Source organism: Pempheris klunzingeri, chromosome 5 (genome assembly GCF_042242105.1).
Source record: "Pempheris klunzingeri isolate RE-2024b chromosome 5, fPemKlu1.hap1, whole genome shotgun sequence".
In the NCBI taxonomy this organism is placed as follows: Eukaryota; Metazoa; Chordata; class Actinopteri; order Acropomatiformes; family Pempheridae; genus Pempheris; species Pempheris klunzingeri.
In genome coordinates, this window is record NC_092016.1 from 5,021,011 (window position 1) to 5,093,099 (window position 72,089).

Consider the following 72,089-nt stretch of genomic DNA (forward strand, 5'->3'; position numbering starts at 1 on the left):
GCGAAAGTCTTTTGTTTGTTGTTAAGACAAAAGAAATCCTTGAATGTGAAAAAATATATGCTTCCTGGGATTGTGTGGAGTCCACAGCAAGTTGAGATTCAATCCAAAGATAATACCTAGAGAGGAGAATGGATTTAGAACAGGAGAGACAGTTGGGAAACAAGAACACGATGTGCATCGACATGTCGGGGAGCACGGGGCCAAATCTTAATGAGCGTGTCTCGTTGCAACCTTTAATACAAACGCATTAAGGATTTTGACTCACAAGCTCAACCTGTTGTTTTAACGTTCACGGCTTTTCTTTGGAATCTTTATGTTTGTGCGTTTCTGCGCAACCCGTCACGCAGGTCAAAGACTCAAAACCCATTAAACGAAATGTTCCCGGCTACTTAAACGAACATTGCTTGATACACTCAAAGCATCCAGCAATTACTGTGGCTGTGTTGCCTTTCTTGATCTGAGTGGCTTTGCAGTGATCCTTGAAAAGCTCCATTCTTGTCTGAGGCCGACCCCTCAGGTAATGAGTTGCTGCTTGAGGTCTTGCGTGCGTAGAAAGAGGACCAGTATTATTTAGCTGAACAAAGATAACCACTATTCACCCTGCAGCTTGATGTGTCCAGTTTGTACATTTTTCCCTCGCATGTGACTCTGAAGTAATGTTTTTTAATCAGTCAGACCAGTTAAGACAGTGAATCACATTGTTTTTATTATTTGATCTTGTCCACATGTATTTGGTATTCTCAATAAAATGTCTACGCATTCCCTGTTGTCTTTAGATGGCAATTAACAATATATTCTAAAACATAACGGAGGAGCTCCATGCAAAACATTACAAATATAACATCAGAAATATATTCACCAACATTATATTTACTTTTTACATTCAAAAATACTGTATATGCTCCAATGCTTATATGAAAAACAGCAACAATATTCCTAATATATAATATAATAATATATTAAATATATGGAGTGCATTGATATATTGCAAATTTAATATATTCTGATGAGGAATATTTCAATCAAAAAAATATATACATAGAAACTATATGTATAAATATACTCTGCCTGCTAAAATAATTGTATTATCTGTGGCACCATCACTTGCTAATTTGGCTAATTTCACAACATTTAGTAACATTAACTTCAAAAAAGTAAGTTGCAGAACAAGTGCACAGATTCTATTTAAGTAAAAGCACAAAATACCACAAGTATAAATCCTGTATTCCAAAATGAACTTCCAAAGAAGCAGTAAAAGTAGAGTATCATCAGTTTAAGTATGAGAGCAGTAGCCTCTTTCATTCTGTTTCATGTGTTGCTGATTTTAACTACTTAATACACTGTTAGGTAGTTTAATCTATAACAATGCATTACATTTTACAAGCTGGTGACCTACCCCATAACTGTAATTGCTGTACTTGAGTGTTACGCTTGCACCACTGCATAAGTCTTCAAATGATAATAATGATTATGACAACAGATGCGTGTTTTCTGGCGTAGCTGAGTCTATATTTTGTGGCTGTAATCAGGGAGTTTGGATGGAGGAGGAACTTTGACACTGGACAAATGTACCCGCTGTCACTGGTGGACGTCACTGCTTGTGATGAGTCATAGACCCACTTTGATCAGATAAAGATCACAGGGAACATGATTCACAGTTGCAGTGGCTGTCGTGAATACAGCAGAGTAGAGGGGGCACACAGGGCTTTGTCTGGATCACACAAACTCAGGGGCCTTGAAACTTCATTTTGCTGTGATAATGTTGCTTTGTTCCACCTTCCAGATTAAAAAAAAAAAAAAAAATCTCATTATTTCACTTATTAGCCATCGGAAGGTGCAAAGAACGGCCAGTAGTCTCCATCAAATAAAAACAATTCAAGTTTACCCACTTGCCACTTGTAGATGAACAGTAAACCATCTTAAAACTGCACCCATCAAAATCATCATATTAAAAATAGATTAAATTACTATGCTCATTGTCACAAACCCACAGAAAATTAACACCAGCACCAAAGTTATTTTAGAGGCTTTTAACTCATTGTTTTGCTTTCACTTCCTTCTGTTTTACTGCTTTGTTTCACTGTCACCACTCTCACATATAACACGTTATCACTACTTTGAATGTGACCGCAGTGAGACCATCTGAAGGATTAGTCAGAGTCCACAGAGTGTATTAACACACTACATGCTCTGTCTGCCCATCAACACAACTGAATGGCTTTCACGACGTGACAGTTCTGACAGCCATGAAAATGAAAATATTTATTTTCCTTTTGTCTTGTCCATCTGTTCTCTGCTGTTTTGTCTGTGGAAATCTGCATTTCTATTGATGAGGAGATGAGGCTCAATTTTCCACAATTTCTGTGTCAAACAACCCCATTATTCTATTTATTTGTGATCCATAATGGTCTCATCAGGGTCTCTTGATGACAGCTGGTGGTGGAGACAGTTTTTACTGAGAGCAATGACGCAGTGCAATTTCTTGTTGACATCTCAGTTATAATGAATGGTGGCTGGTCTGGAGGAACCAGCTTTAGATGTAATACATATGCAGATGATGAAACAGATGATACATATGCTACTTCTTCACCATATTTTCTATCTCCTCCTCGACAGCCACACATACATTTTAACATCGTCTTAGCCCTGAGTGGCTGACGGTGTCAGCCCTTCCGCTTGAGTTGAATATGTGAATATGTTTACATCTCAAACAGCAGATTTAAAACCAGCCGAGTGACAGTCTGGAACGGGAAAATAAAAAAAACATATATTCAGAAAGGAAAAGCTTGGCAATGTTCTGTATTTTTATTTTCAAATAAGCCATAAAAAGCTAAAATAATAATACTAAATAATACTTGTGTTCTGTGACACAGAGCTCTATTATTGTCCAAAAACTATTGAAAACATTCATAATCAGCTACATTAGACAGCATGTTCATTCACAGTGCCCACCTGTTTTAAGAAGGAGCCTTTTGTTAAAGTGAAACTTTATTTTTGTGACTTGATATTAAAGGTTTATTCTGCGCTATCGGCAGGCTGGGAAGTCAGAAAAAAGACTGTTGGTTTGGGTCTTTTGGCAATAAGAGACATATACAGTATAAGGTTTGTGTTAAAAATGACTGTGTTGTGCAGGCAGATAAAAGTGCTTTGAAAAAAGCCACATTCGGTGGTTCCCTTTCCACTGAAGCACACTAAAGGCTAAAATGTATAACAGCATGAAAAGTAAAATATAAATGGAGCCATTGTTGCTTAGGAGCCTTAGTGGAGCTTTCAGTCTGTGACAGATTTATGGAGCTGCTTTATAAACCCCTTGGAAATCATTCAGGTGCAGCTTTTGAAACCTGACGAGAGAGAGAGAGAGAGAGAGAGTTTATTTGGTTTATATCTCATCTCAGGATCCTCTGGCTGACCTCATTGTTTTCACAACATCTCATCTGCATCTTAAAGACGGGACGCTGGAGCCAGAAGAAGAAGACGTCTATATCCAACTGCAGTGGAATGTGTGATTCACAGAGACCGCAAAACCTACAACACATCTATCTCCTCTTTAATAGAAATCAAAACAAACTTGCCAAAGTGTTCAGTAATACTGGAATCATGCAATCAATATGTTTAAAAGACCAAGTCTATAGTCACGCTAGCTTTTATGTCAGGCTGTATTTAGGCTCAGCAGTTCTTGGAGCTAAATGTTAAACATCTTGACTGCTGGGTTTGGCAGTTGCCAGCCAATTCGAGTGTCATCAGCCCATTAAATTGCCATTATTAGCTGCCATTGGTAGCATAGATATGAGGTGGTATGGCCCTACTCTAGCTCCTAATTGGCTCAGTGGGTTGTTATTATCTATTGGTTTGGTGGAACAACACATATTTAGGTGCTGAGGCCTAGTGGCTGTAGTAATGATGACAGGAGGAAAACAAAAGAGGAAGTACGGTATATTATAAAGAGTACATCACCCCTCTGAGGTGTTTTAATCAAAACCACACTCTTTTCTCTGAATCTAACCAAACAGTTTGGTCACTAACCCTAACTAAGTTGTTATGGTGCCTAAATCTAACCAAACTGTGACCGCCTCTCAACAGTAACCACGTGTTTATTATTGAAAATAAAGGGAAGGTAACATCTGTAACATCTGTTACACCTGCAGCTGTGGATGTGTTGATAAGATGAGATGATATGCTGCAGCTTCTGGCCTACTGGGAAGTGGACATAGCTACCATGACTTCACTCACTGGTTTGAGGTCCGCCGTTTTAAAGTCTGGAGTTTGGCTTTATGAGTGTCGCCATCTTGGTTTCCTGGCCGTTACATCTTGTTTTTTTTCACTCCACAAAGACCGCCTCTGATTGGTTAGTCACAATGTAGTCCTGCCCCAAAGCATATCTTGCTTTATCACCTGTTTCCCTCGAGGATGGATCATTTACTAAATGAACATCATGATGTTTTGAAGAAGACTTGAAACTAGCGGCTGAGACCATAAACTCATTTGGAAAATGTCTACTGAGATAATAAATGAAGTGAGAAGTTGGCTAACTTTTGCACAGACCTTTTGCAACCAGTGGAGTCTCCCCCTGGTGGCCATTAGAAAAAAATACTCATTTTCAATTACATTAAAGAGCAGTGAACTAAAATAACATGTCAAGGAGTGTTAAACAGTTTTAGTTTACGCTTGGGACAGTTCAACTAGATTTGACTTAACATGTTTGGACCAAACACTACCCTTGTTTGGGGGGGATTTTGCCGAATGTAATTTGTAAAAGACTAAACTGCCTTTAAATGGACATGTTTAAAATCAACACATGGCACACAGGCTCCTGTGGAGGAGATGAAATGAAGGCGGTAACCAAAGTATGAATTAAGACCCTTTCAGTCTTGACACACACTAAAAATTACAACGTAATCACATAAAGTGTTTCCTCCCCTGCCTTTACTACTCAGCAAACAATTAAATGAATTAGAGGAAACCATTTGCATAGCGCACATCTGTGTGCTTTAATTAGGCTAACCTAATATCTGTGAAAACACATTGCCTGATTGCTGCTCTGATTTTCTCACAGCTGTTATGAGCGTGGACAGAAACCTGCGAGATCAGGAGCTCTTTGTTGAAAAATCTCTATTTGATTTGAGCGGCCCCGTTAAATCTATCCAAATAATTAGGTGTTGCTTAGAGACACATCCTTCACTGAGCTCTGGCACCAAGTCAGTCTCAGCTTTTATTTCACTGAATAACAAGAAAAAAAACTTTATTTAACCTGTATCTCGACTTTGATAATAAACTGGCAATTTCCTTTTCATTAGCAGCCACTGCCTAAGTAGATACCACCTGTGGCCAAAAACCTGATGATGTTTCCCCCCAAAATATAACTGAATTTACAAAAATTTAACCACCAGTTGACTTTGGCTTCAGCTGTAAGTTGCTGCTGATTATAATAGCATCTCTAGATTTTTTTCCTGTAGTTCACAGCCCACTGTTTTCTCTCGCCAGCAGCGGAGATGCATTTAGCATTTGACTCACATGTGATTCATCAGCTAATCTCATATAATTTGGTGAAATGAGCACATTTTCTGTATTGGATTGTTTTCTAGTGCCTTATCCACCTTCATATGAGACACATGCAGTGCTCCCTCGCTGATTTACAAAGAAAGACTGCTGAATAAAACACTGTTAAATACAGACTTGAATTAAGTCAGCATTATATGAAATTAGGCTGCACATGTGGACCGTTTCATCTAAGACAAACTGTAGTGAAAACGTTGGGTGATGAGCAGACTGATGCCACTTTTGTTTTAAAAATGTTTCATGAAATCATTTATGAAAGTACCTTGACTTTTTTTTTTTTTTTTTTAGAAATTCTCTGTTTCATTCTTTTCTCATTATGTTATTGAAACATCCTCTGTGCCGAGTCTTTTTGTCACAAGGTGAAAATCTGTGTTCTGCATGAAGGTTTTTCACACTCTGTTCTCATCATCGTCTATTTATCTTAATTTTTTTTTTTGCCATTTTGACTTGACATGGCAGGAAATGCACAAATGTAATTTTCAACATTGATGGTAGTTCTGCTCCTGTCAAGTGTCTCAGTGTGTCAGTATGCACAATATCAATCCAGAGACCTACAACTTAAACACCTGAATTTAAGGCAGCTGTTATTATTGTTATCAATCACACCATTTGTTTTTTCAAGCTAAAATGTCTGCCTTGAAAAACAGACCTTTAGTGAAACCACAGACTTGTGAAATAATACAATAATTTCTAACAACCCAGCTCATTTTATGAGATACTATTTCATTTAGCCTCTTTTCTTTTTTAACAGCATTCAATGCCAGATTTTTATCTTTTTTAAATTCATCTGCTTATTCAGACAGAAACAGACCTTCACACAACCGGCTGGGCCTGCTTTGTCTTTCCTCGCAGCCAAAGACTTTGTGCTGAAATGTGACATTGGTAATAACTCAGTAATGATTGAGAGAAACTGTGAAAAGAAGCTGCCAGACATTTTGAAATAATGACCTTGTAAATATCAATTCTGTTTGATTATTTCACAATTTTATGGTTGTGTTATAAATTGTGTCGTATTTATTCACATCAATATTTATTTCATTATGTTTTATTTCATTTTGAACATTTGTGTCTCCATAAATAAGGGCTACACCAACAATTGATCTGACAGCATCTTGTCACAAATAAACACTGCTACAGCTCCAGAGAAATACAGCCATCATCACTGGATTAGATCTCAAAGCAGATCTAAACACTTCTATTAATTCTTAAAGACTTAATAGCAGTGGGAGTAGCTAACCCTGTCATCTATCCTATTCTTAACTGAGAAGTAAGGTCTCACTGAAATGAAAAGTGTACCCATAAGCAGTGCTGCTGTAAATCTGCATCAGTCACTTACAGCCCTATAAAACTCATATTTACAACACCAGCAATGTATCTTTAACCTTTAAACTCACCTAACTGTTCTTCTGTAATGAACAATAAAACTATGCTGGTCAGAACTAAAATGATTTAATGCTTGAACAACATCAACTTACCACTGAAAGGAATGTGCAGCCATGTGTATCTGAAGCTGGCACTCAAGCTTAAGCAAACACCTGCATTAATGGTTTGCTCTGCGTGGATCGGGTTTATTGCTTACAGGTGATGGAGTCTTTTGATTAGATTGAACATGGAGGTTGTTGTTGGTCGTCAGTCACGTTTCAGCAAAGCCTCACTCGACATGCACAAAGTTTACAGTCCATAAGGGCCTGATTGCTTCTCAGTGCTCTGAAGATTGCTGAGCACAGAACTAAAACAGAAGAAAAATCTGAGTAATTCGTAAAGATGGAAGAAAGCGAGTGTGCCCACCCATTTTTCATGGTCAGACCTTGAGCCTTTGTCCAGAAAACAAAAGCAGGCAGTTTGGCTAACAGCTCAGGACAATGCAAAGGTCATGAAAACATATACTGTTACAGTTCTAGCCCTGCTCAGTGCTTGCAGTAGTGCTCCTTGAGTCACAGTCGTGCTTGGCAACAAATTACAGGTTTACCAACACCCACTGACCGCAAATGTGTGTACAATATTTTACCACCAATGAATCAAACACAGTCTGATTTAAGGTTTTTGACACTTGTCTGCAAGCAGGCTGAATGTCCGTCTGTGATTTATTGGCTCTCTGGAGAGCTTTTAGTGTGATTAGACATTTGGTATCTGGCAAAACTTGGCAAACCACATGTCAGTCAGAAGTGAGAGAAACCTGAAAGCTGCGGTGAGGAAGAGTGAAGAAATTCTCTCTTGGCTGGCATCAGTGATAAACGACTCGTTCAAACTCCTCAAAGGCAAATCAGAATCCTTGAATATGTCTGGACCTGTACACCAGTTGTGTGATCTGCTTGGGCCGACTCCCAGCTGATACACAACGCATGTTCACATGGTAAAGCACACTGTGTTCCATGTGCTCCACTGCCCAGCTCACATATTCACACAGCTCGAACATATTTTCTGCTTCTCAGACTTTATCATTCACAGAGGATAGAGTTGAATAAAGACAAAACCGAAACTAATTTCTTACAATAACACCGAGTTAATCCCACCACTTAGTATCAATTTTCTTCTACAAGAAGTGCATGCGCTTTCTCAGGTTGCTAATAAGGTGGAAGTAATAAGCTCCTGGATACCGTTTTAGCGTATCAGTCGTGCGTTATGAAGACACACTGCATCACGCTTTCATGTCTCCGGAAAGCACAAACATAGAGTCACTGCAGTCGAGAACTCCACTCACAGAGGCAGCTTTAAAACTTATATTGCACAGTTATGCTAATTAGAAAGTTGCGCTGTTCTCTGAGTGTGAATAGATACATAGAAGAAAGAGTTACAGTGGAGTCACAGTTGTTCAGCCATAGTTGGATGTTGATCATTGTAGTATGTTAATTTCTGATGAAAGCTATGTGAAAATAAGGACATTTAAGACACAAGACTACTGTTTAACCACTGTTTTGACAGTAGAAGGCATAGATTACTGCTTTGGGGAGATTTATGTAGATGTACAGCGACCTAAAGTCAAGCCTAACTTAAAAAACTAAGACCGATTTTTACACACGGCATGATTTTTTCCTAAACGTAACGTAAACGCAAGTAGTTTTGGTCCCTAAACCTAACCAAACACAGGACCTTCTTTCAGGACACACCACAATAACTAATGTACTTATTTTAACGCAAAACCTGATACTAAGGTCCTAACTGAGTTTTACCAAGCCAAGTAGTTTTGTTGCTCAAACATAACCAAACCGCAACTGTTTTACAACATTGACATACAGAATCTGTGGTGCTGGTGCGTAATTTTAACTCATTACATAGGTCATGGTCACTTCACAGATTTTTGTGAGATCAGGTCGTCTCAGTGATTTAATGAAGACATACTAAAACATCAGTGTGTTATTGTGTTATTTACTGATCAAGTAGAAATAATGCCATCTGATGGGTTTGGTTGTGCAACGGTTGACACACTTTCTTTTTGCCTACCAATATTCTATAGCCATTACACTGTGCAATCAACAGTCACGTCATAATGAAAACAAAAGGTTAAAGAAACAAAAAGGTCTATCTCCACTTTGAAGAGCCAATTTTAAATCTTATATTACACAAGATTAAATTACAAAGATGTTTGCACTGTTTGGCCCAGATTTGTCTAAATGTCTTCTGACCTGCAAATCACCACAAGAAGCAAAATGTTTACTGTACTGCAGAAATCTGCAAACCCATTCATTCCTATTGTGGATGTTCTATGGGAAGCTTGGATCTTAGTGCAGACTGTGTAAACTGAGGCCTCTGTCTTTTCTCACCTCTTACTCTCATTCAATAGGATTAGGAGAGCCAGTTGGTGGTTACTTGTTGGCCATCCCCCTGTGGAGCCAATTCTCACTCTCCCAAGATGCATGGCCAATCCAAAGCCCCAGGCTGAAATATAATCTTGAGCTCTGCACAGCAAATCACATGGGCTCTCCGGAAAACAATACAGCCAGGTACTGTATGGTAAAGAGGAGGTGGGGGGTGCGAATGCTCAGAAGATAAAGTGAATGGTATGGACTGTAATGGATACATGCAAGGTTTTGGCAATTTCAGGATTGAAACAGTATATCAACTGCACCATACTGGCCTTGAAACGGAGGAAGGAACGTATACTCATGGATCAAGTGGAATTTGTTTATTATCAAGCAGGCTTATTATTTTCTGCAAATGGCTCTGAAAGCTGCTCCTCCTGACTCAAACCTCAAAAATGTATGCAGTTTCAGTCAGTAAATCTGTCTGTGGTTAATGAGCGCTGATTTTCCTTTGACGGGTCTTTTTAAGTTTGTAATTTATAGAGCTGTTTGTATACTCATATCTGGTTTGACTCTCTGGCAAGCAGCACCAACCAGGATTAACTTGAAACTAAGAAGATTAAAATTGCGGTTTCCTGCAATTATTTATCAATGACACATAACTCTACATGTTTTTTTTTTACTCCATGAATGTGATTAATTAAAAACAACCCTGTAACTACAAACTCATAGTTCAAACTCCGATCACCTGTGTTTCACTGACAAATTAACCTTCCATGCTTTTAAAGGAGTTCTGCTGCAGAGCTCAACAGAAAACTTTTACCTGCTAAAACACAGCGGCCAGGTGCATCAACAGGGCTTATGCTTGGTCCCAAAAGTTTGCAAAATGCTGGTTAGTGCCTCTTCTATTCTTCAAATAACTTAAATTTGAGCAATATCATTTAATAGCACCAAAGCAGTTTCAGTATCTTGGAACAAATCTTTAAAGGTCTTCCTCCTTTTCCTCCTCCTGACGGACTGGATCTTTTTCTCCTTATTGTTCATTAACTGTCAAAAAGCTTAGAGGTGACTATCAGCTGCAAGCACCGAGCGGCATGTTTTTGCAAATCACTACCTAAAAGGAAGCTTTTGCTACCCTCTCAGAAGAGTGGAGTGTGTTTTTATGGCGTGCTATCTCACGCCCAGACATCACAGGGAAACAGTATGTAGGGGTTAGCTTCAGAAAGGAGAGATAAGTAAGAACAAAGCGAGCTGTCCCACGGTGTCAAAACAAGACCTCCCATTTCACCCCTATAGACGCTGCGGCCTTGAACCAGATACCAGATACACTGCCTCACTGAGATTAGGAACACAGACTCCTTTAGACAAAACTATCACACGACCTGCGTGGCACCAGACAGGGCCTTCAGGCATGTTGGGGATGTGCTCTGTTTATTAATGTTTGGGTGAGCATCTTGGCATTCTGGTGATGGTGGACATTTTGAAAATTCAGAGGAAATTAAAATGCAGCTTTCTGACATTATGTGACCAAGGTGGCGTACATCATAAACAAGAGAATAAACATTTCAAAATATACTATATCACTTAAGATACAATTTTATAAGGTGGCTTGGACTATCTGTCCTTCTGTGAACAGTTTCTTGCAGGTTTTACTCACCTGTTATCTGCAGGTTCACAATATAATTTGTTTTTTAATACACAGATGTGGTTTACTCCAGTTTCAGAATTGGGTCTAACAATTAGGACATCATTTTCACAAACTATACACTGGTCCAGCCACTGTGTTAAGTTTATGTTCTGCAATCTTTAATCATAAAATAAAGGAAAAAAAGGAATCTGAATTTGTATTTAAAATGATGTGTCACCCCAAAACACATAATAAAAACAGTGTATTGTCAGCATTTATCTACAGACATCTGTCAACAAATGACAATATCTAGATATTAACCACACGCCGTATGTTTGAAAAGTATCATGGATAAATTAAAGCAATTTCTCTTTCTCTTTGTTCTTGGCTCCACCCCATTCATTTTCTGCTGATTCGCTCCTGCTGCTTCAATTAACCTTGTACGGAGGTTTAACTCTGATGGGAACTCCAGGTGCAGCTGATTAGCCAGTCGGTGATGAGAGGTATAAAAGAGACCCATGACCCTTGTTCATGTTTGAATGTGCTGACAAAAGAGAAAGAACTGAAGCAAGTGTCTATAACTTTGTGACTTACCCAACATTATATGAAGTCCGCTAAGGGCCAAACGCAACATCAGCACTAATACAAAAAAAAACAAAACTCTGGGGGATTATTTTGTCAAAAAGTTTCTCTTAAGTTTCTTCCCAAAACAAGCGTTGCATTGAGGTTTAATGTGTTGATCAAGGGTGCCTCAGTTACGGATGTAGGGTGAAGAGAGCATTTTACAGTTCAATAGTTTGCATTCCATGAATTTTAACCCCTTGCATCTGATTTTTATATTTCACTGCACATCCAGTGGTGTGCAAATGGTGGATAAAAATCCATGAATCAGTGCTCCATCAGTGGGTCAGTCGTTACCAACTCATGCTGTGCAGTCAAATGTTTGGCAAAACTCACAAGTTCAGTTTTTTTGGTGGGGATCCCAAAGTTTCCAAGGATACCAAATATATCTGAATTTGGAGGAAATGTGTAGAAAATGCTGCACAAGACTTCACCACATATAATTTTACCATACAATCTCAGATAAATCTTTGCTTAAATATTCTACATCCTCAATGAGGAGCTGGAGCAGGACATGATATTTATAATAGCATACTGTAAAATGTCATTTTTTTTTTTTGTCTAAAGCCTGACATAGTTGAAGCTATTTAAGGACAGAAACGGGAAAAGTGGACGTTAAAGGGGTTAACCAGCAGCATCTTTACATGTCTACCTCTCTAAATCTACCGCCGCCTCCAGCTCATTGAGTTTATACAAGCTGAATATCCATGAAGCAAACCCACCCACTTAAAGTATAGGTATTCAACAATGACATGTGAATGAGATCCCTGTTGTGTGTGTGTGTGTGTATGAATCAGGGCCTAGCGTGGGCACTCTGTCTCTTACATTCTTCATATGAGGAATCAAGCTGCTGATTGGCCAGACCTCTGGAGACTGTGTTCAGGATGTTGATTACCCACTACTAAAGAGAAGTGGGGAGTGCAGATGGAAACGTACAGCAATCAAAAGACAATATTTCAATCAGCGGAGACTTAATTGAAGAGATGCTTAAAGAATAATACAGTTTACTGATAAACTGCACAATATTTAGGTTAAAGAAAATAACATAATAGTGTTTGACATTTAGACCCCAACGTGAGGGGTCATATTTAAAGGACTGACTCAGACTTGTACCATACATCAGAGTTATTAAACTATATTGTTCAGGGGGACCAAACATGTTCCTGAGCTGTAATTCTCATTATAATATGTACAATTAACAAAACGCACCATAACATTTTCAAAACTTAATTTTATTGTCCCTCTGCCCTTCTGTACATCATAGTTTGTTTAATTCTGACATCTCTCACCTACATCACAACAATTCAAGACACAGGAACTTACTTTAAACAACCAAACAGCCTGCACCACATCCATTCAGTGTTTTCACAAATCAGAAAACACAAAGGCACACGTGCATGTAGACATGTAGGCTACTAACGAGAGAGATCGTACTTCTTTGGCTATAGGCAATGGGAGAGAAGGCTGATTCATATAAAGTGAGGACAATCCGCAAACAGTGACTGAACCGTTTGTTCGTAAAGTAGGAATGGACACTCATCTTTATGGTGTTTATGTCAGAAGCTGGTTGCACAGGTACTGTATGTTGATCCAAACATGGTTAAAACACAAATGGCCTGTGTTTTTGTGTTTGGGAATTTCTCCACCTCAATAGACTTTGTTCAAAAGTTTGTGAAGCCCTTTTTTCAGATGCTTCAGATCAGACGATGCTGGCATGTCAACGATCTGCAGATGCAGGGAAGCTATGAGTCTACTATGAGTAACTCTTGTGCTTTTGGGGGAAAAAGCAGACGTGTTTGTGAATGGGTCCTTCATGAAACGGAGCTACAATTTGGACATGTCCAATTATTGAATCTTGTTGCAAAGTTGTTCCTCAAATTATTCAAAAAAATAGGACACTACTTGACTGACTGTGGCCCTGGTGAGTATTCGATAAGTGAGTTCAAACAAGGAAAGAAAAAAATATTTCATGAGAAGTAGGGCCTTCATCATCAGCACTGCATGTTATGATTGGCTGTTACTGATGGCACAGGAGTGCTCTGCTGGTCTGAATGATTTACTGTGACAAAATCTCACCAGATGAAAAGATCTGCCACGAATCATAATTTGTGCTGAAATCTAGTCGCCCAATCTTATTATGATCATGATGATTATGATTACATTTCAATTTGGTTGAATTTGACTTTGACCATTTGCAAAGTCAAAGTGGGAACAGTCAGCAAAATGCTCTCGTATCAGCTGCGTGTCATTCTGTTACCTGTGTTAACCTCTGAAGGAGCCGCCGTTTTTAAATGAACAGTTGTTTAAAAATAAGTTGTTACGCTAATTGGTCCGAACCACCGTGGTAACAAGCACATAACTTGGAACCTGAGATTTGCTGCCTTGCATGGTAAGACTGCAGTAGCTTCCCAATAAGTCCCACAAATCCCTGTTTCAGCAAGCTTTCAGCATGGCCATTTTATGAGGAATGGATTTTGCTGTTCCGTCGACTGATGTTAACACGACATGGGCACTTAATTCATAATTCAACAAGACAAACACTAAAGCGAGTGTTATATTCAAAAACACGTTGTTCCTCAAAATGTGATTTCTCAGTGAAAACAAAGGCATCGTGGGATAGTGACGACTCTCAAAAACCCCACAACCTTTAATTTCACCACAGCCAAATTTGCATTAAGGGACATTTTTTAAACGTCCCGAGAGAGACTGAACTCAAACCTGCAGCATCTCTGGAAAGCTGGTCTGTTTTATGGTGTCAGCTAAGTGCCTACAATGGAAATGGAATGTAAAATGGGAAAATAAAGGCTATGTTAAAGCACACAAGTCTGTCACAGCAATGAATGATGGTGTAAAAATGATGTTTTAATGTGAGGCCAGTCTGTGGGTGTGGGTTAGCTACCAGTGAAGAACAATGGAGGGTGTTTCCTGTTGGAATCGAAGCACCTCTGCTACCAACTTCCTCTGATTACTGAGGGAGTGCGCCTGCAGTATTCATGTCTATAAAATAGACTGACGTGGACTGCAGATGTCACACTTTAATTTTACCATAATGCTGCAGAGAGGCTTCACACTGCCACAGTAGCTACATATATTAAGTGTATATACCTAAGAAGCAGTTGGACCTTCTCAGCATTCAGTTACTACTTCATAAGAGCTGTGAACCTATCAGCTCGCTCCCTGCCTTTGTGCGTAAATCGACAGGTGCTCCCTACGTGTGTCCTGACATCATATCCCAAAGTGCAGCAGCATCAGGCTGCACTCCTGCCAAAGAAAGCAGAGCAAAGACAATGTGTGAGCGAGAGGGGAAAACACACGTGTAGTGGATTTATTAGCACAGTGTCACAGGCAGAGTGCCAACGTTAATTAAGTTAGTTAGTAAAACTGGACAACACATGGAGCTCCTCCTTATTCTGTTTGACCAACGTCAGAACAGTCTGAAGACGTTTTAGAAAAGCAGCATTTGACATCCTGTCATCTGGTGTATCATCAAATCAATGTTAAATGGTTAAATGTAGGCAAGTATATATAAGTTTAGTCAGTTGTGGTAAAAATAAGTAGCTTTCTGTCACATTTGTCAATTATTTGAGGAGGTAGGCACATGTTTATTTAGACTTAAAGGATATATATATACTCAGAGGTGAAAGTGAAACAACATCTCATTGTATGAAAGGGTTTCTCTGGCAGAAAATCTCTTAAGATGGATCTGTTTACTTCTCGGGTTATCAGCATGGGGGACTGTATTCCGGTTTTAATTCTCCTCTCTCATTGTGACAAACAGGTTTCAGGGGACTACGGGGAGATTTTCTGGCAACAGAAAAGGGTTATGTTATGCATGTAAACCTATTGTTCACAAGCAGACAGCTGGCTCATATTATGCTACAGCCAAGGCGGTTCGGTATTGTCAGTCCTATGTTTAAATTCCTCCTTTGTGTCCTCCCAGCAGAGGAAGTGTTTACATCTCCTGGACAGTTAGCTTTATCTACCGTAGATGGTTATTCTCACTTTTCTGGATGTGTTTATCCAACTTCTGTAACCTCCTGACCCTTTTCTGACGTAATGTTTCTAAAATTATACCAAATGAATAATAAACTACTCAGAAACGCCATTGGGACTCGTATTTAAAGACACATTAAGACAAATGAATCTCTCTGTGAAGAAGGAGCCCTTGAATTATAGGTATGAAAGAGATAAAAAGCCATGGGTGCAGTAATTGCTGTTTACTGTTGGCAGCGACCACTTTTGTGGCGCAATCAACATTTGTGATGATGCTTCATGAAAATGGCCCACTTGTTTGTTTTCTGTCTGCAGGGGGTGTTCATCTCCGCTGTGAAATGGCATCAGCAAAGTGATAATTAAGACAAAAAGGGATGGACGGACAAGAAAGATGGTGATGTCAGCGGTCCTGCAGGGCTTGCTGTTTATGACATACCACATATCCCTGGAGAGAGCTAATGTAACAGTCAGAGCTAATGGAAACACTGCAAGACATTGCTGCATTTAGAAGTGGAAAAAGTTTCCAGGAAGACATTAATGGCTCTTGCCAGGTGTCATGGTCATTAGGTCATGGAAGTCTTTGAACACAAACATGACATTTAGTCCTTAAATTCTTTTGTAGGATATGAAGCATTTTTGAACTGAGTGGCCCTGCTGACTTTTTAAAAAAAATCTTTCACTGCTTTTGTGTTTCTGCACTTTGACATCTGTCATTTAAACAACACTGTGACGTTGACACTGTAACAGTGTAACAACGATTTTAAGATTTCAAAGATTGAGATGTGGGAATCAATGAAAAACACCCTTTTAAACTGTCTTTGGGTCTGACCACGTTAATTGTCTCTGCCCAGGTGAGCTCCACTTCACTGGTTCTCATTTGCTGGGGGCTGTGGCACAATAGCACAATAAAACAAACAGCACAACATAAGATACTTAGACTTTTAGACTTTTATTGTCATTCAGGTTATATACCAAAAGTGCACACTGAACAAAATTACGATGCAAGCAACCCAAAATATAGAATGAAGACAAATAAAACAGTAACAGGCCACAGCCTCACTCTAGCACGGCTAAAGACTCTTCCAGGAAACTGAGACTCTAAATAAAATGTATCAGATTAAGTAATTACATTAATAAGGTAGCCCAAAAACGATCTACCAGCCACAAAATAAAATTAAATGAATTTAAATCTTCACCTTGTTCCACTACTTTTAACTTGAACTCCACCATAAGCCGCTTATCTCTCATATGCAATTTTGCAGCTTTTCAAAGTTGAATTACTTGTTCTTCTGGGGTAATTTAATTCCCTGTTGTTGTGCTGAGGTTATGTGCAGCTCAGCCCATTGTGCGAAAGACGCATGTGACAAGCCTGTTGCAGGAAATGTCTGACTGAAATAGGTGAACATACAGGGGGATTTTACACTGTTCCATTTCCTCCATAACCATATACAGCAAATGTTTTGCTCCTGCGAATCCCCCTGAAACAATTCCCCTCAACTATGAGAGAGAGCAAAGCTGAAATCATGGCAGCTAGATGGACGGACAGACAGGCAGACAGACAGCAATCATCAAATTCACAAATGCTAATCTTTTTTAAACACAATGGACATTGTTCACATACTGTAATTATCATTTCTGCTGATGAGTATCCAGTGAAGCCTCCCACATGGTTACAAACGGTAAATAACCTTATTCATGCAGCACCTTTCAACAACAGAGACGTGAGTACCTCACAAGGTAAATACACATATTGTACAATGACGCCATAAAACGAGATATTTACCGAAAACAGAAATTACACTGGCCAGGCTGAACAAATGGGCCATTAGCTTTTTAAAACTGTCCACAGATCTTCAGCCCAAAGAGAGAGCGTTCTAAATCGTTGGGGTTCACGACCTTAATAGCATGCTCTCCTTTAGTTTTAAGCCTCGATCAAGAAACAACCAGCAAACGCTGAACAGAACAACCTGCTGGTGATGTGGGGCTTTCTGCTTGAGAGACAACGGGCCTGAACAGTGGATCAGACACCTGACATGTTGGTCCAGAGTCAGAGCCTGGTCAGTAGTGGCATCTAGTGACTGAGTAAGAGACCCAAGACCGTCCATTATCTTCGGGACAAGATACATCAGAATTTCTGTTGTCTGCCATCCAGTTTTTTTTAGTTTAGCTGTGTTATGACATTTTAAACATGACATATAATTGGACAACACATGAGGTGGAGGCGAAGCTGCCAACCGAGAAAGTGAAACTCCTATCAGAGGTATGAGGAGAACCACTGCAGGGCTGACCCAGAGACACCCACCCACTGCTCAAGTCTCTGCTAACATACGCTGGTCCACAGTATCAAACGCTGCAGTGAGATCCGACAGCAACAACAGTAAACATTCTCCTGCATTAGACTGCATCAAGACATCATTGGAAAGTGAGAAGAGCTGTTTGGTACTGGTGGTCTGATACTTTTGTCTGGACATACTAGCATGAGAAAAAATTTGTACAATTTGTAATTTCATCTGGAGGTAATGTTTGGCTCCAGATTACAGATTTGAAGACATAAAAAAGAAAGAAAAGAAGCCACATTGAAACTGAAAGATATTGTGATCATCTAATGCAGTTGTGAGCTGCTTAGCAACCATCCAACACTAAAGAAACAATTGTTTTCCTTTTACATGAAAAGCAGCACTTTGTTGTTGCTCTTTTCATTTGATGAAAACAGCATAATTTATTCTTGACTTGGACATCTTAATCTAATATATTTTGGATAATACACGTATACAGTTTGGCCCAGATCTCCTCCTCGCCTTGAAGATCTTTCTTGATTAGGTCAATAGTAACATAGAAGCATGGACAAAGACAGCAGTGTCACTGGCATGAAAAGATGGTCAAGCATGTGATCAGTAATCTGATTTGTGCCAGACTGAAGAAGCGACACAATGACTTGGCCTGTCTAACATCATGTAAGACCCGTTTTAAGGTCTTTTATTGTCCGTGCTGCATTAGAATAACCTGCCTCCTGTCAAATCGCCTGATATTGCTGGGAAGAAAATCCAAGCTTTTGACATGCAGGATATTTTGTCTCAAGTTTGTAGAGATAAAACAATTGCAGCGAAAGCCCATTTTAATGAATGAGTTGGCGGAGCAAGAGGTAAACATGAAGTTTAAATGGTTCACTCAGTGTATTGAACTTCTGATGCAGAGAAAGTTTAAAACCTCGAAAAAGCTTCAGGTTCAAAAGCTATGAGGCACTCATAGTTCACTTATTAGATGCAGTAGACGTTTCTTGTTTTCTGTCTTCTAATAGGTGGTCTGATACTTTTGTCTGGATATGGTAACATGATAAAAATGAGTACACTTTGTATTTTCATCCAGAGGTAGTATTTGGCCCCAGATCACATATTTGAGGGTGTTAAAAAGCTTAAAAGCACAGAAATCGAATTGATTCAGAGCCACCTTCACTAATAACCATCCATCTATTATCTATACGGCTTATCCATCAGGGTTGCAGGGGAGCTGGAGCCAATCCCAGCCGACTTCGGGCGAGAGGCGGTACACCCTGGACTAGTCATCAGCCAACCACAGGGCCAACACGCAGAGACAGACAACCACTCACACCTACGGGCAATTTAGAGTCACCAGTTAACCAAACCTGCATGTCTTTGGACTGTGGGAGGAAGCTGGAGTACTCGGAGGAAACCCACACACTATTCCCACCCACCATGTACTAATAACCACTCATTGTTTATTTAAACTGGAGGTCTCTTCATGCTTGCACGCAATTGCAATTTATGTAAATTAATTTCTTTACTCATTGATTTGTTAACATTGAGAGGACAAAGTGCCCCCGTGCATTCTCCAGTAAACTACATTCACCTTCCATCATCTCTGCTACTGTAGTTGTGTTGTCATGGAGGCTTCGTTCACACACACATTTTGACACACAACGCTGCTAACAAGGGGCGGTTCAGAAATTACTCTGGCAGGCTACCAGACTCATTTTTGAGACACTTGTGAAGCTGAGGCTATTCAGGGAAAGTTTGTAGTGTGGTTGGGAGGTGGAAAATGAAGACGCAGGACAGAGCAATATATCTGTGCTCCAACCTCTGTATCTCATTTTCCACAGAAAACACTCTCTATAGGCTACTTTGTAGTGTGTGTGTTTGTGAGACTGTTAAAATGGTTGATTTACAGTGCCCCCCACCAGGCAACATACAGCCAGGCTCCATTGTGAGCATTATCCTCTTTCTCTGCACAAACACGCCACTTCCATCACTTCCTGTGCTGCCTACCACCAGTCTCAAGGAGTATGCCCACAGTCTGTTTTTTGTCATATATGCATAAGAAATTGCAGAGTTTCATGAACTTTTTTGTAAAAGGTGTTAGTGAATAGATGAGTCAACGCTTCTTGCTAATTTGGTGAAACTATTTGTTTGAATCTGTTTAAAGTAAAGATAAAAATGTTACAACCTCATGAAATTCACTGCATTTTCCCACAGATTGTGCACATCTCTAGACAATAACAAACCGTAAAAATGACAATGTGCAAATACTTGTGAGCCACGGCTTATAGCTAACTCATTTGGTATGTTACACATTCCTCCCACAAGTCTATAACTCCTGCCCTGAAAGCCCTTTTTCACAGGAAACCTCACAGGAAGCCACTACCCATGAGTGCACAGGAGCGCCTGGAAAGAGACCCCAGCCGGCCAGGCCAGGCCAGGCCCTGCCCCATCAAACATCCAGAGCCAGAGGAATGCAGCTCCCTTTGTGTCAAAATCAACACAACCTCAGTCTCTGGTGTAAATCCAATTCAGCCTCTTTGCCTGTCAAGATAAAGAGACGGCAAAGCAGAGTCTGCAAAACAAGAGATCGTCTGGGCTTGGGCTGTTTGAAATTAAGTTGAAATTAAAATAAATCCCAACAGATCTCGTCTCATTTCTGAGAAATTCACTTCCAAAAACGTTGCACTTTCATGATGAACTAACCAAAGATCGACAGAGGAGAGCATGGAGAAATGTTGGAACAGTTTGTTGAGCTTTTTCCACGGGGACTTTTGCACCTTTTTTTAAAGTACAGAGACGGGGGTCAACTGCCAAATAGCCGAGTGTGCTTTCAGTTACCATGGTAACGTGCAGTGAAAGACACGGGGGCTGTGGGTTGCGGGTTGTAAAAAGGGATATTTTTTTATGTGGGTTTTTGTTTTTGTGTTTCTGCTTGTGGACTCTACTGTCTGCATGTGATGTGCATGTGTGCACAGTGTGCTGCCGTGTGTGCAGCCTCATTGGGTGTATCTGCAACAGTGACAGGAAATTATCCCTGAATCATATTAATCTCACAATCTAACAAACAGAGTGGGGTCTTCAAAGTGCCAGCTCTGGAGGGGAAGTGTGTCTGGATTAGTGCTGTCATCTAGCCTCGACATGGCACAGGAAACAAGAGAGCCTCTTGCCCACCATCAAAGGCACAGCAGATCTAACACAGAGCATGTTGGTCCTCAGTAGTCTGCCACTTTAAACCTTCTCCGAGCTGAGCTTTTTCTTCAAAGTCTCCTTCCTCCTGAGAGATGCCGTGGGAGAATTATCTCAATGTTACGTGCAACACAAGCAATGCTCGCAGCATTTTGCATTGCTGGTTATCATTTGGCAATTTCCCAAATCAGTGTCAGTACAATATTTTTTCCAATCCCTTTGTTTTTTCTTTAGTAAATGTTGCATGTCTTTAAATTCTGTCTACCGTAACCAACTCTGCTTGAGCTTTGTCTAGATACAATTTTATTTTACATCAGGAACTATCTGATCAAATAATACACATTACACATTTTAATGTTCAAAAATTCACATTTCAATACTTTTCTAGAGTTTTTGATATTTTATTAGTCAAAGAATTAATGAAGTCCTTGTTCCCTTTACTATAATTTTATTATTTTACTTGCCATCTGCTTTTTAAATGTACTTTCAGGAGACAGACCAGCTTTACTGCACAGACCCACCTACAAACCAACACTAATTGGATGAAAACTAGAGTTGCCTCATCACAGCAGCTTCCATAAGAGGAATTAGTTTGAAAGGAGAAGAGGCTGTTGCTCTCGGAGATACTGTAGCTACATCTGCACCTTTTTGAACAAAATCCAATTTCCATTTCATGTCTTCCTCAACGCGGTGAGGTCACGACTCACTAGCTGATTACACACCGTGGAGAACTACAGACCACATGAGAAAAAAATAAATAAAATCAGGAATCCTACAGTGGAGAATGAAGGTGGGGATGGAGAAAACCACAGAGGAAGTGTTGAGGACGGTAGAGGTCACTCTGCAGATTTGTGAAGAGGTGAAGCAACATGAACGAATTCCATGTTTACTCAAGTAGCTAATCAGAGCAGGCAATCAAAAAGAGATGAGAGGCAACGGTCAGGTCCTCGTCCTCCTGAGGGACAGCAATGCTCAAATACCATCATCTTCACGTAGCCTGCTGTGTATGAAATGGACTTGAGGAAAAGTACTTGTGTGTTTCATGGGAATGTAAAAGAGGTCAGAGTCAGTGGGCTGCCGTGTGAATCATTTCACGTCTGGTGTTACTTTGGATTTAGTTTCTTGGTTTATATGACGAGACTTTCCTTCCCACCTTCATCCTTTGGGGCGATGATGATGTCTTTTTACGCTCAGTAAATTCCATGAATTAGAAATAAAGAATCCCTTTGAATGTGATGAGGAATGTAATCAGTAAATGGAGCACTCTGATAAGTGAATTAAACTGTAGGCCCCCAGAAGAGACAGAAGAGAAGATGGAGCAGAGGCTGAGATCTGCAGAATTTTAGTCCCAAATATGGGTCAGGCGTCATAACAACTGAATTCCCCACTTCCTGAAATGCAACCCATAATGCGCATTTAAGCTAGCTCATTAATAACAAAGGCAGTTTTCAAGTCAAGATCACTCTCAGGCTTGACAAAGCTCCACATGCCATTACACGGTGTGACTGTTTCCTCTAGTACTCCTTATGACGAATAAACTGATTAGATTTGTGTAAAATCTGTGGTCTGAATGTCGACTGTATGAGTCATAGATGCAATTGGGTTTGGATTACATGCATGTTACCTTCTATCATTTCAAACTAATCCTTTGTTCCCATCGATTAATATAGATACTATCAAACTGTGTCTTTATTGCAGGTCATGATATTCATTTGGACCAAAATTCTTTTCAGTTTTTGTGGTTAAAAAAACAAACCTTTCTTATGTTAACTCACTCCAAAACAAAATATAGTAATGATAAATACAATAAATGATAAAAATAAAAAACATAATAAAGGAATAATACAAATAATATTGAGTCAGAATTTAAGGATTCTGCTGAAAGTTATTATGTAGCTCATGTTCTCATCTGAATCCAGCGTCTAATTCTGTTTCAGAGGCCAAGAGCCACTTTTATATAGACAAAACAGTAACAAGGCTTAATAGTTAACCTGTAAACTTGGAGGAGATGGTGCCATCAATTTGAGTTTCGTGCAAGAAAAGTCCAAACAAATGACTCACTGTACTGGTATCTACAACTTTGAAAGAGGAAGTTTCAGTCAGTTTTTGGCTCTTAAAATAATCCACAACATACAACAGAGCTTTTAGGGATCTGAACACATGAATGTGACCTTTATTGTCTATTACTGTCCTGTTTCCTGAGCATGATGTTAAAACACAAACAGTTTTAAAAAGTGTGACTGAGATTATTCTGCTTCCAGTTCATCTTTGTCTCAACAAAATGTTTTTTTACTCGTATTAAAAAAAACACTTCAAACTTCAGTCTGTGCACAAGCGTCTTTCCTTGCTTTGTTTCTGCCTCTGTCTGTCTGAACAGAGAGATCGTCTTTCCTGTCTGTCTCTGTCTTCGTCTGACTGTCTGTCTGAGAGGCGACATGAGTCTCCACCTTTGTGTAATGAAAGGCTGTGTGACAGAGGAGCGAGGAGCATCAGAGAACACCTGTAGGAAGGCAAACAGCCTCTGACAGGACAGCAGTGCTAATAAAGAGGAAAATTAATGTCCGTGCCAAAATCAAATGTGTTTACTGAAGCTGGCAGGGAGGGCGGGAGGAGGTGCTGTGAGTATTTAGGTGTGAGCATTTAAGGTGTGTGTGTGTTTAGACAAAACATTCATTTTGATTCCAAATCTAATTTGAATTGGTGAACACATTATATTATGTACAACAATGTGGAAAAAAAACACACGACCTAGATCGTATTTCTAAAATTTCCCATTTGCAAAATAGCAGCTATTTGGTTTCCCACCATCTACAATACACACACACACACACACACACGCACTTTCACTTTCCTTGTTTGCTCTCTTGTTGCTGCCTGGCAGCAGGGACAGTTTATTGCTCCTTGGGCTCATTTATCAAATGATTCATGTCTCTTGGAAGGGATGGCACTCCAAATGTGCTTTGATTGAGGCAATTAAGCCCAAGGCCCTTGAACTACTTTGGCAAGACCCAACTCGTCCACCCTGAGCACAAATGTGACTAAGATTGAGTGACGGCACCGTTGCAGGGCCACTGCATGAACATCGTTTAAGGTCACACATAATTCTCACACTTTTTTTTCCCACATTCCAAGTTTAGTAATGACAAGGGAGATGGATGCCACTGAAATTGATGCAACATGGAGTAGAAAGGTTGATTTATGCTTTTGGCACTATGATAAAATAATCAAAGTTCACTGTTGGGCGTGTTGTGGGAACGCCACAGCGCAGCACTTTGGCACATGCACAAGGTGACGCGTGTTCCTCCTGAAAAACATGTGAAGGCAAAAGGGAGAAATCTGCATTCTGCTCGAGTCACCTGACTTTACACAGAACGCTGACACGGTGTCCTGTCTCACCGTCATCCTTACACCTCAGACACTTTATCATACACTGGTCAGTGGTTTTCCAAATGCCATTCAGCTTTTGTCCATCCTTAATTAGTTTCATTCACAGAGTTCACATAGTGGGAAAGGGGGACTGATAAAAGATTGAGTCTCAAAACAGTATTGATTGTTTCTTCACTAATCGGAGCTTGCAAATTGCTTTTCAAACATTCAAATGTATTTACAGTATTCAAATATTGGAGCCAAATGTACTTGTTGGAAATTTAATCTGTTAAATGTGCTTTTGTCACTTGAGTGAGAGGACTACCTGAGAAAATAAAAATGTTGCATTTTTCTCCCTACAAGTGGCCTCTCTTCTGACAATAAACACATCCATAAACAGGGACATAGAATGACGAGCATTTGCAGCTCTAATTTGAGTTAATTACATTTTTAAACTGAATAAGCTTATGATTTTGCTTAGTTGGTTCTAAGACATAACATTCATAGTCGGACAACATTTTTTCTCTTTTCAAGCTTATAAAAACAGTCCCAAATAGTGCACAGTGGTGCTAACTAAAGGCTGTTGAAATGTGTTAATTGTCAATTATGTCTTGTCGCTCACTGAAGGTGAAACTACCCAATCAGATAAAACACACTATAGTGGCATGTCTATCATGTCTTCCTGACTCTTATCTCGCTGCTTTCTGCAAGACAAAAGGATTGTAACACATCTTAAGATAACTTTATCAGACAAGACATGTGTGTCAATCTGTAACATGTTTTTCTTCTGTGTAAACATTCATACTATTTAGAATTTCAGCTTCTCATCGTCAGCACTGGGAGCACAACTAATAACAAATTACAGTTTACTCAATCCGGCCAGTCGTCGTAACCAGGAGGGCTGAACAAGGACAGGTTTGCAGTCAGCCTAATTGTCATTTTGGTCCGTGTAATTATTGTTGTCAGCAAACACACGTGCGAGCTGGCAAGTCTTTGACTTGCTGATCTGCAGCAGAGAGAAGATGGTATGCATTACCTGAGCCCGCCGCTTCCCTGAGGTCACCATAGCGGTGAAACCACAATTTCATAGTATGTTTTAAAGTTTATTCCAAAGACTCTGTATTGTATCTGTTTCTGAAGCTTTTACGATCTGCCAAGAACTGGAAATATACACCCTGTGCTTTGTTAGACGTCTTTTGGTGCCTCCGCTGCCCTAACAGCAACTAATATGAGGACGTGTAAAGAGGAGGGAGGATTCTCTTGAAAAGCCAGAGCCAGAATAAGTTCATTTCATTATTTACTGCATGTGAGCATGACTGGGCGCTTCAACGTGTCTGCGAGTAAAATAATGAAGTGAACTGAATTTATCTCTGTCTTTTTATGGCCTCCCTGTGCTCCCACTCCCACAACCTGTCAAGGAAAAAATCTGGTGGAAGCACTGATACTATAGTAAAAGTTCAGTTATCCATTTTAAAAATATTGTTTTCCAACACAAAAAGAGTGCAAAGGCCAAGTACTAAATCTATTTTTACATGTTTATATATATATATATAATATGACACAGTCCTCAGAACTTGAAATGAAGACTAATGACTGACATTCAAGCGACCGAATCCTTTGCATCCACCTGGCTTCTTGCTTAACAACAGATTCAGTTATTCAGCATTGCCTCCTTTAAATTTCAACCATCTCAAGACGGGCCTGTTTAGCATTAGAATAGAAACTCCTCAAAAATGTCCTTTTCATTATTCCAGCTCGGTGTGTGCCTGTTGGTGAAACAGAACATTACTATAAGTACCATGGTAAGTCCTCGCTCCATCAACAAGTGCAGGGCACCAGTGCAAGATTGTTCACACTGTAAGATCTCTGGCCTTTCATGCTTGGTGGAGTTACTTAGTGGCTTGAAGCGGTGAAGGAGGAGGGGGATGGGGGGGAGGTTAAGCAATTAGTGTGTGAAATAGATATCCTCTAAGTTTCCAGCAGCCGGCCCCGCTTTGCCCCGAGTACAAAGTGTTAGTCTGTCAATAGTGCCTTGAAAAGAGGAGAGTGCTCGCTGTTGTTTGTGCTTGCCTGGCGACCATCTTGTCTGATTATATGCTGCAGTCACTGGAAGGGGGCGGGGGGGGGCCTCTGTGCTGGCTGTGTCATTTTCCCTCAGGTGACTCAGAGCTTTAAGGAATCTACAAAAGCCAATTGTGCGTTTATGGCACCTTCAGCTGTTCTTTCCTTATGGTTTTAGCATTAGCACCTTGAAGAGCAGAGGCACTGTTGCTAAGCCGCATTTAATACCTTGGAGCAGAATAACTAAATCTTTCATGCTTCACACCAACAAACTCAATAACAACTGACTGATTACTCATTTGTGACGCTTACAGAATTAGTGTTTATTAAGTTGAAATGTACATTTTTACTTTACTATTGTTTTTAAGCATGGTCTACACAGACATACCCCAGATATGTGTGGTGCTTTGGCCCTGAATGTGATGCGATCTGATCAGTGGCAGATGGAGATTATTGCCTTGGAGGGGAAACGGTCATAATATAATCTCATCTGTAAAATACAATTACATGATAAATAAATATGTTTTTCTCTCAGTTGCTTTATCAAATTTTCTTTACAAACTGTGCCTGTGTCATAAGAACAATCATTTACAGTGGTTACAGCAGTATTTTTACAGTGCGGTCCAGAGGTTACATTTTCAACATGTCTTAACTTCTACATCCAAAACGGTTAGCGGTTTGTTTTAATATAAAACATTGTTAATTGACTTAAGTGTGGACAAGGAAGTGCAGCCTCATAAATAGCTTGAGAACTTTAAGACAGGACAGAAGCATACATTCACCAGTATTAACAAACAAAACACTTAAACTAAGCCTGGTACACTTTAGATATGTTTGTGCTAGCGAAATAATCTTTGCTGTTTAGGAGGCAAAAAGGCTGGAAACCCAAACAACACGAACAGTGACGGCCTACGTATACATCGCTCTAGTTTGGTGCCTTGCATGTATTATCATTACATTTCAGTCACAGACCTAAGTAGCCGTTTGCTTTTGAGAAGCAAAGAGTGTTATTTAAAAAAACGCTCAGATTAAACATCTTATTGAACAAAATTATTTTAAACCTGTTTCTCATGTTGTGACTCATCTCCCTATCCAAAAGTGATGTATCACCTTCCTCCTTTTTTACAACACGGGAAATTACAAAAGATATTAAATATATACTACATATATATTAAATACATTTTAAGAAATATACATATTCTATTAAATGTAAAAATTATAGAAAATAACTCTGAATATTTATACTGATAAAGATATATGATAAAATGTTTAAATTTTGGTTAAACATATTTTTGGTTGAGGAAATTCCTAAAAACTGCAAAATGATTATTGTCTATTAATGGATTAATGCATGCATCTTTTAATGGATGATTTTTTTAATGTAAAATTCTAGAAACTATCAGTGTCAAAGGTAACCCAAAGATATTCATAATATTATATGTATCACACAAAGAAAGGCTAAACCTTACATTTGAGTGACTAAAAGCAAAGAATGCTTTGCTCCATTTTATGTGAATCCACTTAAATGTCCTTAATGCTTTATAAAAGACTTGACAGGGATTTATCTTTCAGTGAAAACTATGCTTAGCTCTGTGACACAAATGTAATGATAATATTAACAAACACAAACTGGGGTTAGTGCATACAAAACATTAAATTTCAGGGTCAACAGGGTTATTCAAACGTCTGTGTCCAGTGGGGGAGGGAAGTCGAGACATGGTGACAGCGAGTCCTGACTGTGTGTGGAGCTAATCCCAGTGTCTGAGTCTGTGTCTGTAACGTCGACAGGGGACAGGCTGTGTTTGAGTTTCACTGTCTGTGAGACGCTGCACTGAGTCTCATTTTTCAGAGGGACAGGGCTAGACTGCTCCTCCTCTCCACTGTCCTCAATTTGCAATGAGCTCAGGTGGTCTGCCAGCAGCCAGCACTCCTGGTCCTTGGAGACCAGCGTAGCGTCATAGTACTTCAGCTGCTTGTCTATTTCTGCGGCTTGGTTGTGAAGGGACACACCAGCATAGAGGCTGTGCTTCAGTTCATCCTGCAACCTCTTGAGTTCAGCAGTGTAGAAGGATTCGTCTGTCTCCGAAGGGATCCAGGAAGCAGCTGCTGCTCCTTCCTGTTCACTGTCCTCATATTGGCTCAGAGGGAAGTTGGCCCTCCTCAGCTCTTTGTCAATATCTTGGGACAGCTGGAGGATGAGCTCCTGGTGCCTCTGAACCTGCACCTCAAGCTGTTTGACTCCATCCGTGGCGTAAAAGTATTCCTGCAGCTGCTCGTCGCTGTGCGGCTCCAAACGCTGACCACAAGCCTGAGGCAGTGACCTCTCAGACTCTGCTTCTTTCTGCACTTCCAGTTCAAACCGCTCCATCTCCAAATCCAGCTCCCTCATGCGTTGGATCTGCTCTTGGATGGTGTGGTCCTGGTTAAGGATAAGCTGCACCATCCGGTCGATCTCGTCAGCACCCGGGGAGCTCTTGCTTTCCTTGTGAAGCTTTTCCAGCTTCCGGAAAGCTTTCTTCACCATGCGCTTTTGCCTCTCGACCGGCAGAGACTGGGTGTATTGAGAACGACGGTGCTCCCATCGCTTTGGCTTGGCCCCCTTGGGCTTTCCACCCTTCTTGGCAGGCTGAGGCACAAAATCGCTGGTTTTTACTAGAATAAACTGGATGAAGGGCCTCTGGTCACCCCAAGCATACCAGAGTCTCAAAATTCTGGTGAGTGGAGGCAAGGCTCTCTCAAAACCTTTCCATCGCTCCACCAGACAGAAGTCTTTGGGTTCCCCATGCAGGAGCCGCTTGCTTTCTGGGACTGACTTGTGATCATCCAGTAATGCCTGAATCATATCTGCACATGTTGTGTGCTTTGTTACTCCACAGACAACCTTCTCCTCGTTGCAAACAGTAACCTGAATCTCTTTTCCTACCACAGGCTCGGCATCTTTTGTCCTAGAAAAGAGAAAAGAGACAAGAGAACAAAGCTTATAGTAATTCTGGCTTTGGAATGAAACATTTGGAAGTCTTAACCCCACTGACATACTGGTTCTCCCTTTGTTTTTCCCTAAGTAGCTTTAAGGTTGTTAAAATCTCTTCATGCCACACTGTCTGACAATATTCTGTGACAGCGAATGCTCTATGATATTCACACTGAGTAAAATATTAAAACCCAAGACTCTGTGGTTTTAATGCCATCACTCAATGACATCATTTTTTTTGGCTGCACAGCATATTTTTGCAACCATGACGCTGCTTTAAAGATTGTCTGCACACATGACTTCTGTGTGTCTCTGTTGTTCCAAACAACCAAAAATGTTTTGATTTTAAGAAGTATATTACTTTGGGTATTTTTAGTCACACTTGAAATGTGGCACCACAAACGGCAATGGTGGTCGGTTGGTCCACCATTATGAAAGCAAACATCAACATGTTAACATAGTCACTGTAACCACGTTGGCATGCTGAGGTTAGCATTTAGCTGGAAGCACTACTGTACCTCAGAATGATTTTCCTGAGGCAGCAGTGTGCCTGTCTTGTCTTGTATACCTTTCTCTAGATAGCAGACGGTTGAGGTGACAGGAAATGAGGGGGCGGAGAGGAGGGATGACATGCAACCAAAGTCTCCGGTCAGACTTGAACCAGGAATGTTAAGATTACATGGTCGGGGTCATAAACGCGAGTACAACCCAATTAAAAAAAAACAACAACAAAAAAAACCAAAACTAAATTAGCCATAACCAGATTTGAGTTATTTTTCAATTCATTTCACTTATATATGAGACTAAAGACCATGATCACATGGTATGGAGCGCAGTAATAAGAAAACAGCATACAGCTTGGCTGAGGTACAGCAAATGTTACAGGATCAAAGGACGGGCACCTAATTTACAAACCACTTTTGGCTTATCTGACTGTAATAACAATTGACTGCAATAATAATTTATTTGATGATACTTTTCTATTGTGATTTTATCTTTTGCTCTTTTGTTCACCATAAAGTTTTGTTTTTTGTCTTTTCCAGATGAAGCTTTTGTTTGAATTCTACACAAATATCGCTTTTTGTCATATTTCTGAGCTCACCTGCCACTTTTGCATGAGCTTGTCTTTCAACCTCTGTGCAACAGTCTGTGTTGAGCCAAAGGGAAGACAAACCGGTTCACCAGTACCTGCTTAACCTGCAAGCGCCATAATAGTACATTAATCGACTGAGTTTATTTTCTTTACCTTCTATCAACCTCCCCCATTTAGCCAATAATTCATGACACAGATTTGGTATCTTCCCATCCTCCCCATAGACCATGTTATTGCAGATTTTCAATTTAGCTTTTAGGCTGTATTTAAGAAATTGTAGGTGTAGGTTTTTTAATATATCTTTTTTTCCAACCCCCACACTTCGCCTGCACACGACACAACTGGTGTAACTTCCCAAAAAGATAATAGTGCACTATCTCTGTGTAAATCAATGTTTCTACATTTCATACATTCAAACTAATCATCTTTACAAAAAGTTATGTTCAAATGCTTCAGTGGCTTCTTTCCAGTAGCTGCAGTTTGAAATACACCACACACACACACACAACACACACACACACACACACACACACTCCCTGACTCATGCTGTTAAGGTCCTTTCACTATTCTTAGTATATTTTCTTAAACAGATCCTACTTTGATGGTTTTCCATTAGGTCAGTGAGCAGAAAACTACATTCGCTCATTTTGTGCTCCCTGGCTTGATTCTATTAGACTGTTACTCATCGTCTTACTCATCAGACATGATCACTTAATGGTTCGGTTCTGAGCTATTTAACCCCAAGGCCCTCATTACCTTTCCGTCTGGACCGTAAAACTTGCTCAAAAATTGACCTCTGATGGGCAGACGATATCCATTTTTTACATGCTTAATGGACCACCGGTAATATCCGCGACCTAATATCCAGTCATTAAATGATAGGCACCAGCAATGCAGACATCCACAACGTGAACAAGTAATCGGATAAGTAGATAACATTGTCAGAAATATCAATTTGATTTCAAGATAAAGAATGACATATCATGTGATCGTTAATATGAAAGATAAAATGTTAGGAATACTCTGCTAGGTTTAGTCGGATGTACTGTAGCTCACTGCCAAGTTTCTGTCTCTGTCAGAGAAAGTTAAAGCTTACTCTGAAAAGGATAAAATAAGTGATATATAATACTTCTGTCATTACAAACAGTTCAGTCTGAAAGAAACCGGAGAAAGATTATCCATCTAATGAAAACTAGAGCTCCTCCTCTAACACTGAACAGCAGACAGATTTTGAGGGAATGTTGGTCTGTGGTTTTGCAGCCAAACAGGCAATACTTAATTAAACTACAATAAATCAGAATAGGTCGTGTAATCCTGGTTAATGTCGAGCTTCATCTTCAGTCCAAAAAACTGATGATAACAAACAGATAACGAACTCTGAGGAGGGAGTTTAGAGACTTGTTCTCATTATATGGCGTAGGTGGACAGAAACCACAAGGCCAAAATGGTGTTTAACCAATACAGGTTTTAAAAGGATTTTTCCTTTAGACATTTTTTCAGTTTGTATTTTAGTATTCCAAAATAAAGAGAGAGCTGCATTCAAAGATTAGTGCACAATAGTCTCGTCTACAGTGTATTTACAAAAAAATGAACTTTGTGATTAAAATCACATACTAACAGGCGTTCAGCCTGGCTATCAAATGTTGGATGGTGTTCCCCGCCTCACTTTGTAGTAATGGTTTCAGATCTGATCCTTGCAGCATGTAGCTGCTGTGTCTTTATCTGTGGAGATAACCTTGGCTGACTGCAGCCCACATTAACCACTGATCGTCACGAGGAAGGGTGGACAAAAATACACATCCTCTGAAGATGGTATAGATACTATCTGCACACCAACCCAAGCAAGTGAGATGTATTAAGGATGATTCAAACAGGAGAACTTACACGCTGCATTATCTTGCAGTTTGCTGATTTTACCATCTGATACCACTGAGTTTTGGTTCCCACATGGCATAAAAACACACAACTGGAGCATTGTGTAAACTGGCAGTGAATAAGATCTCAGGAATGCGATACGTATGCAACAATGCAAGAGGCTGGTTAATGGTTACGGAGACCCTTGGAGATGAGCGGGGAAAAGCAAATACCTGAACTATGCGCAGGCCAAACAAAGCCGGCACGCCTCCAGCAATCAAAGACAACAACCATGACGACTTTGACCTCAGAGTTTCCAACTACCACCTACTCAGGAAACCCTGCGAATGCTACTGCTGCACAGAAGAGACAACAGTGGGTGGACACAGAGGCCACACCTGTACCATAATGCAATCAAATGCAACAAAATTGCAAGATATGTTTGTACAGCTTATGAAGGTCAATATTTGTTGAGACGGTGTCAAAAATTCCAAAATAATTCAACTATGGTAGTAATTAAGTGCATGGTTTGTGGAGGTGTACTGCAGTGACTCCCAACATGGGGATTTAAAACCCATCAAGAGGTCACAAGATAAAACTGCAAAAGATGATGAACAGAATAAAGAAGAAGAAGAGATGAACAAAATCATAGTTTATATGCTATGAAGGCAGAAAAGTTTTTTTCCTAGCTTTTCTCCATTTGCCTTTTTCACTGGATAGTTTAAAGTCTTTAGAAATTAGACAAATGAAATGTCCTGAACAGGTTCTAAGGGAAAAACCAGTAATACTGTACAATTTATCAACCTGTGTTAACAGCAGTGGTGTATAAGAAAATAATTAAGTACATTTACTAAAGAGAGGTTGTGAGGTACATCACCTACAATACAAATGGCATAGTTTTAAGGGAACCACTGTTGTACTACACTGCATTACATGGATGCCAGGATGGATGAAAGAATAGAAGAGCGCAAAAATATCAGGAAATGAGGGAGGACAGATTAGGGAAAAGAGAAGAACATAGTCAGTACAGAATAACTGTACCAAACATCTTGAAATACCCTGTGAATCACAGATATCTCCAAGGATCACAAACACTGGCCAACAAATGTGACAAACATGCCTGTATGGTCATATCTGAACATACAGGTGAAAAAACACGCTCTACAGACAATTGGGTATTTCAGAGAGGGTGACCCAAGCCCTCAGCTGTGCAGGAAGAGGTTACAGCAAGGCAGGGAAACACCTGTATTTGTCCTGGGCCACAATCACCAACATCCTGCCACTGCAGTTCAATGGACAGAGGGAGGAAGGGGAAAATGGGTTCCATACCGGTCGCCGTGGTCAGTTTTCAGCTCTAATGTGAGGAAAGTGTTGACAAATCTACGAGAGCAGCATTATCAATATTTGACCTGTCTGGAATAAAATGTTGTTAGAAATTAAGCTTATGTTCATGTTGAAATGATGTAAACATTTCTTAAAGACTGAGCTGCTCTGTAGACGGATATGATTGAATTAAATTTCAATGGGAAGGAAAAGTAAGCTAAGGGGCTCACTGCTTAAATAGCATCAAAAAGGAGTAAAATTTTCATATTTCAATATTTCATGACCTTCAGTTTTATAAAACTGGGTAGTCAGCAGGCTAACTATAAGCATTTGCTTGGTGGTATTAGTTTCTGGGAGTACTAGGACCCGTAACCCTCTATAGTCGACTCCCCGCTGAGACACACATACTGCACGCACCATTGGGCTGATTTCATCGCAGCTAATACATTCATAAGGGTTGTCACTTTGGGTGCCATTTGGTATTCATAGCTTGGGATTAAGCTGCGGTAACAGACGCAACAAATGAGGGTGCCCTCATAGGTCGCAGCTTTAGGTGATAAATGACATGCTGACACTGAAAACGTTCTCATTGGAAAACGAGCTGTTTAGGATGTATGGTGATTAATAGAAATGTTTGTGCTGTACAGTGAATACCACAGGGAAGGTTAGACTCAACATTTCACTCTTGAGTGAACCCAAGAAATCTGAGCAGACCCGCTTGACCTCAGTTTGAACTTAAAAGCTGAGATGCTCAGCGAGGCAACAGACACATGGGAGGTAACCGCATTTAAATTATATGAATTTTTGGCACATGTTTCTCTGTGGGACGATTACGTTACAGTACAGCTCCACCATGGTGGCATGACTCTTCCATTGTAATGCTCATAATAACAACCTTGTAGACATTAACAATTCCCTGTGTGTCATAAATTTACAAGCTGCAAGTTACCACAGAGGGCTGCATACTAGTGGTTTGAACAAGTCATAACAGATGACAGAATTATAGCTCAACATTGTCTGTCTGTGTTTTCTCAGATCAATAGGGATGTGATACGGTGATGTAGATATTTCCAACAGAAACAAAGTGTGATAACACTGTGATAACATATCAGCAAATATGTCCTGTAGCCACTGCTTTCAACAAGTTCTGATTTTCCAGGTATGGAATGAAAATGAAAATGTAATGACATGATGATAAGTGAGGTACAATCTGATGTGTGTTGTAAATCATTCCTGCTGGCAACTTAATTTAAGCGTTGGTTCACCTTAAGAAAACACGTTTTATGTATTATTTACCTCTCGTGGTAGCCAAGCTGATAGTTTTGGGTTTTCTGCACATATATTAAGATATCCATTCAGGCTCCGAGGTTTAGGTTTCACTCAAACTATGGCGGTACAGTCATAGTGAAGTTGTTTATGGTTCTTACAGCAGAGTCTGAGGGAGTCTGCAGCCACGCTGTTCGGCCTGCGAGGCTGTGCTCAGGTGCAATTATGTTAACCATGGTCAACATTTTAGTTTAGCATTGTGCCATGCCTTAATATGCTAATTAACAACAAACACAAAGTAGAGCTGAGGCTGATGACATCATCAGTTTTGCAAGTATTTGTCCATACAAAATTATATTGATGCCAAAGTATTGGACAAATTAAAATTGTACTAAATTCCATGACAATCCATCCAGTGGCCATTGGGACGCTTAAGTCTGGGTCAAATCGGTGGACCGACTGACTGCCACTGCCACTGCCATCCACAGAGGCAGGCTAGAGACAGTGTCTTTGTTACTACGGGAAATCCACAGACCTCACTCAGAGTTTTCAAAGCCCTGTGAAAACTATGCATACCACTAAGGCTAGGCGAGACAGTGTTTTCTTTTGAAATTTAGGTGAACAAGTCCAAAGTGTGTCTGCTGTAGGAAATGAAACATTACAGACACGTGACCTACAGTAAATGTAAAAACATCAGGCCATAAAACTCAGAAGAAAACATCACATTAGCATTTCCTGAATTAATTAAAGCAGCTCTATTTTCATACTGCCAAACAGCTGAGTTCACCCATCCTGTTTGGAAAAGGTTTCATCTCCCTTGTCCAAGGCCAGCATGACATTTCACTAAAGTTAGCACATAGAAATGACCAAAACTCAACTCTCTTTCTCAAAAAAACACACATATTTGACATGTTGTCTGTGTTTTGTTTGTATAAAAGAAGAACGGTACAAGGAGAATGTAGTAGAGCAGATATGGACTGAGTGTAATGGACTTCCTCTTGTGCTTATCTGAAAGAGGAGGACAAATTGGTAAGGAAATAACATCACTTTTCTATCTGGATATGTTGATCTGTGGGATGACTCCCACTCTGATAGGCATCTGTGAGCAGAGACACAACACACCCCTTCCCTTCCCTTCCCTTCCTCTGTTAAACCACCCATTCTTCTTATTTTTCTTCCCCCCAGCAGGCCTGTGAATCACCAAATAAGCTTTTGCTCAGTGAAAATAAATGACTTATTCTCTTTCAACACAAGTGATTGGTTTTATTGTTTGCTGTGGCCTGCTAATTGGTGTGAACCAAACAATTTCAGCAGCTAATTGGTCCTGTACACAATGCTGTCATGCTGCAATTTTGGTTAAGAGCAAGATTAAGTGGAGGCAGTCATTACATTGCTTTGGTTGCATATGTCACTGTCTGGCAACCATTAAATTTCAAACCCTTCGAGGCCTGTTTCACTGGTGGGCACCATTTTGTTAAACAGGACTCCCCTGATGACGCACTGTGATTCTTTGCTCGAGTTAATAAAACAAATGTCTGCTGTTATTATCGTCACAGTCAAGTTTTATCCTGAAAGTCAGTGAGAGTTTTTATGTTTCAACAGACTGAAACTCCACATCAGCTTGCCATTCTTTAGCAAACCTCCCGCTCTAACCCACAAGTAAAAGCGAGTCTTTGAAATCAAGCGTTTGACATATCTACAGATCTTAACACTTCAGGTAATTATAGGTGCTGCAGTGGTAATTACTACACAACATGAAAAAGTAAGACATCCACTGGAGACAGCCTCAGTCAGACTGTTTGAAGATAATTCAGCTCAGCTCAGTGTGTGATGTTAAAATACATCCATTCTGCTGCTGGTGCCACTGTCAAGACTTTTAACAGTAATTTAGCCTGTTTCATTCCTGAACTTAATCCAAACCCTTTCCACTAAGTTTGGTGGTAAATAAGAGAGTCTTAATGAGAAAAGCTAATGAAAACAGTCCTTTATCCACAATTAAAACCTTCTTGATCCTGGTCTTGGCAATGCTGTACGCTGTGGGGGATTGGATCATGACCTAGATACTCAAAGCAAGCAACTGTTTACCAACTCTACACAACAAAGGTCTGCAGTCAAGAATTCAAATATAATTTCTGAACCAATAATGAAGGACAGCTTGTGGCTCAGTCAATCTAATTTTCCCACCTTTTCAACGCTGAGGCTGGATCTCAGCTGCAGAAAGCTGCACATCAAAAGGCCAAGCTAGCCACTCAAGGAAATTGCTGGGGCAAATTATACCACAGTTGATGACAGGATCTCTCTCAACCTAAAGTAAGACTGTCCTTTGGCTCTGGTGCCTTAGATGAAACACGTATTAAAAATAACACCATTGTAGTAATTACAGAGCAGGGGAAGGTCAAAGTTGTTGTACGTTGATGTACAGTACAGTCTACTTTGACAGGAATTAAACAACTACTATCGAATGGCACATTTTACTCGCACTTACTCTGTAATAGAGAATAATAACAGGCACAAAAATACTCCTCACACCACTTTCATTTGGTGAGAGTGTCAAATTATGTGGCAAAAACGTGACTCTGTGGATATAAAAACGTTTTTCACGTGTTAAAGGTTACAGACCCCTCCCTCCTCCAGATGCACACACACACATGCAACACTGCCTTGCATTTTGCTAGACCCCCCCCCCCCCCATCAATTACATTCAGATCACCACATACTTCAGAGTTTCCTAATGTTGGTTGATACTGGTTTGGAAAAATAATAGAACTGTGTTAGACTGTTATTAATAACCCTGAAAAAAGAACCAAATATTCCAAGGAAGTTTATATTATGACCCTGTGGCTCTTAATAGTACTTAATAAGGCTTTGGTCTCCCTCTAAGGTACATTTTTATATCCCATAATATTACCAAGTTGTTATACATTCACTTTTACTGCATTTAGACAGTAGCCTGTAGTATCCCTCTTATATTATTGGTTTATGTGGATGTAAAAAGCATGAATAATTTAGCCAGTTTAGCCCCTTGTGTGGTTCACTCTTAAATCCGATGCGCAAGGCGTTGTGCGTAATGTTCCCTCCCCAGCAGCTCACCACAGAGTGCTTTCCAATACCCCAACTCGGGGGAAAAAAAACACACTCAACAGGTTTCTCGTGAAGAAACTTTCACTCTCATCAAATTACCTGTTCTTCAGTCGCGCTTTCAGGAAGTTTTTTCCAAACGGAGCCATGACTCGGGCGCGCAAAGAAAACAGACCAGCGATCCGAAGTGCGTTACAGTCCCAGCATGGCAGGACGTCGGACACTTTGTGGAGAGTTTCAGAATAGTTGAAGGGTGTCCCGACTCCCGACTGTAACTCTGTCCTGCCCCATCCGAAAAGCGGAGGGAGGTGTTTCTCAGACTTCACTGAGAGTTATTGGTGAAACTCTGCCCCCTTCCACCTGCAGGAAAGACCTGAGAAAACTTCAAAAGAAAACCAGAGAAGGAGAGGCTTGTGGCAGTCTAAACGAAATCATAGTTCTAAGTTAAAAACCATTTAAATTCAGAAGTTACGTTAGAAGAATAGCATCAGTTAAACCTCACTGTTGAGTGGAAAGTTCATACGAGAATATTAGATTATGATGCTGCAAAATATATTGGGAATAGTGTGCACACTTAGGACAGAAACATGGAAGTAAACATGACCCCAAAAGTACCATATGCACAAATGTCACACACAATGTATTACAGAATATTCACAGTACACTGTACACTGGTTTCATTTATTAGACTAATAAATGTATCTAAAAGTGCAAGAAATATGATCAGTGAGCTGCAGTACAGACCAGACAGAGGGACATGTAACCTCTTGGTGTTTGGTAACTACTAGAGCCAAATGACTAATGTGTAATTGAGACATGAGAGTCTCTAGTCAGTTTTCATGCTGTTCCAACTAGGATATTTATCATATACTAAAGGATAACTCAGGTATTTTTAAACCTTGGCCCTTTTTTACTCATTGGTCTTTACATATTTTGGGTTCAAAATGACTGGATGGTACAAAACTTGTGGAAATGGTCCAGAAGACCACCTCAGGTGGCAGCCGAGAACTGGCAGTGTCTGACAAACATTACATATAGGATCCCTACAGAAGCAGACCTGTAAGATCCTTTCTTCTTAACAGATGGCTGTTTTATGAACAATGAAATGAGGATATGACTACACTGCACCCAGGCAATTTTACTGGCAGCAGGAATGTGGCTATTATTTAATTTAACAGTTATTTAATTATTTTTTGTTCATATGAAGGACAAACCATAGCAAAAGCATCTGGACCTCGAAATAGACTGCAGAAATAGAGGAATAAAACTTGAACCATGAGGTGGTTTCTCAGTTGCACCTTTCCTTCTGAGAACACATCTCATTAAATCAGAGATAATTCATACTTGTCTTCCAAAATATGCATTACCTCTTATATATATGTATAAACTTCTTTCCTGTAAAAATCTCAGGGTTATTCTATAAAGACGCATGTCTCTGCAAATAGAGCCATATGCCATACCCTCCTGGAGTGGTGAAAAATAGGACACCTACATTTTTGTCTAATTGTTGAGACAAGACCAGCAATTGTTTAAATGGTGTTCTCACATTTATTTCTACTTGTGCCCATTTCGCTTTTTCTCCCTCCAGCCTCAAAGCTGGAGCCAATTTTGACCATTCAAATGCCAATTTATATAGCTCAACATTTGTCTTGGGATCTGAATCTTTTTAAAAAAGATTCCAGGCCTTTTTTCTTCCCACAGAGCATTACATTTTAAAAAATTGTGTCTGAAATCATTCAAATTAAGCTTATTGGGGAAAATCAATGCTGTTAAGATGATTATTATCATGAAATTCTAACTTTACTTCTATGCTGCTCCCGATAAACTTCCCAGATTTTTCTAAATATTGATTTATCTTCTGTGAATCTGAAGGCTTGTTTTAAAGGACACACATAATTTAAGATTTAATAATAGATTAATAATCAACTAATCCTTTATTTTTTTATAAAGAAAGAAAAGTAAACTGCTTTTTAGATGGTGCATTGTTCAAATAAAAGTTTTAATACAGATCTGGTTTAGACCATCACCTGTTGATCTGAAAAGAGGCATTTAAAAAAAAAAATAAAAAATGTGGTGCAGCTCAAGCTTCTGTAACACAAAGTGAATCTTTGTCATGCATCCTCCCACATCACCCCTGCATCCCTGTTGTAGGGAGCCGAGTGCACAGCAAACCTCAGACTGTGTGCATTCATGAGGTGAAATAACCAAATCTCCCAGACCTTGACGCAAAACCCTTTCGCATTGTGATGCCAAAGTGACGTCTGATGAAACGATGAGGCAGTGACAGGAGAGAGGAGAAAATTTGAGGAGGGGGTTGGATGGATGGATGAAGGGGGCGGGAAGGCGGGGGTGGAGATGGAGGGGTGACAGACTGATCCTCTGACATCACATTGGCTCCTATAAACTGGGAGAATGGAGCCCACTGCACTTCACAACCAACCAGAAAACTGCAAGAAAGGGGAAGCGTGTTTGGAGCTGCAAGAGAAGAAGAAGAAGAAGAAGAAGAAACAAAGAAGAGGAAGCAGCAGCATCTCTACAAACTCCGTCTCCAGCCTCCTTTAGCTGTCTGTGTCTGACCCTTAACCTTATGGACTAGATTCCTCCTCAGGTGAATTCTTCACTGTGGGATCCTTCTTTTTGCTTTTGTTTGTTTCCTTCTCAAGATGCAGGCGCAGTTGGCATGTATGCTTCTCCTCTGTTTCACATGTGGTGGACTTTGCACAGGTAAGCACTGGGCTCTTTTAACCAAGCTTTGCATTTATGCATTGTGTTATGATTATTCGTAGTAACATAATAGGGAAATAGTCATGACACTCAAGCAAAGTGTGTAACATAACTTAGTGCAAGCAACAGGTGCACTGTGCAGCATTTTGGAGATGTTGTATTTATGAAAATATTTCTGTTCTGCGCTTTAAAGCTTCCTCATAACATTACAGAATCCTAAATGCTGAAATACTCTGGCTGGATGTGATTCTGATTTCTCATCTCACAATTTGTTAAAATGTTATAGGAGGCTAATAACTTAACCTTCAAGTAAGAATATACATTTCTTCATTCCAAAACTTTCATTCTTATTTTCTTTTTTCTTATTGGGACCTTTTTTTTTTTATCTTATCAGGATCGATTTACTTTCAATGATGTGTCATTTAAGTGTTTAGGCACACATTTGAATCCATGTTTTTTAAAAAGGAGCCTCATTTCATCCTTTTTTGCAGATAAAAAGCTCTTTTAAAAATAGATAACAGTGTTTTGTGTTTTCTTTCACTCTCGGGACACTGGCAGTACTGTAAATCAGTAATGCATCACCTGTTGCTTTGAATATATATATAGACTTCCTCTTGTGTTGCTTTTCCGACAAATACGAATGTGGGCAGAGTTTTGGCTCCACATAGGTTGTCACCACATTATCCTTGAAAAGGGAATTTTGCACACTCTTTAACTACAGTTCACAGAGAAAATGTTTCATCCTCATCTTCTTCAATCTAAATGCCAATTTATACATCAAACGAATTGATAAGCAGCATTCTATACTTCCAGATCTAATTAACATTTCTCAGGCAGCAGTCACTAAACTCCTGATTCGATTTGGGTAAAGGTTATATACCTGTTTCTCTTCTGACTGACAGACATCAACCAGGATCAGCGAGCACTAGAAGAGGAGCTACTCAGCAGTCTCTTCACTTCTAAGGTACGGGGTCCCTCTTTGCACCTGCAACATCAGAGACTGAGTGTCCAAAAAGGTACAACCCACCCGGTCAGTTAGTGACCCTTCATATCTCTCCAGCTAACCCAACACACAGGCTGTTCTTTCATGAAATCTGGGTCCATGCTTCAGTCACAGCCTCACCTTTTGGTTGTGTCCCTGCTGAGGGGGAGATAAATAATCTACTATGAGAGTCCCGGGGGGGGTAACTTCCATCTGGACTGATCTTGTTTCAAATGGAAATGAAATACATTTTTATATATATATATATGTATGTAGCTCAAATGTGCAGATCAAAATAAACCTAATCAACACACTTTGCTTGCTGCAGTTGTGGGCAAGTCCTCTGAGATGAAAAGAAAATAAGAGCTGAGGCTGAGGGAAGTTATTCAGTTGTAACTTTATGATTTTTAACACATTTATCTGACGGTGTGAGCTCAAGGCAACACTGAGGGATGAAGTTGGTGAAAGTGGGGCCAGAGGCATGAGGAGACGGATGGCCGAGCCTAATGGGATTCAGATGGACCTGACAGCATCGCAACGACTCATCTTCCACCTCCCTCTGATAAATAACCGCGATGCTCGTACGGAGACGTGATGCTGACAAATCAGCCATGTGATTCATTGCTGCTGATTCTCGGAGGTTGCTCAGGGGTGATGATTGTAATAATAGCTTGGCAGATGACTGATAGCGCTCAAGAGGCTGGAAGTGCCGTATTGTAGGAGGTACTTGTAGCTCTCTATCTTAATAATATAACTGATCTTTTTTTTTTTTTTTAGACTGAATTGACTGACCTGCTTGTCTACTCTTCTTTTTATCTGATTAGATGCAGGAGGTAGATTTCCTCGCTGGCTCTTATTTCTCTATCGAATATGATTGCATTATTCCACAGCCAGCGGCTCATTTGTACAAGGGTCAATGCCAAATCTATCGTTAGCTGCTTGAAATGTCGACTGTAGATTACGCTTGTTGCTCTTTGTAAAGACAACAAGGACATTTTCTAGAAAATAACATAAAAAACTGTGCAGATCATACAGTTAAGTGTGACTGAATTTTGCTTTGGCTGTGGTGGCTTAATGGTGGTGGCTTAGCTACTAAGCCAGTCACTGACGGAAAATTCAATCATCACAGGGCTGATTTGTTAATAACAAGGGGTCCAGTGGGGGTTGTTAGAATATTGGTCTCCTGCATAATGTCTTCATCCCACTCCTCCAAGTTATTGACTCCAGTATTATGGGAGAAGAGCCTGATGAAGCTACATGAGACACAATCCTTCTTGTGACCTTTTAGCACAATTAAAAGCACGCGCAGCACGCTTGGTGATTTTCATTGAGTTTTAAATGAACCAAGATCTTGGATGTGTGAACCTTTTCTAAATGTCAGGAGCTGCTTATGTTAGGCCCCTGGTGAGTTGTTCTTTTGACATCTCGACAGCTTTTATTACGTCTTCCTTCGCCCCCTGGCAAACAAAAGGAGACTTTGGTGTTGCTCCTGTCTTTACAACATCAGAGGAGACTGTATTCCTCTGCCACTCATAAACGACACGTCTTGGAGGGCTCGTGGCCATTTACAGTTACTTAGAAGTGACAATTTCCTCTCACTCTCTGAATCTCTCCATCATCCTCAGAGACACCCAAAGGTCTTTACGGCAACGTATGTGAGATCACCAGCCCACGCACAGGGGGCCTTGGGGCCCCTCACCGTCTTAAAGCACTCAAACTAGATTATAACACAACAGGCTCCAGCTAGATGATGTTAGGTGTGACTGGAATATCACTCTGGGTGCCTGGTGCCTGAGAATGTTTAAGAAACTGCTGTTTTAATATGTGGCAGTCTGCATCATTGCTCATAATGTGAAGTGAGAGTCTCAAATGCAGCATACTCAGTGGCTCTTAAAGGGAACTGCCAAAGCTTTTATTGCTTCAACTGTATAAACAATGCAGATAAAAATGTGTGGACAAGCCCCAAATAGTATTTCTGACCACAGCAATTCAGTGCAACAAGTGAAATGCGTTGTGGTGTGTTAGCAGCTCATTATTAAAGCAGGCTGATTCATTACATCTGTTCATAAAAGTTAAACTATCAAAGGGCAGAAACTCAAATCCTCAAATATCCTTAACTAACACGACATGAGATTCAGTATCCATGAAGAGTGAGACTGTGATCTGGGACACAACATGAGACCAGGACAGAGACAGGAGACCAACTACAGCGCATTGTAAAAGACATATTAATATATTTATATTTGTGCATAGGAGCGATGGAGTGTATTATAGTAAAAACTTGTTTCTGTCTAGATCAAATGGTCAATGCAGCAAATTCATGACCACAGAAAAAAAACTTAATTAACTTAATTCATTTTGTTTGTTTCAGATAAGTTGAATGTTGAAAAGAAAAATGCAGTTCACAGACTATAAATATAAAATGAAATAGTCTAAATATCAGGCTGTTTAACGTCTATGTTTTTATTCTCTGTGGTCTCTCTCCCTCTGGGCGTTAATGCGATTTTCACTTCAGTTCACAACATTGATTTAATCCTCAATTAAATCAGCTCCTCACAGCTAATCCTCACAATTTCGAATTTTGGAAACCAATCACTTTGTCAAATCAATTTTCAAATGAACTCCCTCCCTTTGTTCCATCTTTGCAGATGAAACAGAATAAGCAGAGTGCCCCCTACTGGCGCGTGTCACTGGTCAACCTGTGCAGGATGGTCAGCAGCCTGCAGCAGGAAGGGTGGAGCAGCGAAGACGAGGAGGACACTGAGGTGAGGGAGGGGAGCCTCCAGCTGCTGGAGGAGATGTACAACCTGCAACACATCTGCCGAGCGCTGCAGAGCCGGGAGGAGAGGGTGAGACACACACACACACACACACACACACACACACACACACACATGCATACATATGTATACATATATGCAGGCTGAATCCAACTCACATCCCTCAAACACAAGAGTCCATCCATCCTCTCACAGTAAACACGCCTCATTACACCCCTTACTCTCTATCACCTCTCTATCATTTTCCTTTCACTCTCACTGCCTCTACACAACTGCATTTTTTCCCCCCTTCTTTTAATGTTAACGCAGCGACTGCAGATTAGCACCTGTTTTGCCATGCATGGTAGCACCGAGCAGAGGCACTTGTTTAATCACGGCTACACCGGCATAGCCACCCATTACCCTGCCACTCAGCAACAAAACATATGTTTTGCGTGCCATTTTCTCCTTGTTGAGCGACACTCACCCGCCACCGTGTCTCTCTCTGCCCCTTACAGCTACTCCACGACTCTCTAGAATATTTAGAGGACAACAGTGACGCTCCGCTGAAACGAAAATCGCCCTACATCCTGAAGAGGCAAGCAGTGCATACTACCAAGTCCCGGAGGCCTTACATCTTAAAACGAAGTACAGTTTACTGACAACCATCCCTGAGGCCAAAGTGATGTTTTAGGGGACCAGACCATTTACTTGCTGTGAAGATGTGATTGTGGTTTTTTTTTCTCCCTTCTTGTAGCTGCAATGTTTTTTCTTTTCCCATAGTGGTTTTCATCCAGTCAGACCCTTTGATTGGATGTCCGGCATTGAGGCCTGCCTGTATTCTGCTCCTTTCAAGTATAAGTCCCAAAAATAAAACCCTGAGCATCAAGCAAATTGTGTATCTTTGAGAAACTATATTTATTTATTTACTCTATTTCTTCACTGCACACTAAGTCTATTTTGTTTCAGGACATGATTAAAAGATTCATGATACAAAACCAGTGTGATCTGACTATCTTTTCTTTCATGAAAGTGCTTCTGTAAGTCAGTTCTTGCCCCCCTAAACCCTTCTCATCCCCTTCATGCTTACCAGTGAGGACACTCAGGTCGTATCATTGATAATGTTTCTGTGAAGTAAGAAGTTTTCAGCACCCGAGAAGTATTTATATTCTACAGTTATGCACAAATTATAGATGGTGGGGGTTGGTCAAGTTGAAAATATGGTTGCATAGTTAAATAAATAAAGGAAATAAATCAGTAAAGTTTGTAAGCTTTTTGTTGCAAAAAAATTACAGCGGCCACCTATTTTAGGAAATTGCTGGGGTAGCCTATATTCAAAAATAAAACTACATATTTGTGAGTAATTTTTAAAGGTTTAGCTCATTAGTAAAAGTGTTGAATTTAGGACTTGACTGTCACAGACAGAAGTGACTGTATTGCAACACCAACCCTTATTCTGTCTGTACATGTCTTTTGGACCACTCGCTTTAAAGCTACATCCACATTCACACACCATTGGTGTCATCAGGAGGAAACTCTCAAGCCACTGCTGACTTTGTCTGAATTGATTAAAACAGACTATCATTCCCTAAAATTAATCAAATGCTGGCAGAGCCTAAACATACCCATAAAACACATCAATGAGCTTTTTACTGATACGTTCAGTATCAACATTTTCACGTCTTGCCAGGTATGTTAATTAACAACATTTTCTCATAATGTTAATGGAAACCATAATTAGGTTGGCGTTACGCTTCCCTCATGATGTATTTGCTGTTGCAAATTAGTTGTAAATAAAATAGAATTTAAATAAACATCATGTTTAGGATACAGGGCTGCAAAGAAGGACGAATGTGTTGTTTCTTTTTGTCTTTTCATGGAAATTTCTGATTAAAGAAACATAAAATAAAGTCCAAATTATAGTAATTTTGATTATTTGTTTCCTTAAATTATAAATCACTTTTAAAATGTGGTCATAACAAGTGACTATGGTTGGTGTTCCTAGTGTTGTTATGTTCCTCATGACTGCTGCCTGTTGGTGTTGGTCACCCTCCTCTATAGTATTTCTCTATGAAAGAGATTCTTTAAGAACTGTTTTGAGACGCACAACCATATTAATTCACCAGATGTATCAATTCAGCTGATTTACCTGCCATATCTGTAAAATGAGGCCGGTCGATGCTGCCTGACTACAGTCATGAAATTAATGAATCGAAATGAATGCAAAAATGATTCCTTGATGTTGAAATTCAGCACACGGCACATTTAACAACACAGTACACATGGGTTCAGACTGTGCTCCTATGAGTATGTGCGGTGTTGAACATTTTATAAAAAGGACACAGAGACACAGAGACTTCAGTGGATAAAACAGACTTTGACTGAGGCGAATGAGAGTCTTGGCCTTAATAAATGGCAGTTTCATCTCCAAATCAAAGTGCTTTGGTGTCCTCCTTTGAAACTCGCCTCTTAACCCTGACAGCCACAGAGCCTGGATGAAGTGCAGTGCACAGAGAAACTTGCTTTGAACAACCTCATTCCCTTTGGTTTGCTGCAGGAAAAACATGAATACTGATTCCCTGCAGCATTCGGCTGTATGTTTAGTTTTACCACACAAATTCACGCTGGCACCTGCCCAGTTTACAGTTTGTTAGCCACTGAACAGGCGAGATGGTATGGTTGGAATTTTTAAATAAAAGGAAAAGCATTTCCCTCAGCAGACTCTTGACTATATTTAATTGAAACAATACTTCTTCTTTGCTTGTCTGTGTGTGTTCAGCGTTCCCTCTTGCTCACTCACTCAACAAGCTGATTGGTGCCACAGGATTATCTACAAATAACTCCTTTTGTTACACTTGTCAAGATGTGTTGAGTGATAAGCAGACACAAAAAATGCACCTCACCCATGCAATGATCAGCCCCCTCAAAACAAGATGTAAGTGTAAGTATGTATCAGTAAGATGTATAAGTGGTGAAGCTCGCTCAGTTATCAGTGTCTGTCACTGTGCAGGTCATTCTGATTTTAAAAAATCTAAAAACAGTAAATGAACACAGAATCGAACATTAAAATCCATCTATTCATGCATTGTCTATGTTATCCTTAAGAGTCACTCTGGGGGTGGAGCCAATCCCAGCTGACGGGGTACACTCATCATCACACATAGAGTCACCAATTAACCTGCATGTCTTCGGACTGTGGACTGGACCCAGAGAAAGCCAACGCAAGCACGGGGAGAACATGCAAATCCCACGCAGAAAGGTTAAAAAAACAAACAAAGTGTTGGCCGGTGGATTTGAACCCAAAACTTTCCTGCTGTGAGGCAACAGTGCCAACCACTGCACCACCATGCTGCTATATGATATAAAAGATAATCATCTTTCATACACATCTATACACACAGATCCCTGAAAGTAAAAGTGGAGGCCCTTGAATCAATTATTGATTAAAGGTTTTCCTCACTCTGTAAGATTCTGGTACACATTAAATTAAGTGGTGCTACACTATCTAATAGTATTAATATTGAATCATAATGCAAGAGCTGTCAGAGAAGCAGTAAAGTGACATGTAGGGCTTTGCTTAGTTGTTTAAGGATTGAGGTCACTTGTGCTACCTACTAAAGCTACTATTAATCTTTCATCTAAAAGGGTCAGCACACCCAAACCCCAAAAGACATTTTCACAGTGGTATCGAGCATAACTATCAAGCCTCGTCCATTGTATGGGTCCTACTGGGTTGCTGAGGTTTTATTTCTCCAGAAACAATATTCTGATGTGTGAATAATCCACAGACCTCAATATGAACAGATTTCAGTGAGACTATTTCTTTGGTAGAAAAGTTTACAATGAAAACTTCAAAAGCAATTTTTCACTTCTTTGAGCACCGGCGAAGAAAATCACATTCACCTCCCTTATATTGGGGTGATAGCAGAAATATCTGAGATGTATATTTTAAAACATCGGCAGGTCAAACTTAATCGAACTGCTTTGCTTGATACCATTAGATTTGAGGTTAATCAATCCTTTGGCATGCAAAGGCTCTTTCTATCAAATAAATCTATTCTATTTTCTTGTGAATGTAAAGAAAATATGACCTCAGAGATGGAGTGGAGAACGTATATAGTTGAGGCACACAATAAGCAATATTCAGGTGTGCAAGTGTCAACACACATAAATTATGTCTCATTTCATCTCGTCGTCACAGACTGACCCCAGATTCAAAAATCATGGGATGAAATTATCTTTACTCATCACTGTTGCTGCTTTTTATCCACTTCAGGCAGATATTCATCCACTCATGTTGCATAAGTTGAGTTGTGAAGCTGCTCTTAAAACTTTCCCTCAACAATTACTGCTAAGGTGCCTTTGAGTCAAACACTTGTAGCTACAGTAAATGCTTCAGTACGCTCCAGCTGAACTTGAATGTGTCAAACTGTTCATGTGTAGCAGGAAAAGGACAAACTTTGCATAAATAAAGGTAAAAAAAAAAAAATAGCTATAGGCAGCCTCCATTATTATTCCTCTTAGTGTCAGTGACCACCAGCAGTGTATGTGCCCGTCAAAGGCAGCGGATGGCAGTGTTGTTTAACTTGTCCAATGGCCCTGATTTAGGTTGTGAATGACTGCGAAGTGTCACAGACATGCAAGTACCCCTTCAGGCAGAAGAGCAGCTTACTGGGAGAACAAAACAGGCAGAAAATGGCAACTGAATCAAAAGAAATCAATTGCAGAGATGTTTTCTTTGGTCCAGTGTCAATGACAGTGATTCATATGCTGTGACCAAACAGAAAAAGGCTTTTTCATCTGTCATCTTTTCAAGTCTACCTTTTTCCTTTTCAGCAGCGTCCTGCTTCAAACTGAACTTGCGTCCAGAAGAAGTGCAGTGCAACAAGTACCTTGCTCAAAGGCAGTTTGGCAGTGGTTGGTATCATCCAGCTCTGTCCCACCAGGGGAGTGTTCGGACCGGCCACCAAAAGAAGTGACACAGCTCTTCACTCTGCACAATGGCACAATGAGGGCATTTAATATTCTTGTTTTCTATCATATGTCAGTAATGTAAAATATAAAATAAAGTCAGTGACAATCAGCCAGTACTGAACAAAAATTAACTATTCTTTTGGAAAGACAGTTTTGACAGTGAAAAGGTCAATGTAATCTGCAGCTGTATGATGTTTCTGTTTGGCCTTTGATTGAAAAGTATGCTGACTGATTGAGACCTTTTGACTAATTTTCCTCATGCCCCTCCAATTTGCTTCCTTAATTGGGCAAATATTGCTTGTTTGTTGGATTAAGCCCAGCAGTCCAAAAATGCACGGTACTTTTTACGGAGGAGGCCATCGGAGATAATCAAATGTTTTGTATTGTAATTCTGGGTACATTACTCATTGGCATTACACTTCCACCTAACAATTAGCAGCAAAAGGTAATTTCACAAAATATAAAAATTGGTTATTTCCTAGGGGAGTTACAACATAAGAAATAGTAGCGATGATTATTTGCTGAAAGATTTTAGTTTTAGAGGTTACAGTTGGCCACCCAGAGGCACCATAGTCATTTAGTTATATCTGAAAAACTTGAAAAGTCTTTGAATACTTAAAGGTGAACAGTCTAAAAGTCACCGTAATGCAATGAAACTTCAGGAAAGTAGACGGAGATTGTACTGTTTTATTCTCTATCAGGGGAGTCACTTTTAATAAAGTAATTTTGCCTTTTCTTTTCTTTTGACCTACAAATGGAAACGCAGCTTACGTCTCCAGAATAAAAGGACTGAATCACAGTTGGGAAAGCAGATCCCCACGGCAGCAAATGTTGGAGGTCTCTTGAATACTTATGAATGCATGTGTATGTGTGTGGTTAGAAGAGAAAATATCCTGCCATATAGTGAAATACTGCTTTAATAAAAGTTCAACATTAGAGAATTCCCCTCTCACTCGCCAGAAACTCAACCCTTCATTTTGTTGTGTACACATGTAGGATAAGCACCAGCAGGTGGTAGTACAGTACAGCACTACTGTAATCCAGACTTTGGTTGACAGGAGTAAAAAGAGGCAAGAAAATACATACCAGCATATCTTCCATGAATAACCTTTTGGTTTTTCCTCCAGCAAGATAAACCTCAAGCTTCTCTCTCAATTCTTCCTAAATAATATCCAGTCAGAATACATAAAATTGGTCCTGGTCTAATTTCTGACAGTGCAGTATTCCTATTTTAATAATTCGGCAATCTAGTACACTCAAGAGGACATACTAGACTATCTCAGATTAGTTACAATGTCAGTGACCTTTGGGCACTTAAATGTGCAGAAAAAGGGCTCCCAATGATCATGTACCTGTAACTAAAACATCATAGGCTTGATCCCAACAACAGCTAAGGCTCGCTCTCTCCACTAACATTCAAAAAACACTATTGGGAGCTGCTTTCACTCTCAAATTCTAAACTTGCACATCAACTCTAATTCAGCCAATCAAGGCTGTAGAATGGGGATGTCAACTTCCCGTATAAAAGCCAGCAAAATAGCCAGTGTGGATGAGAGTGACACAGCTGAACAGGTTGTTGTAAGTTGACTTTCAGATATAACAACACAAGCAAACAAGTAAATCTAAGTTAAATATGTTTGCTGCCAATTAAAGGTTTGGTTAAATAAATACTACTTGAAAAAACTGGAGGAAAACAGGTTTATATTGTCAATTAAGATTATCTGAGAAACATGAAAATATCAATATTTTTTATAATATAATATTTTATACTTCATTTTTTTGCAAAAGATCTAAAACCAAACATAGACTGGACTGAACATAGGCCTCCATGAAGTTCCAATAACAGGGCCAGTTCATATTTGGAAAATTAACAAAAAAAGAGTACATAAGTGGCTATGCACTTGTTGAACGCTTGCCCTTTGAAGAGTATTGGCCGAACATATGTGAGGACAAAACTCTGGCATCACAACAGGTTTCACATTGGAGGAATGCAATTTATCATTATCTCATCATCAGAGCAGATCTGTCAGTTTTTGCAAATTTGCAGGCCGCCTCAGCAGATGTCTATCAATATAACGACTCTTGTGACCCTGAAAAGTTCAGGCTTAGTACGCCTCCCACATCCACAGCACAAATTACACCCTGCGTGAATTAATTCAACTCCATTAAAAACCTTCATCGACATCTGCCGCTGCAGCGATGCTCGGGCCTGCTTGTCTTGGCCTTTCTCCAGCCGGACGCCTCTTCAATTTAACTCCAATTTGGAGTTGGTGGATGTTGGCTGACAGTTTGAAACTTCTCAGTGGGATGCTGATGAGCATCTTCACTCCTGCTAAAGGAAAGTCATTCTCTCATCTGGATAGCGCGGCAAATTGCGTAAAAAGTCAGTCCGATCAAGATAATGGCTTGTGAAGGAATGAGATTAGCTCCCTTTGTGAGAAATCTGATTGTGTGGATGGGACAGTGGCATAACAAGTGTGACCTTGTTGCAGGGGCCAGCTGAGAAAGTAATTAGGCCTCACATATGGGCAGCATTACTGAAGCCTTCAGCAATGGCAGTGAATGGATAAGCCACGTCGGAGCTGTTTATTGTCACAGGTAAGGCTGTCAATGTCAGTAACCTGGGACCTCTATTCCACCAAGAGTTATACAGCAGATAGAGACAGACTGCAACAAAAAAAAAGAGACCCAAGACTAACTTTACTTGAAAAAAGTGAGATGAACACTTAGTGATGCCTGTTGATTGTGTATTTGCCATCAGCATTAACAACTATGTTGTCAGTTAGCTGTCCCAATTCACTTCAATTTGTCCAAATTCAAAATTAATAATCAATCAATCAAATAATACAAGACAGTAGTCTTGGAGCAGTCAGGTTTTGAAAGGGTTCTGGTGCCACAAGCAGGTACTTAGGCCTTGGTCAGTGGCTGTAAGTACAACACACAACCTGGGTCAAGGAGGTACAAGCTTCAATTAATCTTCTTGATTATTTGCCTTGAGTTAATTAAACAGTGTCTCCTTTGTTTCTTAGGTAATTGTCAATATTGGAACAGTGATAATGCCTTCTGATGCATCTTAATATGGGAAAACAGTGGACTTGGTTGGGGAAAGTCGGATTACATTGAGGAAATCAATGCCATCGCATCTCTCTTTTCCTACATGGTGACACCTTGTGACGTGTTCTTGCTCATTAAACAAGCAAATTGTCATTGCCATATGCTGCCATTCTCTGTAAACTCCTGTGTTATACTAAGTGTGCACTGGCTGACACAGCTTCATTCTTGACTGCAGATGACGGTGGAGCTGCCAGCCACTACAACAATCCTCCACACACAAAAAAACTGCTACCAAGAAGGCAACACTGGACTGAATTAATAACTGAAAAAAGCAATGATCAGATACCACCCCCCACCCCCAGAGAAGATATACTGTGTTTAAAACCCTGTATTTGTAATCTACTGGCCTGGACACCCAGCTGGATATTGCAGCATGTGATTGCTTTTTGTCTTCGTGAGGCTCTTTCAGATTTGTTATTTTGAGTGCCCCACAGTGATGTGTGTGGAATGAGCTAAATAACAGGTCTTTCACACCATCAAAGTCTCTTTTTTCATCCCTCGGCGATGCTTTGTCATTATGAGCCGTATTGATTGTAAACATGGAAGCTGATGTCTCTGTGCTTAACATGTTATTGATTGTAGATCTCATTTTTGTCATTGTAGAAACTAGAAACCGACTTGAGGTGTTGGAGGTGTTGGATTTAGTTGATGTGAAAAAGAAACCAACAAGCTCCGTTATAACACTGCTGGTACTGCACTGGAGTCGGTCGGATCTCATCTACATCTATTTGAAACTGCTGACAAGACCCATGTTTCCAGGAACACGCATGCATACACATGAATCCATGGCTCTGCCTGCACAAACACGGCATGCATCTGCACCTTTGTTATGTGGAGAGGCATATAAAGCGAGGCTGATTCCCACAGACAGATCCCCACACTGTGGCATGCCCTGACATTATAAACAGGCTTCATGAGGAAGACGAGCATCAGTAATTGTTGCGAGGGGTGGAGGGACAAGCAGTTGGTGCAGCGGGCCTTCAACTGACTGATTGTGTCTCTTTGCCTGCCTGTGATAATTAAAATGACTCAACCTCCCCCTGTTGCAGTCACAGTGGTGGCATCGCAAAGGCGGCAGCAGAGCTGTTATTGCTTGTCCTTCAGCTGAAAGGATCGTGTTGGCCAGAGAGCTGAGGGCTTTTGTTCTGAAAGCTGAAAAATCTGGTGTCCAGCCTGGGTGGTTTTTAGCAATGTGCCCTGGGAAATGAGTTATCTAAGCAGTGCATGCAAGAAACCCTGACATTAATCTTTAATTAAGGCCTTTACAATTTCAGACGACATGCCCGGAAGTATGAGAGTTACTGTAGAGGATAGATATGAACAGTGGGCGACGGGGAGGGCCAGGCAACATGCTACATCTCATGGCGAGCTAATGGTGAGCTCATTGTGTCTCATCAAAGTCAAGGATCTGCCAAGACATTGCCTAGCTTTTCTTTTCAGCTGTTTGAATCACAAGACACACTGCAAGGTAAAGTTGGCAATGAGATGGTTCTATATTTTTCATATCCTTTTTGCAAAAATAGATAACAATCCCTGGAGGTAACGGTAGTGAATCGTGCAGTGTGGCTGCTTTGTTTTCTACGCGATGATCCAGATTCCACTATATATTCCACCGTTATTGATGAGATGATGTCTTCTGATAACTGTTTGGGTGAACATATCAAGGTGACTGCTTTTGGTTCACACATTGCTTTTTTCCCCCCCTTTTTTTCCATCTTTTTTTGGTAATTGGTTGTGGATCTCTTGTTGAAAGAGCCAAGTGATAAATATGCTGGTAGAACCAGCATGACACTGAAGCTTTTCTTGTTTTGTGACAGCTGCTGCCTTTGTGATGTTCCACAAAAAGCCCCCAAGACACAACCTGTTTCATTCTGGCTGAAGATTCACATGAAAAAAGACAAGTCTCCTATGAAACAAAATGGGACTTAGGTAATTGTTTTGATTATTCGTTTCTCTGTTCCCAGAAGGATGAAGGTATTACAAATCTGGAAGTGGAGGTTTAGGGAAGAAGGGACTGAGGAAAAGTGGAAGCACATCTCCCTGCGGCAAGATTTGCTCGCTGGCAACAATGACAGACAGATGGGAGGATGGTGGTAGTGGTAGCAGAGGGGTGGGTGGAGGGGGTCACACCTTTGTGAGGCAAAGCAATTGGGAGCGATTAAATCCCCTTTCGCCGTAGGGACTATCCACTCTGAGGAAGGAGCTGGCTCCAACAGTGCCTGCAGCACTGTTCCTTTTATCTCCACTCCTCATGAAGACCCTGTAAATGCCATGGGAGTAGTTAAAGTGAAGCACACAGTGTTCTGCTGGGCTGGTTCACTGTTAATGTTCAACATGATGACAGCAAATTAAAAGAATTTCTTGGGTTGTCTGCACCACTGCAATGGATCATCTATGCAATAAGACTGTGGCTTAACCCGTGTAATTAAACTTGTGACCTACACGTACTTCGTCCCTTTTTACCATATGGAACAGCTCAAGCTCCCTCCTTCACATGGGCAGATTTCACTTTACGTAGCTTTCATTTGCCCCCCCCTTGGAAACAAATGATGACTGAATGCTTGACGCGCTTTCATCTTCAGCCTCAACCATTTTCATCCCAGATTTGGCAGATAAAAATACATCCTTTTCCTTTCCCATCATGAAACTGTATCAATACCCAGCAGAGAACCCTGGCTCAGGCCTCTTGGTTTCCATCGTAGCTGGCGGCTCATCAGCTGGAGAGCACCTGAACACTGAGGGACCCCTCCATCATCGGTAGACACACAATCACAAGTTCCTCGCCATGTTATTACAAGTCATTCATCATCTGTGCCTGCTTCACGTTTCTCTGCTTTTAGCTTCACTTCAACTTCAATTATTTTAAATCCATGTATTCACCCGTCTGTATGTTCATTGCACTTCTTCTCAACTTTTCCAACATGTCTTTTATCTCCCCAACTCCTTTTCCACAGCTTAGCCCTGCCTCAGCCTGCACATCTGGCTAATGTGGGTCTGAGCTCCATGAATCACACAGCACAAAATGTACTAATCAAAAGCTATTGACAGGCATTGATGCTGCACTGTTGTGTGCTTGAAAAACATATTATGCCCGCAGCTTAAGAGAAGATGAAGACAAAAAGAAAATCAAACAAGCCGTGGTCGTTGCTCTTTTGACTTGCTGCTTCTTTATGGATGGATGGTGAATGTGAGGGGAAATTAAAATCCCGCCACAGAAGCGGATTCCCAGAGGAATGAGAGCGGGACAGATCAAAAGGCAAATGAGGAAATCCACACAATCCATATCAGCCTGGTATCGTGTGGGGTTTGCCCTCCCTTGTAGGTATGTGCAGGCAGCACCATGGCAACCACAGCAATTGATTGGCTGATGTTTCCCGCTGTGCACAGTGCAGGTCTTGTTATGTGGGATATTGTTTTTTTTACTTGCTACCATGGCCCCTTCATAGCGTGCATTAGCTGTGGTTTCTCAGCCATCCTGTACACTCACCTTCTGTTTGGTTCTGGATGACTTTGAAGGACAGGAGATGGAGAGAGGCGGGGATCACTGTGACAAACCGCTCAAGGTCTCTGAAAGGGTGTTGGTACTATGAAAGCCTGAAGGTGTTAAATTGAGTATGAGACTCGACTCCATTATCAAAAGCAGCCCTTTATCCAACTTGTCATAAAACTTCTGTGATTTTGTTTACAGATCCTACACCATTTTTTCCTTGATTTTTGATGGAGTGTTTTCATATTCATTTTTTTTTTTTTATCTCTTTCATGTATTAAAATTGTAAACAGTGGTCTTAATTAAGTATCCAACTGGCAGTGGAAATTAGGTCAACACTGTGAACCTGTTCAATTAACAAAATCTATGCTCCTCTGTGGGTTAAGAAAAGTCTTTAAATGTTATGGTTTCATGAAACTCTTTCAGAACTAATTAGACATTTTACAGCTGAGAATGATATTGTTTATTTTAGTTTGGTGAAATGCTGAAACATCTAAATGTTTGAATTTTGACACAAATCACTGAAATGCAATGGAAGTGATTCTTGTCAACTAATTCTTAGCAACTTAAACTAGTAACAAAAAAAAAGTACCTTTTTGATGGCGTCACAACCATCAACCTGGACTAGAGGGCAGCCAGAGAATGATCCAGGAGGCCACTCATATCCAATACAACTTCCACCTCTAGACCACTGGATGCAGCTGAAAGCTCCACGAAGCCATTAAGTGGACCTATGAGACTGTATCATTGTGTAACAGGTGCCATATGTTGTTCTTAAATGTTGTGGGGCATCTTTCCTTACACTAAAAGTTGGCTGATTCCTATTTGTCTTTTTAGAAAAAACTATGCGAGGCAAGATCTGAAGTTATTGAATTATTGAGTACATTTTCCTTTTCCTTCTTTTTTTATGGCGTTTATCATCTGGGGACACTGCTATCACTGTAAAGAGTAGATTGAATTCGGCGTGACATCTGCACATTCACTCATTTATGGAGTGGTCTGACTTTTGACTCAAAATCCTCTGGGCACCGTAGGTTAAACAGGCACTTACCATGCTGATCATCATGTGTTCCTTTACGGAGGGAATAAAAAAATATACAGTGCAGTAAATTTCATTGAATGAGCTGCTTTATCAACTGCAGTACTCAAGAATATATTTTTGTCTGTTGTCCTTGTCAACCATGTTCCCAGGTGTCTGACAATGTGCTTTATATGAAAAAAATATATGACCCCTTTCGACAAATATAAGAGCATGAGCTTTTAACAGTAGTTTCCCCTCAAGCACTATCCCCACACTGTCATTAAGTATGCAGTTTAAAAAAAAAAAAAAAAAAGCAGAAAGCATATGAATATTGAAATGAATAATTTATGGTTTTTGCTTTTGGCTACAGCAAGATCTGAGTCAAACAGGCTTGCTCTCACTACAGGTTTCAAGGAACTGCAAATGTCAGTTCTGTTTTTATTTCCTTAAATTTAAAATGTATGCCACAACTCTATGTTGTACTTTTATTTGATTTAACATTTTTAAACGGTGAAATAAAATAAGTTCAGGCAAAGACAACGGGGACAACATTTTGATTCAGGTCATGTAAATAGTGTTTTTTTTTTTCCGCAAGGCATTCAAACCAACATTCAAGCCCTGACACTGCAGACACATATTCAATATTTTGTGCTCTCTCTCGGGCTGTCTTACACACAGCTCTGTCTCTGGAGTCAGTGCACCACAAAGTTGGCATTCATTCGTTTAATCTAATTTCATTTTAAATACAATATATACAATACAACATTTGAAATGATACGTGTAAAAAAATATATGTCATCTTACAATACAGTACCATTTAGAGAACGATGGAAAGTAAAACAGACACAGAAACAACATCTTAACACACTCTCTCCACTTAACAATATACAGCACATGTGAACTCCAAACCTGTTGTAAGGTAATATTGGTAGGCTTCTACGTACAAACCCAGTACAATATCATTAGCAGAAGCTGAACAATAATTCATAGATCCTGAAGTACAAAAGGAGTTGTTTTATCCACTGAAAATGCTTTTGTTCATGCACTTTGTACATGCTCCACTGGAAGACAGCTCACATTTCAAATAACTCCGGATCCACACACCATATTCACATTCATCACTTGCTTGGAGCTTTGGGGATCGAACCCTCACAGCCAATAAAAAATCAAACAAACTTAGACAGTTACCTGCCTGCAAGTGATTCACAAAACTCTGCCCTTTTTCTCTTAGAGATCCACAACGCTGTTAGTGTTAATTCTTGATGAGTGGGCAGCGAAGATGGTAATTTAAAAGCTGTAAGTATTTAGCAAGAGTAAAGAACAGTTTTCTGCTACGTATTGAGTGAAATGTACAATCTAACTGATCCTGTACACACTGTTCACTCAAGGCCGTTGTATGGATTGTAGTTTTGAAACACGCTGCCAATAGCAAAGAATGCTGTGCGCAGCATTTTACTGACATCCAGTTGAGGAATTTATGCAGCTTTTGTTGTTATCCCCAAGATATAAATCTGTCCATAAATCTGCAGTGTGCAGCTAGTTTTGGCTGGCATCTTATTTCAAATAAAGATCAGACAGCAATTTCTCCTCCCAGAAATATCAGCTTCACAACACGGTTGCTCTACTTGGGCATGAGGCGTATCAAAGCCATCCATTACGCTTGTAAAACAGCTAACTGCCCTGCGGTGACATCATGTGTTTATAGCTCATAAGCAGGTAATACTAGGCTGAATTGGCATCATAGTGTGCATCATAAAGAATACCACACGCGCAGCACAATGTAGATTGTGTTTCTGAGCATCATCCATTCAAACAAGATCCCCTCCAAGGAGCTGATCTTTGCAGGTCATGGAATCATTCACCAAAATGAATGGCGGCATTTCAAGGGAAATGCTGAGGAAAAACAAAAAGCCATATTGTGAGGTGGTGGGCATTCTAATTTCATTTCAGATAACACATGGGAGATTTGCTGAGGAAGGATTTCGAGGTGGCGGTACAAGCCAATCTCGGAAAGGTCTCGATCTGTGACACTGAACAAGACCGTGTGGGAAAACACAGAGCAGGTGGCTACTGCAACAGTGGAACAAAGCTTTACAAAACTGTCGCAGCATGCTTAATGACAATCTGCCTCCACCTCATGTTCCTAAAGAACATCAGTGTTATGTAAACATTTACCTCTTTATTGCATTGTTGAGAGATTTCTTTACAGCAGTTCAATGTAGAAACAAATCTGTCATTGAACATTGCTCAAAGAATGATCATAATTATACGTGAACATGAAAAATAACCAAGTTATGTTCAAAGTATGGTTCTGAATTGCTTTGAGCATTATGGTAGTGATGAGTTAACGTGCAGCGTTAATTCTTGCAAATGTTGTCTGCTAAACAACATAAAGCAAGGTGGGGAATTCTAACAGGATCTTCAAAGGAAAACCAAGCAGGTTTCCCCAAAGCAGTAGCAGACTGTATGAACCGAGAGCAAAGATCACAGAGAGGCAACCATGTAGAAGCAGAAACATTGGAGTTGTGAGAGTGCAACATTGGGGAAAGAACGAATTGAGATCCTATAGCTTCAGGGGAGATGTTGTTTTGCTGGTGTAGAGAGTGAGGCAAACACAGACCAATTTACTTGGGGAAAATTGTGCTGTGGTGGAAAAAAGAGACCTAAGAGCAGACCTGGCCCATTCTTCACTGCGCAATCTAATCTCAGCTCTTGCAGAAGATGGGTGAAAACAAACATTGTTCTTCTGTCAGCGGCCCTGATGGAACATATAGTGCTAGTAAAACAGCTCAGCCCACTCACACGCCCACCGGAAAAAATGCAGAAGATCATAAAACTAGGAAAAAATATTCAAAACTGAAAAATTTAGATGCGACACAACTAAGAAACCAAGAATAAAAGCTAAGTCGTTGTCAGATGATAGCTGATCAGTTCTGGGACTGCAGTTTGGTAAATGTGTTCCACCTCTTTTGCTTTCCACACAGACTGTTTCACTGGATGCAGCCGAAGCCTGCGTAAACACGATTGGTCAATACTAGTTGGACTACAAACGGACTACAAACAGAAACCAGAACACTTCTAATACCAAAATCTTGTCCCTTGCCTACAGTTTTTGTATTCATATGCATGTATCTGTTCATAGAGATTATGTGTGACATGATGAATATTCAAGGCAACAATAACCTCTGACACTGTCATGGTGAGTTTTGAAGGAGGACAATAATAAGGGCCAAATGGGGACAACCTTAGAGGGCTATACTTTTGCAAGCTCAGTATCAGTAATTTAAAATTACAGAAGAAAGCTTTAATGGGATTGTATTTTCAAGGAAAACCTGTTTCTTAAAAAAATATTTAGTTACACTTCACAATAGCTTTCCTTTTCCATTCCCATTTATAAATAGTCAGTGGTTTATAATATTTGGAAAAGCAACAGTGGTCAGCTGCAATAAAATGAAGTCAATGGTATGCTTTTCTGGTAGTACGATTTGTCTTCATTCCTCACTTGAAGCACCTTTCTGAAGAGCCTTCAAATGTGATGCTATGGTAGGACTGGGCAATATGGTTAAAATCATTATATTAATGTATGGGTACTGATGTTTGATCTTTGATATGGCAGATGCATGGAAAATCCCATCTGAAACGATAAAATTGGTGTTAAGTGCAATTAAATGTGGTTCACTGGTTTTCTTAATCTTCAATTACATTTAGCTTTAAGTCATTAAAGGACAAGCGGATACGCCTCTTTGTTTGTTATCGTCCACAAATCCCATAAAAAGACCAAACCTAAAAATGTGTTGGTCCATCTCCCAGTACTTTCTGACTTCCCTACCATGTCTGTGGCTGTCAGATCCAAGCCCATTCATTCCTACTGTTTGATTTTCACCAAACATTACTCAGACAGAAGGACATTTTTTGGGACTATTGTCAGCTGCGGATTGATATTTGTTTGCTCAAGGGAGTATTTACAGCAGCAGGATGATGTATGAGGAATTGCCCAAGTATATTGTAATTAAGTAACGTGTCACCCAATGAAACGATGTGGCCCACTGATTTTAATAATTGAACAACAATGGAGATCTATGGTACAGTGTAATAAGATAAGCCTTGATAAGTCGTTGGCAATATGGAAATACTTAATAGGATCAATTCACTGTTGTTTTTTTTTTTACTGTCAACAAATCCGATGAAAAGCCCAAAACCACGGACTTAACTGGACAAAAGAAAGTTGTAAAATGACATAAAATTATGATATTACAACATAATATCACTTCACGTTGTTAAAACATAATACTGAAATATTGCCCAGCCCTATGTTGAGGTTAGCTGTTAAAAGCTGAAATAAATAAAGGTTTATGGAACACTTCAGAAAACATACGTTAATGAATACTCTGAGGTCAGTTGAACAGTCCTGAAGAATGACTGGAAAGATGCTCCACTAATATTACAACTTGCAGGTATAAAAAACTATAGTTTGATTTGGTAATCAAAATGAGTATCAATAAATACATACAAAATGAATAAATAAACCTGGAAATACATACATTAGTAAATAATAATAATAAAAACCTTTGCCGCTATGACATACTAAGAGTCTTTATATATAGCCCTCATTGACTGGGGGGTTGTGTAGTCCATAAACTTATACTTCTAATAATTAGCCATTCTTTCTGACTGGCTGTCACCACTATGCGCACACACTCAATGTCAAAGGCAATTTTGTGGTCTACATCTTGAACCTCAATGTTGCCATTTTTAAATTCCCCTAATGTAATATAGGTAGAACACTGTTTCCCTTTTTTAGTCCCAACTATTTTTTCTCCTACTTCCAGAGCTCCATGGTGAAGAATGTCATTCTGACGGTCATCAGAACCCGTAGCAATCTTAATTTTACTTATTTTGGTAGACTTATTAAAAACTATGACAAAGAAGTCTCCTGTGGAAGGAGGCTTCCCCCAAAAGTATTCGTCCACGGTGCTGTAAGCCTTGGTGGCGTCATAGTTCTCAAAGACATTGATGTTGGTGTAAAGGCTCGCAGGAGGGTTGTCAGGAATGTCTAAAGAGTCTTCCTCAAAGTCGTCGTCCTTCAGCTTGTTCTCTGCTCCTTTGTAGGAGGAGTAGTAGCCCATGTGCTGGAACAATGAGGGCTTGAAGCGGATCACGTCCTTCTGGGCCAGCAGACCCCTGAAGTGGATGAGTAGCCAGTCGCAGGGCATTTCCTGGTAGAACATGAGGAGGAAATGAGCCAGACGCGGCAGGTCTCTGGAGTGGTACAGCTTCCCGATGTAGCCCAGCTTGGAGAACTCCAGCATCACCCAGTAGGAACCTTCTCTGGAGGTGATCACCTTCTTCAGCGCCGTCAGGAAGTTCCTGGAGCAGCGCACATCATCCTCTAACATCATGTAGAAGTGAGAGAGGTTTGTGCAGAAGTTGAGGAGAAAAGCATAATCCACGTTTTGCTTAGAGCGAAAACGGACGCGATCCTCCGGGTCGTTGTAGTTCCTTTTTAAACCATCCAAAGATGGATAGTACTCCTCTGGGGCCTGGATGACCAGGAGACGTCCAGCTATGATGTGGTGGGCAAACTTCCTGGTGATTTCCTGCACCAGGTTCTCACACCAGACCAGGTCAAAGTCTGCCAGGTGGACCACAACCACAATCTCTTTCAATTCCTCATAACTGGACTGATCAAAGATGGATTTAATCGTCTCCAGAAGGTAGTTTCCTCTTTTTCTTTTGACTGATGACAGACCAATGGTAAGATACTCTGTGAACAAAATACATTTCATATTATTATACCACAGAAATTGCAAATGCTTGCAAATGACCATACATAAGTATATTTCATGTATATGCAAAGACGGGAAAGAGAAGATTTTAGCATGAAAGTTAAACTTCAAAGATCAAGTTTAAGCATTCTTGATCTTGGGAATAGTTTGACCACATATTCACTTTTTTCTGGAGCTTCTTACTGCATCTCACAGTGTTAATCAGCTGATATTTCCCCATATACACATGCCAGTTACCAAGTGACCACAATTCCAGTTGCACAATTTGGTCACGTGGTGACAGCTCAGCATCTAATAATGAAGACTATGAGATGCAGTTGAAAGCTTGGGAGAACTTTAGAGTACTTTGTGAAAACTGTAATACTGGATGTATCTGAATACCACAATATGTATTTTAAATACATTTTTCAATGAGGAATATTCATTATGAAATATGTATGTACATTTTTTTATCACATTTTATACTGTTTTATAACCAGTGATGAATTTCTGTAAATACTTCTATATTTATGGCTCAGATCTCAAATTAGATTTTTATGCTCTTTGTAGGTGTAAAAGTAAAAAATGTTTGGTGATTAAATCATGGTACTGTACACTTGAGAAGAGTCATGCATAGTGTTTAATTTTGAGGTTAAAAAAGTCTCTGTGGAGCTGTAGCATTTTATTGCTTTGCTTTAAATCCCCACGTCACAGGTTTTAAATTTTAGCTCCTACTGTATTCTCAGCTCATACTCACAACTGTAACTTATTGTAACTCCCCCAAGCTCATGAAAATAGTCAATGTAAATTCCTCTTTAAACAAACATTAAACTCACTCTTGCGGTTCAGTGGGGTCCCAGCGAGATAACGATACGTGACATTAATGGTTCCAGAGAAATTACTGAGGTCTCTGAAGGTGTGAACATATCGTTCTGAGCTCGAAGGGTGGACTGATGTTTCCCTAAGCTGTCTTTTATCCCCTTCCTGGAATACAACATGAAAAACACAAGATTATTTCACTTAAACAACAGAGAAAAAATATGGCAAGCTGTTATAAGTGGGGCAGAAAAACTACAGGAAAGTTTAAATTTAATAATTCAAATGAGGCAAAAGCTGGACATTTGTTTTCTTAAACTTGTCTCCAACATGCTGCACAGACTTGAGACAATATGTGTTTTGATGTGGCTGAGTTAACCCTCCATGTTTGAAGACAAAAGGAGTCTTAAAACCTCCCCAGGCAGTTTGCATAGCCAAGCAAATGGACTTGAGAGGAGCACCAGAGAACTGAAAATGCGAACTACCTCTTAATAATTTAAATAACAAACACAGATAATGTACTGTGATCACCAAGTTTTGATGGCATCATGAATAAGAAATAAATCATCTGGATGATTTCAACTTGGGTCCATGTTATGAAAATTTAAACATGTTTCCTTTTAAAAACAAGCAATTATAAAAGGGGCAACATGTGTGGAGTGAAATAAACACAAGAATACATTTGGTTTTAAAAGCATTTGGTCAGATTTGTTCTCACATTAAGAAGGAATACAAATACTAAGTGAGTACTTAATCTAAAATGTCTTATTTGTGGAAATGCTTGCTGAAAACACACACAACAAAAATGCACTAACCAGCACGTAGCCATCTTCGATGTAGAGATTCAGGAAGAGGAGGAAGGTGATGAGGAAGCCGAGGAATGGAATAGTAGAACGTTTCCTCAGACACCTCATCTTGTCCAGGGATTTCCACACCAGCCTCATGCTTTACACTCTCTCACTGGGATCTGCATGAGAAGAACATAAGAGAAGACATGTTAGACCGCTTACTGTGAATGTCATCAGCCTTCTTTGCTGCATGCAGATAATTTGCCATTTCATCAAGCATCACAAGGTTGTGTTATGACCATGTATGCGATTATCTTTCAGTAGCATCATTATTATTCTTCAAAAGACTTCCAATGATGTGTGATACTGTGGTGTTTTTTTCTTTTCTGGGAGAGAGATGGACCAAATTCACTAATTGGCAAATCACATGAGAGAAAAACTGAAGGCGCTGCAGAGCATTAAGGGTATCGACCTGCCCAACAATAGATTACTGTTGTGAATCACTAATAACAATGAAAACAAATGCATCCACATGCATCTCCAACCGGCTTTTAGCTGTTCAGTGATGAACGGTGGTGCTGTTGTCTATGGTAACCATTTCACTACATCCTTACGCTTCGATGGTCAAAAAGAAATGCATCTTTCTGTTCTTGTCAGCTAGCTTACTCCTCGTTGTTATGAAAACTTTTTGTATTTGTAGATTACAGGACATCATCTATTAATCAAGCAATTGATCATGTATTTCTTATATTTTAAATAATAGAGAAAATACCCATCATGCCTTCCCAGATCCCAAGGGGGCCTTTTAAAGTTTCCAGTCCAAAACCCAAAGGTTTACAATTAGAGTTAGATAGTAAAAAGCAACAAAACCTCACAGTTTATCTTTAAATGAATATTAAATAGAGACACTGCAGCAGAGGAAAGGTTTTGGCCATACTTATCTTCTGGCTACTAACAGAGCTACTGAGCATACCAAACCCCTGTCATTTCATAACCCACTTACACCTTGCTGCTGATGAGTGGCGAAGTGGATAATTTAGCTGTTGGTGAATGAATCTGAAGTGTGGCCGTCCCTTCTGGTCACAAAATGAGCTTTCTAGTTAAGTTTTCCTGATCAATTAAAAGCTACTATAAATAACAGAGGAACAGGAGCAGTGAGCGATGAGCTGCGTAAAAGGAGATGCACAGCATAGATACTGACGCAATGTTCCAATACAATGTTGCAGGAATGCACGGGTACATGTATATTTTATTTAGCTTGCATACCACTCTACGTAGAGTACATGGAGGGGCTAAATCATGGCTAAACCATTAAAACAACACACTACAGAATCATAAAGACACACTCAGTCGAAACAACCTTTCATAGAAATACTCACAAAGGTAGCAGGTCCGATATGTTGGCTCACGTAACAATGTTAAAGTGATTATAATAATGTGTCACTTACTGGCTGTAAGGACAGTAATGCATAAAGTCATACACTAAATCGATTTTATACCCTTTAAACTTGTTAATAAATGATTCGTGGAGTATTTCTCTGTCCTCTACACAAATAAAACAAAGAAATCACAAAGTCTATCTGACACTGACAGCTAAACTTACACACATCAGGAGGCTTGTAAGGAGCTGTACTACACACTGTACAGCTTTCAGCTACAACAGAATTATGTATCAGGCTCTGTCACGACAGAATTGGAAACTCCTCATAGCAACTGTACAACTGAGACTGACTGAGGGAGAAAAAGCCCATAAAGAGCAGCAGCAGAAGTAACCGCCTACAGATGTAACAACGGCGTTGGTCTTTTGTTTGCCAGCAATTAGACATCAGCATGCACTTTTATTCCACTGCTGCACAACCCCAGAGATGCCTAATAGAATACAAACTACCTCTAAGCTCAGTTCAATGGCCACACACACATCGATCACTCGCACCAGGAGTCAGCCTCACCTGGGATTTGGCTAGTCAATACCTCTTTGTGCACACTTGAAAACTGAATTTAACATATCCATCCACTTTGGGCTATTCTGTGCAATTTCAAACTCAAAGTGGTTTAATGTGGCCTGCAATTATTGGAGAAGTCATTGGTTAGATTTGACTGCACTTTTTCTACATATTCTTTGAAAATTAATCTATAACAAACCGTCTGTGTCACATACACAGAAAGTAAAAAATAAAAAAAACTTGGAGCACCATATTACAAACAAATAGACGTGTTTGTTTATTTAATAGCCTGCCATTCAGTGTTGGACATACACTTACACATACTACTAGTCTTAGAGCAGTTAATTATGTATGTATGTTTTCTGGCTAACGTCATGTTCCCCTCAGTGACATGTACACGCATGTGCTAAGGTGGCATGACACACAAATTAAGTTACTTTAACTCTGTAACACATTTGCTAGAGCAGAATATATTGTCTCCATTATATGGGTGGAGTGACTCCAGTAAATTGCAGGATTCTGCTGGAGAGAGTGCAGCACGATGATGAGACCGATCATTAGGGCCACTTTGGTGGAATCTTTGCTGATGGCTACAAGCACAAGACACCAGGGCTCAGGTAACTCTTGCTTCATAGCGTCTGCCTCATCTTCTTCAGTGAGAACTCAGCAGCAGCAGCTCTTTCCCTTTGCACAAGCATCAGTTGTACTGAGACGCCTGACCTATAATAAAACTAAGTGGTATTGTTTGCGTGATCCAGCGGGAGAGCTACAATTAAACAACTTTTCTGCTTCATGTTGGAGGGGAGTTGATCTCTCAGATTGGAGGCTTCGGTGTCTATCCTGATGATACAAGACAAAGCGAGGCGCCTCGCTTATTTCAATAATTCAGCATGGGCTCAGAGCAGGAAGAGGATAAGATACTCTTGCTGCCAAAGGCACAGCTGGGAAACATGCTTCTCCTACCCCAGATTTAAGTGTGACTGAGAGGCACAGCAGAACACCTAAAACATCATCATCCCTATGTCTACTGTATATTCTAGGAATATAGGACATGGAGAAGGTATATATGGATATATGGATAATGGTATTAATTCACTGTGAGCATCAATTAACAAAAGGAAGGCATGTGTGTGCTGCGGGCTCATTCTTGTGGCATGAATCCAGAGTGGAACTGCAGCAGTGAAATGGACTAAGTGTGTTTTAATGGGTGTGTCATCCTGGCAGTCACACACTCCCTCAGATGTCCCCAGCACCATTTCAGGACACACTTCCAGCAGGCTGGGGCTGTTAAATATCCATTATGCACTGTGTGTGTGAACTGGACCAAATAAACCACAACACTGCCTCTCTGCTCTCTTATACCCAGCAGCTCGCTGTGCACTTAACACAAATCAACTGTCTTTCCCGAACTCCTTTTGAAAACTGTGTTCTCAGTGAGAGGTTAAATCCTGTTAGAGTGACATAAAGGGAGTTTGGTGGCAACAAAACTGTGACAAGAGCTGAGCCGGTCTCAAAAATGAAATTATATTTTCATTCTCGTGGCTGAATGTTCAATTTGATAACAAATTCTCAAACCTTGCAATTTTCTAATTCAATATGCTCTGTTGTTCGTTGTCTTTTTCCCCCCTTACTTTACCACTTACCATCACACTGTGCTAGGAGCTAGAATTCCTTATGATTGTTGCTACAGTTGCTCCTGGAAGAGATAAGATAGAAAATACACCCAGAAAGCCTTCAAAAATCCTCTACAGAAACTATCACCTGGTTGTATCACACCATGACTAGTGCCTTGGGGTTAGGAAATGGCTCTCAGCTGGAAATCTTATGCCCATCAATCCCTGACGTTACAGCACACTGAGGGTTATTATGTTGCTGTGCAGAAAGATGAGTACACGAGGGAATGAAAACGAGAAACAAAGCAATTGGAAAATTACGCGAAGAGCTCTGTGTAAAAGAGGTTCATGATGAAGATGAAAGATTAATGGTACAGACGTTTCCACAAAGTGCCTTGTACAATTAGGAGCATAGATTTCAGGACATAGAAATAATTTTTTAGGAAGATTGCATAAACCCATGTAACACTATCACCCAGATTCTGCAGCTAAAAGAGGGAAATATTTTTAGGCCAGCAAATAATGACTTTTCTCATTATCAATCTATAAATGATCATTTTCTATTTAAGCTTTTGATCTTTAAAATGTCAGCCTCAAGTAATGTCTTCAGACAGCTTGTTTTTCCTGACCGTCAGTCCAAAATAAACTAGATAAAACAAAACAACACAGACAAAATTCTGCTTTTCATGAATAATCAATCAATTAATAACAATGTTAGAGTGCAGTGTCTTTGAGAAAGTAGATTTTCTACATGTTTTGCTTGCATTATTCCATTTTTCTGTGTTCCAGACGAGCCTTGGCACTCTATCTCTGGATTCATCGTCAATGTCCTCCATGCTTCTCTGGCAGCCCATATGAGATGACTGATCCAGGAATTGTCTTCCTTTCCCCTGCTACCCCCCCTCCCTCTAATGGTGAAAATCTGATGGAGGCAGACTTCAAATGAAAAACAAGGAGCTCCCCAGTGAGGAGAAGGCAATTATGGTCTGGCCTGATGTGCAACCTAATGCCAAGAATTCTATGTCACACCAAAAAAAGCAAAAACAAAAGAAAACAATAGGCCTTCCATTTGTAATGGCTTGATTGCTGCAGAGTGGAAGCAGTCCTCCTGCATGCCAACAGTACCACTTTTTGTTTTCGAGTGCTGTGAAAGGGGAGAAGAGAATGAATGGAAAAAAGGCATAGGAATGAGCAGAGCGGTACTGACATGAGCCACAAACATGAGTTGACTTCCACAGTAATTTCACATCCCATCTTCCCATTTCCACAAAAGCGAAACCCCAATGTCAGGATGCCTTGGAGAACACGTGGTTTGGCTGAGGAGTAATATCTACAGACCTGAATCTGAAGAAATCTGCTAGATATTGCTTTTTCAAAAAAATATTTGTGTATAGTATCAAGATAATGAATTCATTTCTTTGAATACCAACAGGGAAGTGAGAGAAGCAAAATAATGAAAATGAGATTTGAAAATAAAATGTTCTCCTCTGGGAGTCCCAGGTACACACAACATTGAGATCTCTCCATGTGCTACTCAGAAATCAAAATAATCTCTTAACAAACACTTTTCTTGCCGGCTTGAATCAACTCTCAACTTTCGATTTAGGCCACTTCGTTTTTAAAATGTGAAGCTGCGTTTCTGTAATGGGAAAACCTAGATGGGGAACTCATTGTGAATAAGAAAAGGGGAAAAGATTAATAAAATGGGTAGCAGAAAGCAATTCTCCCACATTTCATCTTGTTATCTGTTTTACATTATTTCCCCTGGGTATCCTGCACCTTGCAGATATACAGCTCTGCACAAATAATCAATTAAGCCTGCAGATTTGCAGGGATTCAGCAGTTGCTTTGTGTCAGGCCTTCAGCCACTTTCAATGGATTTTCTTTCTCGATAAAAAGCCGAGAGTAACAAAGGCTTTTGTTGATAACAAAATTGTGGTGCAGGGTGGAATAATAAATCCCTTTATTATAAAATGGCTGTTTTGTTAATAATTCAAATTGGTCAAACAGTTTACCAATTACTACATTCTTACAGCCTGCCAAACAAAGGGATCAGTCATCTGCAAAGACTTAGCAACCCTTGTCAGACATCCACGCCCCTTTATAGAAACACAGAAATGATCTTAATTATTGGGATGCGATGGGGAATTGTCAGTGAGGGTGTTATCAATGCACGGTGTGATAAATTGAAGCCTGAAAGCTGTGTTACTGGGAGATCCACCGTGAAATTCCTGTAAACCACGAGTGTTACAACAGTGAGTCATATTTCAGGTTGATGACCTGTCAACTCCACAAAGGTAATCTTACAAAGCTCTCATCATGCTATTTGAGGCGACAACACAAACTCTTATTTTGCTCTCACTTTTTCTTTGCATGTGTAAGCTGCCAAGTGGTTTTCTGATCATAAAATGTCTCCGACGTGGCGTGCTTTACTAATCCCGGCTGCATCAAACTCTGGAGGCCAGACGGATGTGCCAAGGAGCCAAACAGATGTACAACCCCACAACAGCAGCAACACCGCCCTCCCCCATCACCTCCCTGCGCTGGGCCTGTCAGCAGCTTGAGCTCACTCACTGCTAATGGGAGGAGGATGTGTTGTGGAGGTGGTGGTTGAGGGGAGAACATGTGTGTACTGAATGTGATGCGTTCCCCACAGACACACTGTCCAAGTACACCAGCCTCCCCCCACCACAGCCGCCACCACTGCTACCACAGCCACGGGCCTCGAGGGAGACACAGGCAGTCCAGTGACAACGGCACTTCCAGCTGTTCTCCCATAAGGAACCAGTGTGGAAGACAAGCCTTGGAGCATAAAAAACCCCAAATGGTCTCAGCCAGTCAGCCTGTCAGGTTCCCTGATACAAGAATATTTCTGAGCAGCAAACAGCTTTTTCTATTCTGGACGGTCCCGGTGTCCTTGCTTTTATATGCTCATACAGTGAGAGGACAGTGCCTTGTTCTCATTCCAGGATATGTTGGAGGCATTGACAAAGCTTTTAAATTCATCAGCTTTAAGGCTTGTTTTTTTCCAAAGCATCACTGGCACTTATGGTGCAAGCTACTGGAGTGCATTCCCATGAAATACTGAGCATGTGCCACCCATTGATGCCACCTTCAGAGCAATCAAGCATCAAAACATTTGGAACAAATGGCTGTGGCCCTTTCTCTACTGCAGTACAATCATCCTCAGATCCAGGGATGGACTGAGAATGAAAAATGGCCCTGGACGTTTTGACCCCCCCCCACATCACTCCCCAACTCTCCAAAGCCATCCACACAAACCACACTGCATGTAACCGAACAATTACTACAATTAAAATGAATGTAAAATAGAACAAAGAGGATGTGTTGCTCATAGGAGGAGACAAACCATAGAATAAAACAAATATAAACATACTACCAACCTCATTAAATTAGCAGTTTAGTAGCTTTTTACACTTTTGTTGGGGCTGGAGTATAATAACAAAAACAAATCTAGGTCCTTCGACTTTGGAGTCTTCAAATAATTAAAAATGGGGGTGGGACTGACTCAATCTACATCTGTCCACTGCAGATGCACTATCCTCAACCTGAATGAGTAATCAGCATTAATTAGTATAATATTATGAAATTAGATTAAATTAATGCTCATATAATTGTATAATGCTAGTAAAGTATGAATAATATAACATTAATACATTGATATAATTCAATATAAAAGTCATATAATTACTTTTTGGTTTTGTTCCTTCATATAATCCTTGTGCAAATTCTCCTCATTGGTGGTTAGTCTATAATTCATTCATTCATTCTCCATTATCTCTTGTCCTTAAGGATCGTGGGGGGTTGGAGCCAATCACTTGACTAACAGTTGAACTGGTATTGCTGGGCTCAGTGGGCTGCTCTCTGCTCTCTGTTGCCTTCAGGGTCACTTGGCTGAGATGATTGATTGCTTAAGCCAGCGAATGAATCATTTGTTATTTTAAATCATTTGGCTGCATCAGTTTCAAGGTACTCCAACTTCTTCTCTCTCTCGCTTTTCAGCATCACCTTTAGGCTTTAGATTGCCATCTAGCTCTCCTGCACTATTTATCCAAATGGGTGCAGGTAAAA

The 72,089-nt window shown here is 40.1% G+C and overlaps 3 protein-coding genes across 3 annotated transcripts; 1 reads left to right on the forward strand and 2 right to left on the reverse strand.

Annotated features, from left to right (window-relative positions):
* Positions 1-27,987: 27,987 nt before the first annotated feature.
* rassf9 (Ras association domain family member 9) lies at positions 27,988-38,219 on the reverse strand. Its single transcript, XM_070831279.1, has 2 exons — positions 38,114-38,219; positions 27,988-29,371 (listed from the first exon to the last, which is right to left on the reverse strand). The coding sequence occupies exons 1-2, from the start codon at positions 38,158-38,160 to the stop codon at positions 28,105-28,107; spliced, it is 1,314 nt and encodes a 437-aa protein (XP_070687380.1). The 5' UTR covers positions 38,161-38,219; the 3' UTR covers positions 27,988-28,104.
* A 2,455-nt stretch (positions 38,220-40,674) lies between these two features.
* nts (neurotensin) lies at positions 40,675-45,138 on the forward strand. Its single transcript, XM_070831503.1, has 4 exons — positions 40,675-40,735; positions 41,638-41,699; positions 44,366-44,566; positions 44,995-45,138. Exons 1-4 carry the CDS (start codon positions 40,675-40,677, stop codon positions 45,136-45,138), a joined length of 468 nt encoding a protein of 155 aa, XP_070687604.1.
* Positions 45,139-61,679: 16,541 nt separating this feature from the next.
* Positions 61,680-64,597, reverse strand: mgat4c (mgat4 family member C). Its single transcript, XM_070831314.1, has 3 exons — positions 64,469-64,597; positions 63,674-63,821; positions 61,680-62,836 (listed from the first exon to the last, which is right to left on the reverse strand). Exons 1-3 carry the CDS (start codon positions 64,595-64,597, stop codon positions 61,680-61,682), a joined length of 1,434 nt encoding a protein of 477 aa, XP_070687415.1.
* Between the last annotated feature and the right edge of the window lie 7,492 nt (positions 64,598-72,089).

What these genes read in the sequence shown, in the direction of transcription:
- rassf9 (XM_070831279.1), bottom strand. Translation starts at nt 38,160, where the DNA reads ATGGCTCCGTTTGGAAAAAACTTCCTGAAAGCGCGACTGAAGAACAG. An exon ending in AAAGCGCGACTGAAGAACAG is followed by an intron (nt 29,372 to 38,113) that starts GTAATTTGATGA and finishes TCTCTTTTCTAG; the next exon opens with GACAAAAGATGCCGAGCCTG.
- nts (XM_070831503.1), top strand. Translation starts at nt 40,675, where the DNA reads ATGCAGGCGCAGTTGGCATGTATGCTTCTCCTCTGTTTCACATGTGGT. An exon ending in GCAGTCTCTTCACTTCTAAG is followed by an intron (nt 41,700 to 44,365) that starts GTACGGGGTCCC and finishes CCATCTTTGCAG; the next exon opens with ATGAAACAGAATAAGCAGAG. An exon ending in TGCAGAGCCGGGAGGAGAGG is followed by an intron (nt 44,567 to 44,994) that starts GTGAGACACACA and finishes TGCCCCTTACAG; the next exon opens with CTACTCCACGACTCTCTAGA.
- mgat4c (XM_070831314.1), bottom strand. Translation starts at nt 64,597, where the DNA reads ATGAGGCTGGTGTGGAAATCCCTGGACAAGATGAGGTGTCTGAGGAAA. An exon ending in TCGAAGATGGCTACGTGCTG is followed by an intron (nt 63,822 to 64,468) that starts GTTAGTGCATTT and finishes GTTGTATTCCAG; the next exon opens with GAAGGGGATAAAAGACAGCT. An exon ending in GACCCCACTGAACCGCAAGA is followed by an intron (nt 62,837 to 63,673) that starts GTGAGTTTAATG and finishes TTTTGTTCACAG; the next exon opens with AGTATCTTACCATTGGTCTG.